The following is a 72089-nucleotide window of genomic DNA, read 5'->3' on the forward strand; positions in this document are numbered from 1 at the left end:
TAAAAAGGATGTTAAGTGTCCTTAAGAGTGAACAGTGGCATTTTGTACTTACTCTTAACTAGTGCAACCAGCTGTGGAAGAGGTGGACCACTGAGGAATTAGGTGAACCACATGTCCACACTTTATATTGCTACCAATAATTCATGCAATGTAGTATTCTTCAGATGTGTATTCTACAGAAATATTGGTGTAACATAAGTACACCATATATACTTACAAATAAACTGCATATATGAGTCTTGCTAATGCAGGGAAATCCATATAAAGTTCTACTTACTCATATATATGTGTCTAGGATTGGCCACCATTCTTGATGTCTCACTGGATCCAGTATGACTACAGTCTAGGATACAAGGTGGGATGGGGTGGGGTGGGAAAGCCTGTTACTGGCTCCAGGTTGAGGCAGTCTGACACATTAGAATTAGATGCTTATTTGCATTTCATTTTTAGCTCATAGGAAAGAGCTACTTGTGCGGACCACATACAGAGAATATTTGCTTGTTAATATAGTGAATCCACAAGCATACTTTCCAAGCTCAGACACTTCCCACAACCCCCCCCCCATGTACTGAGAATAAATGTAATTATGTAACAACAACAATATTGTGGACAAATCATTGTTCGACAGCCAAAATAACTTATTTTCTCTAACTTATTAAAAATATGGGCTACATATAAAGCTTAGTTAAGACCTCCAAAATCACCAGTTGCATCAGCGACAGATTATCCAGATTTCAATATAGATCTTGGAGAAGTTAAACTCTAGAGAATGCCAAGGGATACACACAGATACAGTGATGTAAGTGTAGACAACAACATCCTAGCCTACAGTGAGCTCAGGAATAAGATAAACAGGATTAATCTTCCTGGGTGTTTGTGTGTGTGTTTATGTGTTTGTGTGTGTAAGTGTAATATCTGCATTCCTTTTTGAGTGAGAATTCGCCCTAAAGAAAAATTGTACAAAATTCAAAACTTAACTATTGGACATAACAGCAATAACAACAGTCTAGATTTATAACTACTTTTCAGTTTAAGTTTGAGTTTCAAACAGAAAAGAGGATATATAATAAAGTTGGCTCAGGTTCTAGTGTACTGAACCCCTGGCTTACCCAGCAGCAAGTCAGTGTGTCAAGTCCAAAGTTCAAAGACCAGGGTTCAATCCACGCAAGCAAAATCCAAAATTCATAGTCCAAAATCCAAAGTCCAGGGTCAGAAAACACACCATGGGTCCTTCCCTGCCTCAGCCTCCTGGAGCACCATGCCCAATGCTTCCTATGTCTCAGAACCAGCCAATTCATGACCTAGTATGTTTTGAAGGTGTATGTGAAGAGGGAGATTTTTATTATTATTTTTATATGGATATTAGAGAAAATAGCTGGAATATAACCAGATGGTATCCAATGATTGTGTGAACAGAAGACAGCTCATGCAATCAATCTTTCTCTGTACCCTCTTCACCCCTGAAGCACAACCGTCCTTAAAAATTCATACTGACCCGAATATTGCGATGCAGTTCTCCAATCAATGTTTACAAAAATATCTGAAGAAGTGTGCATGCACACGAAAGCTCATACCAAGAACAAACTCAGCTGGTCTCTAAGGTGCTACTGGAAAGAATTTTCTATTTTGTTTCAACTATGGCAGACCAGCACGGCTACCCACCTGTAACTACAAAAATAAACATACTATTGTAAAAGTGTAGATAGTAATGCACATATGTGAAAATAGGATGCAAAAAATGCATTATATTAAGAGAAATTGCTTGTAAAAGATATGTATTTTAGTCAGTATCACATGCAAATATGTGCTTGTTAGGAAAAATTCATGCTGAAAAGCTGAAGAATTTTTGTGAGGATTTTTATTTAAAAAATTCTCAGATTGATGCAGAATTGTGGAGAATTGAAGGTTCAGTTTAAGTCAGAAACTGAAGGAAATGAAATTGACATTGCCAAAAATCTTGATGAATCTCTTTATGAATATTTGCAGCAGGGGAAAAAAGAAATATTGCAACTGTTTCTGTGTAGAATATATAGTACTGGGATAAGTAGCCCGGTGATCTGGCACAATTCATGGTAGCTTCGTACAAGCAACCTGAACTCTGTGAGCAAGTTGAGTTCTCACAATGGCATATCAAAACTTTGCCTTTTCACTAACATATGGTGTAATACAGTAATAGGTTCCCTTCCATTTGCTTTCCTTTAGAGTGGTAGAAATATGCCACTTGAAAGTTGTCTCAGGAGCTCTATTTTGATGGAAATTGCACCATCAAAATTACATGCCACTTGTCCTGCTGGGCTTGATGTTTGAGTTGGTCACTTACCCCTCACCAAAACAGAGGAAATGTAGCACCTAAAATGAGGTCAAAAAGAGGATACAGGTTTGCAAATGATAATAGAAACAAAAGTGACTAATTATTACTGTACCTGAAATAGAAATACAATACATTTCACCATAGGGGGGAACACTGTGACCACAGGCAACATTTGCACCTTTGCAGTCCGTTCTCCGGTGCTAACAGTTAATGGGCAGCTTAAAGGTCCCTGCTTTCGCTTCCTAGGGTTCTTCAAACTGGATTTGGATCAGACTGTCTTCAAACAGGTCTCCTTCAGACAGTAGTCTGTGAGTCCTTCAAACAGGGGGCGGTTCTTGTCAAGTTGGATACATGGAGACTCTTGTTTGCCCCTTTCTTTTTTCAGGACCAAGCAGAGGCTGCTTAGGTGCTCGCTCTTGATGAAGCAGCTCCAAGGACTCTTATTTCCGTTCTAAGAGTTCCTTATCTTTCAATCAGATGTACACCAGCAAGCCTTTCAACAGAGGACTGCAGCTCTCTGGAAAGTAGCTCACACGGCCACCTTATTTATAACCCTTTCAAACCAAGCCTGAACATCAAATGGGCAATATGATATTTTGTTAAAATTAATTTGCCATTATATAGGGAAGTTACTCCCTTAATTGATGGCTATTCTGGTTAGCGTTCAATTTTATTACACTGTGTGAATGTTTACCCATTATTGATGGCAGGCAGTGATTATGATCTAACACAAGTGGCATTTACATTCCTAGCTGTATTGTGTGCAAGCATGTTGAAGTCCTCAAAATAATCTCTCGTATCAGTGACTTGCTTGTTCCAGGGCTCCTCACACTCCTGTTTTGGCTTGCTTCTGCTAGAAGTTGCCATAAGAAGTTGCAGAAGCATACCTGCCTTAATCTTTCTTACCTAACTGACTTCCCCAAGCTGGCACCCTCCAGATGTTTTAGACTGCAATTTTCTTCAACCTTGAACATTGGCCCTGATCAGTTTTAGTTCAAAACATCTGGGAAGCAGGCTGAAGAAGGCTGACCCATTCTGTGCTTTCTCATTATGCGATTGTTTATTTTCCATTGATTAAAAAAAATGCTGGAAATGTTTTATTTGATTTCAGCAAGTTTCATAACAAAAACATTGTCTGATTCATAAGCCTCAACTTGTACAAAAACGAAGTATTGGGTGCTTTCAGATACGGGAATTACTGCATTAGTTTTCCTGGCTATAATGATAGCACTTCTGTCTCTGTTTCTAATGTTCCTTTTACACTGCATTACTTGTTTCATTATGGAACTATGGCTTTTTGCCATGTTGTATTAAATTTCATTCACACCATTGGCTGTGGTGTGACAGAACAGTGTCTGCTGACCCACTGCTCATCCCAGCCAGCAAATCCCTGCTCTGTCCTATACCAACCTGGAGTTGGCACAGGTTTTGGGTCCAATGCCACCCAGTGATGGCAGTGGGGCTGGGTTGGCAACCAGTGGACCCTGGGCTGGCTTACTCCCTCTCCACCCTATTTTGGGGGACTTCGTAGCAGAGGAGAGAATGCCAGCATCTCTTTGTAGGTGGAAGCTCACAGAGCTTTGTTTGGGTTGAGAACAGGGATATTTCTGTGCCATCCACACACACACACAAGCACAGTACATCAAGGATTTGGCTGGCAGCAACAGTCATTAAATGTAAAAGAACTTTTGCAAACATAGTTTCATAAACTTATTCAGCAATACCAGGCTTGGTTCATAAAAAGGGAATTACAATAAATACACAATCTTTCATTGATTTAAAAGCCTGAAGAATTTGTTCTTTGTGGTAAAAACATATTTGCAAAACATAATTGTCCTAGAACTGGTTATATCATCTGCTCAAAATATACTTCTGCAGCTGTTGTATGTGAAATGGCAGAGTTGGAATTTCATAGAGCCTTAATGTCCATGTCCATGCATTTACATGTATGTGTGCTAAAGAGAGAAAAAAAGACTTATAGAATGAGAGTTGGAGCAATCCACCCACCCACTGATCATCTAGGATGTAAAAAAAAAATGTTTCAGCAAGATCAATCACTTAGTGATGTTCCACACGTCTCTATTACAGACATTTAAAAGAAGTCCATTATTGCCTTTGTTTGGCACTAATACTAACTTCACAGTGTGGCCAAGTAAATAAGTAAGCCAGGGAGACAGATATCAAACATAATTTACACTTACATGGTTTGTTATCAGATATTATTTCCATTACTCACCTATGAATATTTCCAGAATTTTCAAATGCAGCACACTTTAGCAAAGTTCTGAGATATCAGATCAGAAAAGATCCCAATAAGTAGGCCAGATAAATTGGTAGAACTCTTAGCAGGTAAACCCCAAAGGTGTAGGGAAATAAACAACGCACCTGCAACCTATATGCATAGTGCAAAACCTAAGTACAGTATTATTTTCAGTAGAATACAATTGGATGATTCGAGGCTGAGAATGAAAGCATTTTAAGAACAAAGGAGTGGTTAAAATGTGAGCATTTAAGAGAAAGGTTGCAAAGCTTCACCTGCCCTTGCTCACATTAAAAGGGACTTCATGGGACACCAGGGAACTCAGTTAGCTAAGATGTGCAAGGCTATGGATGCCTGATGTTAAAGTATTTCCATGAGACAAAAGTTTGTCCTGTGTAAGAGAGTAAGTCTAAGCCCTCTCCAAAGTTTTGTTCAACACTGCATACAATGGGGAGCAGATCCTGCAAAGTGTCAATTATTTCCCAATTCCCCTTGACCCTATTGCTCTCACTAGTAAAAGGCTATTCTTTGTGAATTCTTGAAAAATCTCTTTTTTCCGCATCCCCATTTTCTTTAACTGTCCTTGCCTATGAAAGTGCTTGTCATTCAACATCAAATGAGCTCCTTCAAACCATCTGATACCTTCAGGGGTCTGAAGCAAAGCACTTTTTCCCCCTACACTGGGACGTTTCTAGGAGAAATATATTGAAACATCATATCAAATCCTGATTCTCAGTTGAACAAATGGGCATCTGCAGCGCAGCTCAGAAAATCTTATGGTGATGGGATGTAGGTGCTTAGGGAATAAGAACTGATCTGCAAATTCAGTATAATCAGGGCCAATCAATACATTATGTCAATAGACATTTATATTTAAGATGCAAGTTATTGTGCTTTTTTAATAAAAAAAATGCAAATTGAATCAGTTGTGTTGGGGGGGGCTGATAATTAATGGGATCAGAAAAGGTGTGAAGGAAAACATCAACAATTTCTACTGTTCATGCTGGTTTCAGAGTTGGAAGGGGTAATCTAGTCCAGCCCCTGGAATACAGGAAACTCAGCTAAAGAATCCCTGACAGATGGCCATCCAGCTTCTGTTTCAAAGCTTCCAATGAAGGTTGGAATGGAGGTTCCAATGAAGGCCCAGGGGTGACCAATATGGTGCCTTTCAGTTGTCACTGGACTCCAACTCTCAACATCTCTAATCATTGACCATTCTGACTGGGACTGGGATGAGCTGGAGTCCAGCAACATTTGGAGGATGTCAAATAATTAATTAAAAAAAATCAAAACTCAGAAAAGGAATTATTATTATTAATTATTATTATTACCTTCTGTAGTTTATGCCAGTAGAAGATATATTATCTTAAAGATTAAGCACTAAATGCAGACATATTCCAAAGCATTTGAAAGCATTCAGAACTAATGAGGGATTAATTACTTCATTCCATGTCTTCAGATAAAAATGTCTACAAAGCTTTTTGTCAATTGTGTCTTATGTCAAACTGTTGCATCAATTAATTACACGTTTTCCCAACAATTATCCACTACAGTGATTAAGGCAAATGAAAATAATCTCACAATTAATTTTTACTTTTTAAAGAAGTAGACTCTGAGAGCAAGAACTGAGGGTAAAACCTCGCCCACACTTCAAGAGGGTGGGCATCTGCAAAAGACACTCTGCTTCCCCCAGGTGCTGTGGGGGACACTATGCTGTTGCCATTATTAAAGGAAGATTGAACTGCCAGTCCAATTGGCTTCTGTATGTGTAAAGAAGAAGGCAACATATTGCCCGTTGCTTCTGGCCGCAAAGTGTCTTAGACCAATCTTTGGATTTAGAAAGGTTTTCTGAATTAAGAAAGCATCACTTCACAGCAGTGCTGTGAGTGCTTTCTGGTGAGGCAAAGCCAGATGTCAGTGGGTTGTATATGTTTGATGCAACCGAGGCAGAGGCAGGCTGAGTTTTCCCTCAAGTGGTTGGCACTTAGTTGGAAGGGACTATGCCAATTGCATGGCAAAATGGTATGCAATTGGCTGGATCATTCAAACATGCATGCCAACGACAATGGTATCACAGAAAGGCAGCTCCTACAGTGCTGCAGCTACGTGGGGAAACGGCCTAGTATATATGTGCTTGTATGGCTGATCTAAGAGGAGGCAATGTCACCGTTATTGAAAATTGACCTCCCTTAATCCACCCATGACTCTTCATTGTTAATTGTCTTGTTCTATGTGATTGGATTTTCTTCCATTTCTCCTGGCTCGCCACAAGACCAAGGGCAAAATAGAGCTTCTGTCTTCCAGCCGAAGGATACAGCCAGGGAGCTTCTACCTAACAGGAGGGCTAGGACTACTGTAAATGCTGTTGTCATGATGGTGAGGGTGGGGGAACCATTCCACACTACTTCTTATCCTATGCATATCAGTAAGGATATCTATGTATATCATTTCTGTAAAGGTCTCTCTAAATGTCAGCAGTGTTTCAGTAGTATGAAAATGAAAGGACTCTGGGAGGGAATATAGAACCAAGGCTAATGCTTTCAAAGAAAATGTATTTTGAAGATACATAACGGCGGCCGGGGGGGTGGGGTGGGGGGAGACACTCAGATTTGCTCTGCATAGAGGCACATGCTACAGCATTATTTTCAATGTACGGTAAATGACAGCTGCCATATTCCTAAAAGGTAAAGGGACCCCTGACCATTAGGTCCAGTCACGGACGACTCTGGGGTTGCGGCGCTCACCTCTCTTTATTGGCCGAGGGAGCCGGCGTACAGCTTATAATGCTATGCAGAGGGGCTACATTTATGTGAGATATAAGCTCTCTTTGGAAGGCTTACAGCATGGGGAGCAACCTCCAAAGAAAGCTATACAGTGTTTGATGTATAGGCTACACAACAGCCTTTGATATTGACTTTGCTGTGTGAAAACCCTGCCCTGCGCTGTGCATCTCTCAATGTCCCAGGTGCTAGAGATGACCGCTTTATTCAAATCCATGCTGTAGTTTAAAATCACATTTTCTTTTCTCAGTTACCCTCCACCCCCACTTTACTCAACCTTCTGCCATTGCTTGGGTACAGTGAGAAGAGAGATACACTGAAAGGAGAGGAAAAAAATGGGTTGTTTTAAACTTCTCCCAGATGCATTATACTAATTTACAAGCAATATTTATAAACATTCAAATACATACATGTCCAACATCCATCAACTGAACTGAACATTCTGTAATTAAACAAGTATGATTGTCTTGCTCTTAAGATTCTATTCACCTTAAAAATACAGTAACATAAATCAGTATGGTGTGTGTGTGTGTGTGTGTGTGTGTGTCCAGAGGAAGGAGGAAGAGGATCCCAGAAAGGGGTGTAGCCAGGACTGGGAAACACTGGGGCAAGCTGGGGATGGGAAAAGGAGAGATTGGTATAGGAAGTACTAATGGGGCAACAGAGAATGATGAGGGTCAGTGCACAGGAACCAGAGCCACAGGGTCCATCACCAGAGACGGAGGAGCCCCCAATCTCCACAAATACAGCACTTTGAGGCATAGGGAGCAGTGGGTGGGGCGCTCTGAGAGGCTGAGGCAGGCAAGGACCCACAACCCAGCTCCCTAGCTGGCCAGGTGGAGCTCACTAGCTCTGGGAGGGAGATGTGCATTTTCTAAGCTTGGAACAGGTGAGGGTCACATGCCTCATCAAGCCTGGATGCTGCAATCACCATGCAATGTATAAAAGGGCAGCAGAACTGAGGTGCTGTGTCTGCTCAAATACCAATGTTGATGGAGCTTGACTTGGAGGCTCCTGGACCTCCACAGGACTGTGCTTCAGGATTGACTCTAGACTGTATCCTTACTGCTGGACTTTGAACTTGGCTACTTGGATTGACCCTGAACCTTGTTTCTGGACCTTTGGACTTTGCTTGCGTGGATCAACCCACAGAATTTGAACTTTGGACTTGGCATACTGACTTGCTGCCAGGTAGGCCAGGGGTTCAGGACAGAGTGCAAAGGAGGAGGAGAGAGGAGCTGGCATGGCGATGGAAGTGGTATGTGTTCAGGCAGGAGCTGAAAAAAGGAGTAGGAAAAGCTAGGGGAAGGTAATGATGGTGTGTGAAATTGGGGTGATCTGTGTGCAAGGAGAGTTGAAATAAAAGTAATAGGGTGGAGGGAAAAGAGGAATGAAGGTAAAAATGGGGGTCCAAAGGGGTTGCATAAAAGGGGGAGTAGGAGGGATGGGGATGGGTTTGAAGATGAAAGCAAGGACATGTAAAGGTCTGAAGAATAAGAGGGGATGGTGGTTTCATAATAGGGTGGAAGATTAAAAGGGTGCTTAGTAGTTGCAAAGTTTGGAAGGAGGAAAATGCAGGAGGTTACCATGGTGTGGTCTGTGTGCAAGGGGGTAGCACAAGAGGAGGATGACAAAAAATAGACATGGGAGTGCAAAGCAAGGCTGCAGAAAGAGGAGAGAAGTTTCTTCAGGAATGGGGCTGGAAAGGGGGAAAGGGAGCTTAGGAGTTGCATGGGGTGGGAGGGAGAAGTTCTAAGGGTATAATGTGGGTGGACTGGCAAAGAGGATGGTGGGCAGAGTGAGTGGAGGTGCAGCCCTTGGTAACTCACCAAAACAAACAAACACAATCCAAGCACAAGTTCAACCTATTTTGGAGAATGCAGATTATAAAGTAATAATGATAAATAATAATAATAATAATCCACCTGCAGGCACTCATTTCATACCATCAGATAAGTTGTGGAAACAGAACCAATGGCAGCTCTTCATCTCCACATCCCTAAATAAAAGCAGAAGGTGTATTGAGAAACTCTAGAATTCCTGATTGCCTATTGGAATATAAATAATTATTGAAAGCATTAGACAGCGAGGAATATGAAGCGAGACAAACAGTTTGATCAGCTCATTATATAGCAATGAACCGTACATAATCATGATGAGGAATGGATCTAACTTGTGGCTGTGAATGTGACATTTTAACAGACTGGCAGTGGTGACTAGCACACAGAATGAGGCTCTTGCACAGCTTCTAGCATGTGGGTGACACTGTCTGTATGAGCCACTTGTCAAGCTGGCGATCCCGCAGCAACCTTAAAACCAATGGGTAAGTTATTAAAGCAGTTTGGGTGATGAATGCCTAGGTCCTGCTCATCCCCTTTTTTGCATGAAGAACATAAATATGAAGCAAAACTTATTTATTTAGTACCCCTGGCTTTCAATCAAATGATTCTCTTGGTGGCTTACAGGAATATTGTAATATCAAAACCACATCAAAACTACACAAGTCGGCAGTCTTTAATCCTCTGGCCAATGGGTGGGGCCAGAGTGCTTTCTTTCAGCTTTGCAGCCTGAGGACTCTGGGTAGTTTAAGCATAAGACACTGCCTTATACTGAGTTAGACACTAGGTCCATCTGGCTCAGCATTGTCCATGATAACTTGTAGTTACTGTTCAGGATTTCAAACAGGGCACATTCTTAGCGCTACCAGAAGATTCTGGGGATTGAACCTGGGACTTTCTGTATCCTCTATCACTGTGCCATGGCCACAGTGTGTTACTTCTGGCAGGGTGGCAAAAGCAAGCTCTCTGCAGCTGCTACTTCTCCCTGGTCAATGAATGAGGCCAGGGTAATCTCTCCCCACGAAAGCAAGTTAAAGTGGATAAAATGCTGCCAAAAAGTCAGCGTATATGGACCCAAGAAGTATTGGGGTGAAGTAGAGTGATAGATGAAGGACCTGAAAGTGGCAGATGGACAATAGTTGCCCCAAAATTGTTAATAAAAAAATGAATAACAGAATGCTTGATGCATAGCTTTCAAACCTGGAGATGCCAAGGATTGAACCCAGAATCTTCGGTGTGCAAAGTGAATCCTCTACCTCTGAGCTATGGTTCCCTATAGCTCCAGTAGGCTATAACTTAAGCCAGGGGTAGGGAACCTAAGGCCCGGGGGCCGGATGCAGCCCAAACAGCCTTCTAAATCCGGCCCACAGACGGTCCGGGAATCAATGTGTTTTTACATGAGTAGAATGTGTCCTTTTATTTAAAATGCATCTCTGGGTTATTTGTGGGGCATAGAAATTCGTTTAAACCCCCCCCCCCCAATAGTCTGGCCCACCACATGGTCTGAGGGATGGTGGACTGACCCCGGCTGAAAATGGTTGCTGACCCCAGACTTAAGCCCATTATATCTAGTTCTGCCATCACTGGTGGCAGCAGAAAGCTCTTTCCCCCCTTCTGCATGATTTCCAGTTTGTGAATTCCCAGCCATCGGAGGAGAGAGTGGGAAAAGCTTGTGGGCTGCATCTGGGAGTCCACCACCCACTGAGGTAGAGTTGGCAGGTAGGTGATAAGAATGGTCCCTTTTTAAGCTGACCCACTTTTAATTATAAGGTTGGAGCTTTTATGTGAGCTTTGGGATTTGGAATCAGTCAAAGGCTGCAATTTTCTATAATGGCTTTCTGAATCTTGAGCTCTGTGACCTCATGTTTATTTAGAATTGATGCTTTCATGTCTGACACTGCATAACTATAACTGTATATATCTATATCTCCTTTGCACAGCAGAATGCACAATGGCAAAAAGGGGACTGACAGTTTTCAGGAGGGAGCAAGTCCTTTGCTAGCAATATTTGCAAAGACAATAATATGAATAAAAAAGTTTTCATTTTATGTTGGGAGCGTATATGCAATAGATGGAAGAGAAGATTGCAAAGCCTGCAGCCTTTGCAGGATTTTCAATCACAATGGAAGTCGCTAGTAACAAAGCCTCAGCCTGTGAACTGGGTGATAAATAGCACGTGCTTCAGAAGGTAGAACCAAAACCAATGTGTTTCAAATTACAAGTTAGATGATTTAGACTGAACTCCTCTCTAACTCCTCTCTCTCTCTCTCTCTGTGTGTGTGTGTGTGTGAGAGAGAGAGAGAGAGGAGAGGGGGACTTTGGATGATAAAAGCTGTTTGGTTGTGGAGCAGACTGCCTCAGAAAGTGGTGGATTCTCCTTCGTTGCAAGTACTTAAGCAGGGGCTGGATGGCCACCTATCAGTGTTCTGTCACAGTGGATTGTCTTCATTGACAGGGGGTTGAACTAGATGATCAGTGGGGATCCCTTCCAATTCTGCAAGTCTATAATTTTAAAAGAAATGCCTTGTTGGATCAGATTGAGGGGGTCCATCTATTCTAGCATCTGTATTCTAACAGTCACCAGCCAGATGACTCTAGGACACTCATAACAAGGCAATATTAGTCTAGCTCTGGTGTGCTGGAAGTAAAACAGCAGAGATCATGCTGTGACCTCCTAAGAGTTAATATAGTTAAGATTTTTGAGACAACTTCCCAAGAGGGGGACAAATGGCAGTGCTGTTTAGCAACCAGGCAAAGTGGCATAATTTTCACTGAGGTACCATGTGCTCTGATTGGCTCTGTTAGTTCTGAGGGAGTTTTTTTCTCTGTATATGTGTTTGGACATCTCCCCTGCTATGCACAAAGCCTGAATAAAGAAAACAAAATCTCTCTCCTTTCTCCTTAAATTATACTGTTTTGGTTCCATTTTGATCAGTAAAGTGTTATCAGGACTTTTCTCTCTGGACTCTGCATTACTTAAAGGATTTAGCTAACAAAAAGAAAATAAGAATCGGATCCAAGGACTATTTAGCCTGGTATCTGGTTTCTGTCAGTGGTCACAGATGCCTATGAGAAACTCTCATACAGGACACAGAATTGGTAGTGTTTTCCACCATACATATACGCTTCCTCCCTTTTTTCTTCTGCTATAAAGTAGAATAGATAAATTTAGATAGAATGCATTGTACATTTCTCTCACACACACACTATGAATAAGTTGTTTCCTTTCTTCTTTTTTTGCTATTTCTAACCCTCTTCTTACATTCATCACTTAGGAGCATTATGTAGCTGCAGTTAGATCGGAGCCGGCGTCATAACAATCTGGCACGGGAGTCTGACAAAATGTCATCCCTCCTGAAGTTCTAAAGTGGCAAACATTTATCTTCAGCTGAACAAAATGCGATCATTTCCCCTGCTTGATTCCCAGCTGTTTATAGATATTTTAAATATAAATGACACATCCTGAATTCACTACAGTACAGCGTCTTCCAGTATGTGCTCCCAGCAAGATAGGAAAATAACCAGCAGCAGTAACACTAAGTAGTAATAGTAATAGATTACAAAGTGCTTGTTAAAGGGACACACCCACACCCACACACCCATTCATTATAGTTGAAATGCATGCCTTCCCATCCCATTCCAAGAGGTAAATGCCATAATTTGTATAATAAGGTCGCTCCCACTGTAAGGAAATGTCTTTGCATCTTTGCACATTTAAAAACTGTCCATTTCCTAAGACTAAGCTAATGTGGCAGGGTGCACATCCTGGCTGTGCCTGCTCTCTAGGTCTCCCTTCATCCCCATTCACAAAAATGACTCTGAAGACCTCTGCAAGGCTGATTGGGGAAACCACATTCCTTCTTATTCTTGACTTGCTTACCATTATGAATTGTTTGCATCCTGCATGGTGTTTTGTTGGTTGTTTCAAATTGTACTGCACCCAGCGTTCAAACAAATAAGTAAGCAAAGTATGTAAGCTTGAAAAATTAAGCATTTGTAGTTTTAGAAATTAAACTATTTTGCATAGGTTTTTTCCATGTGCACCCGGAATGTTCCACTTGTCCCCTCTTGCCTTCCCTTCATCATCTGCTCCCTGACCCAAGCCCCACCATTGGCCATAATTAATCTGGCATGGCTCTGATCCTCTGACATGACCTTTCTAATTATTTGTCTTACCTGGAAGACAAATGAAGTGATTACATAGGAGGATATTGTCCTATTAAAATACGTATGTCTCAAAACTAGCCATAATTTTCCCTTATGGTCAATTATGTTCTGCTAATAGACCATTAAACCCCTCCTCATGCTAATGCTCTGTCTCATTTACATATAAGATATGGTGAAAAATGCAGGAAACAGATGATGAATCAATTGAAGGTGCTGATATACAATGACATTTCTGGGACACCTGGAATGTCTGGCTCTTGAAGTGGTTGAAAACAGAGACACAATAGTGTGGCTTTAATGTGGGCTATGTGGCCACACACTGTAACTTCAAAATGTAGGTGTAATACCATATTTTCTCTTTGACCAGTCACTGAGTGGTTTGTGATGGGTTATCATGGTCCAGATATAGATTATCATGGCCATATATAGTAGGTTTTCCCCCCTGTTGCCCCATAGTCAGGGTAGTGACTGTATGAACCCTGCCCCCCCCCAAAGACAAACAGTGTGGTAAAAAGTAATATCTTCATTAACTACATTATGTGTTGGGAAACCTTGGACCTTCAAATGCTGGCCACTGACCATAATCCCTAGGGCTGATGGGAGTTTAGTGTCATCTGGAAGGCCAAATGTTCTCTTCACCTGAAGTGCACCTACAGTATTGGCAATTAGATGCCTGCTTAAACCTCTTCTGTTCGGTCAGGCTTCCTTGAGGGGTGATCAATGTAAGAGTGATCTAGCTACGTTGGCTAATTGAGCTGATCTATTGATCAGCGCTTTATTTTGTACTTGTATTATGAATGCAGTTTTATTGCTGGTTTTATGCTGTTCACTGCCATGATATTCCCCCCCCCCCCTTCACATTAGCAGTATGGACACCTGTGCAAATAACTACATTGCAAATTGATTGTAAAATGATCATATGCAACAATATTGCAGCATTGCTTTCCTTCCGTGCACAAAGAAATGTGTGTGCAATTGGGGTGGGGGGTGATTCAGAGTCCCTGCTCCCTAACACGGGCAACATTACTCTGGCTTCAAGTTGATGAGATGCTTCCTCTGCTGCTCAGCATTTGGTAGGGTGAGACCCCGTAAATCAACTAATCCTCCAAGCCGATGAACAATGGGAGATGATTGGCAAGACGCCCCCCCCTCACCCAAGAGCGCCTTGTGGCGGGGGAGTACTCCTTCTGATAATGGGAGTGATTTGGCATAGTGACTAGTAGCCACTGATAGCACAATGGCCCATGATGCAAATAATATGTACAATAATATCAAGTCTGATTTTTCCCCCCCCAGGGGCTGCCTTGTGTGTGGCACTACCATGTGCACGCAATAGCACATGTCTGCTGCATGCACTAGCAGTGGGTAGGCTAGTCCACCCATCCCATGCAACAACCCCCCATACATGCTTTCAATGTTGATGGGGGGTCATCTGCCCCCACTTACCCCAGAGGAGTAATGTTAATTGGAATGCTACTGCTGTTGAATTTCAGATCTCTGTCTGCTGTAAATGCTTGTTTGATTTTATTCCTCAATAAGTTCACACATCAGAAGTCTTTAGAATATTACACAGCTGCGCTTTATATTTAATTGATGTCTGTTCTTTTCACTTTAGATATAGCAACATCTGGCATTTTTTTTTATCCACTAGTAAAATCTCCCAAGGGTACGAAAACCTGCTTGACAAAATACCTTAGTGATGAATTCTGCTTTAATAAATGTGCATTCCGGAGATGATTCATGGATTATATGATTCCATTCAATTATTTTTCAAACAGCTCGTGCTTCATTTCATCAAGGATTTCAATCAACACTGACTGATTAATCACCATACCACTAGTAGCCTTTTTGTTTAATAAACACTCATAATGAGCATGTTCAGTCTTGGCATATATAAATGTCACTGCTATAAAACTGAAAATCTATTAAAAATGAGAGAGTGGTCACAAGGGGTGTTTTATAGCTGCCCTTGAGCTGTGAGTTTTGCCAATTTAAGCTCTAGTGGTAGATTGTAGTAGGGGGGATTCAGAGGACAAAATTTCAAGAAAAACTTCCATTTGGGGGATTAAAAAAATGAATTTATAGCCATCCTTTCAAATTTCATGATTCATAAATATTTGCATAACATTCCCAATTTATGGATGAGTTAGGATTTAAGGATCTTGGGAGGGGGAATGTAGTGACAAAAACAAAATACTGGGGAGTTAGCAATGAAAGAGATAGTTGCTGTAGATTTTTGTTCCATTAAAAGTTGAACATGGGTTGGAGAGGATGTAATAGTGACTGCAGAGCTGAGTTGAAATTTCTCATAATTCTGAGAAAATTTCTGAGAATTTCCTTTGTCAAGCCTCCCCAAAAGATGGACATCTGCTGAATATTCTCCAAATATATTCTCCAAATATTTGCCACCGCTTTGTGCATGCATTTCCCCAGAATGATCTGTGCATTGTAGGTAATGAACAGAAAGAAAGAAGCTGTGCCACCATCAAGAATGATTGGAAGATATTGGTCAACTGGTCTCTCCCACAACATCACATTTTAATGATTGCCTTTTCTATGTTTTTTAGCTGCTCTGTTTTAGCTGTGTAAGCCTCTTGAGTCCCAGACTGAAGAAAAGGCAGGATATAAATAATAATAATAAATAATATAGAGGAGGACCCAAATTGCCCTTCCTAGGTAATATACATGCACACATCACTCTGAAATCTCTTTAACTTTAACCCAAGGAGGAGGAGGAGGAGGCCAGGATGAGATTAAGTAGGTTGACAGGTGTGGGAAATGCAGGGTACTTGTCACATGTGTGGTATTGTGATGGCAAAAGCTTGCATTGTTTGAGACAAGCAAAGTTCAGTAGCACCTTCTGTCGGTGTTAGAGTGAGACCAGCTAGTGAGAATGAACTTCAGATGCTGAAAGCTGTAGTATGAATGGATAATAATCAATAATGTGATTGTGCTTTATCAGCCCACAGAAGGAAGCTTAAAAATCTCCACCATCCTTTTTTTTTTTTTTACCCAAGCAACTAATTTTCACTTTCAACTTAAATGTCATTTATCACTTGGAGGCATTGCTAAATTATGTAAGCAAGGGCAATAAAGAGAATGTTGTAAAGTAGCTTGGAGATAGTTGTATAGCATCATTTCACGTTAGCTGCCATTACCTTTCCACTAAAAAGGCTATACGTTTTCTCCTTTAGTAACTCTTTTGTGACCAAATCAATAGAAAAACTGACTCCCTGTAATTCCTCAGACCAAGTTTAATGCACGCCTGAGTGCTTGTAGAGCCTGTAGACCCTTTTATAAATAATTACACACTTACCTTCTGGCATGCTGGAGATCTATCTATCATGATTGGTATTTGACAGTTCAAGGCTGTATTGAAAGGCTGGAGCATTTTACATGACTGCAGAATGCTGCTGCATAGAAATGGTGACATAATCAGACAGGGAAGTGCAACTCTGAAATGTATTTGTGTGTAGGAGCTAACCTTGGGCCATAGAGTGGCCGGTTAAGTTATGCTGAAACTCTGACAGCTGCTTTGCTCTATGCATGCTAGGTTTTGTTTGTTGAATTACATGTTCTAGCAGTTAGCTAACGGTTCAAGTTTCCAGTTTTGGTCTATAAAGCCCTTTACATCTTGGGACCAGGATACCCTAAAAGGTTGCCGCACCCATTATATACCCAATCAACCATTGTGCTCTGCAGGTGAGGGCTTCCTGCAGATACCAATCTTATGAGGAGGTCTATTCCACACAGTGTAGGAATCAGGCCTTTAGTACTGTGACACCTCCCCTTTGGAATCCTATCTCCTTGAATATGTCCAGTGGGATTTGCTACCAAGGAGTGTGGTGGAGTCTCCTTCTTTGGAGGTCTTTAAGCAGAGGCTTGACAGCCATCTGTCAGAAATGCTTTGATGGTGTTTCCTGCTTGGCAGGGGGTTGGACTGGATGGCCCTTGTGGTCTCTTCCAACTCTATGATTCTATGATAATATCAGACAGGAAGCACCTCTGTTGCCTTTTTGGTACCAGCTCCGACTAACCACAGTCAGCATGGTCAATGGGAGTACAATGGGAGTTGTAGTCCAACAATGTCTGGAGGACCATGGGTTGCTTATTCCTACTCTAAACTTCAGCTTGTTTCTAATTCTCCCAGTGAACCAACTAAAACCTAAGAATAAAATATCTAAATAGGTAAAGTATATAATTTCCTCCCACAGAAGGTGAAAACTCTCATAGGAAGTGACTCTGCATTGTAACATGCAGTCCGTTTCCTGAATAATTGTACGGGGAGGGGGAGATGGCAACCCCCATGTACCATGTTTTTTTTTTGTTCTGTACAATGTTCTGTACAAGGCTTCCAAGGGTAGAGTGAAGTGGAATCCTATGTGTTCCACACACACTCCCATAATCCAAAGTGATCCACTCAACACAACTCCGTAGCCTCGTTCAGCTTCATGAGTAGACTAGATCTCAGATACTTTGAGCAAAGTGGCCAACTCTTCTGTAAATATTTTGGAGCATATAAATTAACAATAACTGGGAACCTACCCACTTTTCTGGACATACCAACAAGAATATGTTGGTATTTCACCTCTTTACATTACCTACTTTGGCTTACTTTTATATCCAGCTGCACTTTTTAAGGCCAGGAGCATTTAATGAACAGTTCTTTTGCACTTCCCACTGTGCCAAATTCAATGGATATGCGTAAAGATCGGGGGGGGGGGGGGCCAACAACAATCATCGGTTTACCCAAAAAAACATTATAGGGACTAAGGGAACGATTCCATAAACAGCAATTGTCATACCAAACCCAGTGCACACTTTGATGTTCCCATTATGACAGCAATTAAGCATATGGAGAGTTTAGTTTTCATCATCGGCTCAGAATGAGAGAGCAGATTCAATCTAAACGTGTAATAAGAGTAAAATTGGTCAGAGACGTAACCCTATAATATGCTCAGAAATTAGATGTTGTCGGCTGTTAGGTTTTGGCAGGCTTTGCCATTGAACGGATGCCATTCAGAGATGCTGGCAGGGATTCTTACTGACCAGTACACTGGCTCAGTGGAAAACATTGTCCCTCAGATTTATATAACTGAGAGAAATAAATATGCCTGCATTTTGCTTTCCTATTCAAATTCCTTCTCAGAAGGGGAAAACATGAAAACAGGGCAAATGGCAGGTTTATAATCTCCAGATGACTGGAGAAATTCCACACAAAATGTTGACACTGCACACAGAGTTGTGGCATAATAATTCACTACAATTCACCTGCATTGATGAAATATATAAACATAGGAATAGCCCTGCTGGTTTAAGCCACTTTCCCATCTAGTTCAGCATCCTGTTCTCATAGTGGCTGACCTGGTCACTCTCCCCTCCTGCAGTTTCCAGCAATGGGTTTTCAGAAGCATTGCTGCCTCCAGCTGTGGAAGTAGAGCATAGCCGTCATGGACATAACCCACTGGCAGCTTTGTATTTCATGAATTTTTCTAATCCTCTTTTAATGCCATCCAGGTTGGTGGCAATCACTGCCTCATGTCGCAGAGTTCCATAGTTTTAACTATGTACTATGTAGCTAAGAACTTTCTTTTCTCTGTCCTAAATCTGCCAACATCCAGCTTCCTTGGATGTCCCCAAGTTCTAGTGTGATGAGATTCTCCACACCTGTTGTATTTGAAAAGGAGTCTTCTGTTTGCAGGGTTGGTCAGTTCAAGCCCAGTCTAGAAATACAACAAAAAAACAGTGGGAATTGCAAGTAGGAGGGGATCAAGGCCAGTGGGGTTTGGGGTAGGACATGGGCTAGGCATTAAAATGAAGAGCAGCAGGATGAATCTCTGGAAACTTGCATTTTGCATTCTACCCTATAATGTGTTGCAGTGTTGCTATGCATGAACTATTCACTGCATGACCAATTTCATATCTAGAAAATCTAATGATGGAAAGGTGATTAGATTTTCTAGATATAAAATTGGTCATGCACATCTAAGGTCCGCTGCCTTTTGGATGCTGCATTTTTCACTGATGAAACATTGCATAAATCTAAGGCCTATTGCCAACTGGAGGCAGCATTTTTCAAACAATAAAGCATCACAGTGTGAAATTCAAAATACAGTTTTCTTGGTCACACTTTTGCGTAGAACATAAAAACGATTTGCCTGCATTAACTCCCCTTCTTCAAATAGTGTTTGAAAAAGGCAATCCCTAAATGAATGGAACTTCCCTCCACCAAAGCCACTTCCGCCCATGAGCAGGAGGTGGAGTTGTGGGCAGTCAGTCACGACCCGATCACGCACACAGGGGCTGAGAGCTCAGCCCCTGTGCAATTGGAAGGATTCCCGCCCGCATTGCTCCCAGGCCGACCAATCCGGTTGGCCGAGGGGCGTGTCTTGCTTCCTTTAAGCAAGAGATTGGCTGGAACCCTCCCTCTTTCACCCTGCTCCCCAGCTGCATCAGTTCACTGACCTTAGGATTGTCGCCTTGTGGATCGCCTTTTCTTCAGACTTTCCTTTGTTTTCTTTGAGCTGCATTCCTAAAAGCTGTAATCTCTAGTTTTATTTTTCAAGTCGGCTGAGAGCGTTTCAGATTGCGTGCTGCTTAGCTGCTCAGCTTTGGGCCATTTAGGCCATTGCGCCGGCTCCCGGGCCTCTCAGCTCCCTGCCTCGAGCGCGGAGAGTTCTAACAGCCCCTGCTGCTATTCTGGGGGCTCGGAAGCCATTTCCATGCTCCTGGATAATCAGCGCTTCTACTGACGCCGACTAGCCAAGGAGGTTTTTTCGCCTACCTCGCAGCAATTCGTCACAACTCTTGGTTTGGGCGGTTAGGCATTGGAAATTCTATAGAGGTCAGGAGGGGAGGTAGCCCCTCAATTTGAAAGGTATTCCATTAAAGGATTCTGGGGGTGTGGCCCTGTCCGAAGCCTAGGGAGGTTAGGGCCTAAGGCACGCCCCTATCGGTGATCATAGGGGGAGTTCCAATCGATGTGCATCACTGGGCACCTTACTGGTGGTTAACCCTTCCCGGACTTCCAACACACGGATTGGGGTCGGATATAGTCGATTAGGGTCCAATGCCTAGGCCAATACTGCTCAACATCCGTAACCAATAAAGTTGTGGCCTTTTTGCCCATTAAACTTATATGATGTGTCATGCGTCATTATTTCCATGGGGACAAAGGGACATTGCCACGCAATTGTTTTTTTAAGACAAACAAGGGTAGCTCCCCTAAAAACTAGTATGAGGAAGCAAAGGAATGACAGAGACCATGATTTGGGAATCAAAGGTTAATCAACATTTTAGAGGACCTTAATATACTGTTGCCAAAAGCTCGAGGGAATGGGGAGCAGGGGCTACAGCGTTCAGGCAACCTGTTTATTGAGTATTCATCCTGATCTGTTTGCAGAAAGTTTGCATGGATGCCATACAATGTCTGCTCAGTATTGAGCATGCATTTTGATTTGTTTGCACAAAGTTTGCATGGTGGTAATACAGTGTCGTCTCTTTATTGATCATACATCCTCATTTGTTGGCATAAGGCTTGTGTGGAGGTAATACAATGTACACTCTTTATTGAGCATTCATCCTGATTTCTTTGTGTATATATGACTGTTCATCAATCAGTTTTTATCCCACACTTTCTAGCGCATCGTACCATTAATTTTCTTCCTGTAAAAGTCCTTTTTTAAAAAAAAAAAAGTAGGGTTTTTCTTTTCTTTTGCAAGTGTGCTGTTTTAATTGCAGAAACCTAAATTGGTTTGTATGCAGTTGAATTGCTCCTGCAAAACAGTGGCAGTCTGGAAATGACTATGCAATTTTAATTTGTTTATATAAAACATTTATTTATCATTCTTCTTCCTACAGTGTGCAATCCATTGATATTCATTAATACAATTAAATAAAAGAAGTAAAACCCTTTAAAATAATTTCATTAAAAATAATAAGATGAAGCCATAATGATTTAAAATGCCTGTGTGGGTTGAAATGTTTTATCCTGGTGGCTAAAAAATTGCAGTGTAGGCACCAGGCCAACCTTTTCTTTGAAAATGTTTCATACTCCAAAAGGTGAATAATTCTTTTCCCTTGACCAAGACAGTATCCAAAGAAGGGCCTCAGCAGAAGATCTTAAAGCACAGACTAGCTGGTATAGAAAGAGGGACTCTTGCTGTGCCTCAAGCCACTAGGGCTTCGGAGGTCTGCACCATCACCTTGAATTGGACATGGAAGTAAAAAGGCTTCCAATGAAGTTATTTAGAAATTAGCATTATCCACATATGTCTAGCAGTTGCAGTAAAAAAAATCTCTCAGCCCTGGCCCGCACCAACTAAAGCTTCTGCATTGTCTTCATGGGCAGCCCCTTGAAGCTTGTAAAAGTCACTAAAGGCCACCAAAATCTCTAGCTGGATCTAAGATTCTAAGAGTACCTCCAATCTGTGTACCTACTCACTCATGGACCATGCAACTATGCCCAAGCCACTTTCGTGGTCCAGAGAACAATCTACCAACAGTGCCTCCATCTTATCAGGACTCACTTTCAATTTATTGGTCCCCCTCCTGCCCATTACTACATTCAGGCACCAGTTCAGCACCTTCATACCCTCATCTAACTTTGATGGCCTTACCCAGCAGTTGAAGAACATCCAGTGAATCCTATAGGACCCCCTCCCCCATGACACAAGTGTCATGGAGGTGAAGCCAAAACTAATAGTGCTGCTTTCAGGTGCTGCCTCTACAGGTAGGGGGGGGAATTGCAATATAATTATGCCCCCCTCACTCACATTCCGACAGAAGAATATCATGGCTGAGGATAACAAAAATCCTGGCAAGATTGAAGAGAAATAATAGGCCACCCATTAGGGCGAATATGGCAGTTTCCATGTCAAAAAGTCAGTGCAAGGAGCTGGATTGAAATGGTCGAGATAATCCATTACACCCAAGAAAGCCTGAAGATGAAATATTTTTCGGGAGCACCTGCAACCCATTGAAGTCATCCCCAAACAGAAGATACCTTGCTCTGGGTTTCTCTGTTTGATACAGATAGTGGTATTGAAAAAATCAGATCATGTAGGGAAAGCAGATTTTATCATCATAATTCCATTTCCTTAATTCCACTGCTATAAACATGCTCAGCAACTTCAATAACCAAGAGCAGATTGTGTCAGAGAACATCTACGGAGGAGGATCACATAAAAATGTGCTTCGGGCTAAAACAGAAAATGAGTGTAATCAACTCTAAGGCTGACAAACACTGGCATAGCCTTAGAATCACAGGTTCAATGGGTACCTTTTATGATGGCCATTCCAAATATATAAATCCAAGGCCTATTGCCTTTCAGAGGTGGCATTTTTCAATCATTGCCATGGAAGTATTGCATGTAAAGCTGGGGGGGGGGGACTTGCTACAGCAGCACAGCATTCTTGATATTTCTTAACATTCTTCAGCCTCGCTTTTGGGTACAGTAGTGATACATGGATTCTCTGGCTTGACACCAAATTTCTTCAATTATCTCAATTTCTCATTAGCTGATTCTATGCCTTGCCATTTGTCGCCTTCCCACATGAACAGAAAACCAGTCTGCTCAAATCACAGCTCTCTGCTAGTTATGCTAGATAGCAGCAGTGGCTGTGCTTTATTATATCAATAGCTATTGAAGCCACAGTGAGGGCAACCGGGTGGGAAAGGAAGGAAATGCCCCAGAGTTTCATTAGATGTCCAGGTAATATAGTTGGTTGATGTGACCAGAATAGGAAGCAGGCCTTTTAATAAAAAGCCAGCATGTTCCATTGCTTGCCTTCATTTTCATCAAATGAACAGAGCAAACACAAATACACCAATTAATATCAATATTTTTTTGAAGTTACCCATTCTTCACCAGCAGGTGCCAGGGCAGGTTATAACAAAATAAAATTCAGAATTAAAAACAGTAAAGACAAATTACAGCCTCAGGAGTAGGGTAGACCCTGAAAATATACACCTCAGGTGTTAAAGACCAGGGTAAAGAAGTGTGTTTTAAGCATTCAGTGAAAGCTGTAGAGTGAAGATGCCAGGTGTGCCTTTGAAGGAAGGGAATTCCACAACTTAGGGGCTGCCACAGAGAATGCCCTCTTCTGGACTGCCACCCTCCCTTAGCTTCTGAGGATGGTAGAGCTATTGCATAGGGGAAGGGGGGCTTTGTTGACCTTAACACCTGAGGGAGCACCTGTATATTCTGCTTCAGCTAGTTTACCTGTTTTTCTGTTTGGCCCTTAGGACTGCCCACAGCCCATGCCTCTTCCATGGACCAGACCATACAATGGCCCTGGTCCACATCCCTATTGAGTGCTTTTGCCAGGCTGGAACATGTCCTTGAACACATTTACAGGTATGTGAGTAAATAAGCTCTCCTTAATTTACATCTTTAAAAGTCTGTTGGAGATTTATGCTGGTGGGATTTAGTGATAAAAATTCTTTCAGAATTTTGGACATTTTCAGTGTGCAGCTTAAGTTTCCTAAAATAACCACCATCATTTCACATTGAGATACATACATCATAGTATTTCATTATTGAAATGAATGCATGTTTTTAAAATGTATGTCTTGGCATGACACAAAAGTGCTACCTTTTTTTGAGATCTCCCCAGGGCCGGGGGCATTGATCCATAAATATCTCCTCCTTCTGGATCAATCAGATCCTCGTAGCCTCCTGCTCACTCCATGCTGCAAAGCTTCATAGCCTCTGCACATGCTGAGATTCACTTTCTTCTTCTTTTTATTACTTCCTAGGGCCCAAGAAGTTGAGCATTACTTCCGATATGTGAGAAACCTATGAGAGACATCACCTACTATGAAATTATTTTAAAATCCGTTCAAGCACAAGCATGACCTCATCTGCCTGTGCTGAGCAATAATTCAGTGGTGAGGACTTAGTTATGCAAACAGAAAATGTGGCTGTGTATCCTACTTAACAGAGGACAGTCCTTGTTTGAATCTGAAAGTGTCTTCTGTTTGAGGGCTATTCCAATCCAGGTCTGGTGTAAAGCTTAGGAATCATAAGAAGGGCAAGCATCTAACTCCCATCAGCAGTTAGAAATACCTGATCAGCAGAGCGAGCTCCCTGCTGCTTTCCCTACTACGGTGAGAAGGACTGCATTTCTATTACTTCTGAATTTTGTGTCTATACATAGGAATTATTTCCTATGTCCTCTTTGATTTTCTTTTATTTATTTATTTTTTGCAAAGGGGTGTTATCAAGGTTCTACACAGAGTAGATACATTGAAATTAATAAACATGACCGACTTAGGTTAATTCATTTCCGTGGGTTGACTCTGAGTAGGACTGAGATAAAATCTCTCTCTCAATGCACAACTGACAGAGAAGGGGAAATTTGCCAGGTGCACATTTTTTTTGCTGTAATCATTTCTATTAAGGCTTTCAGTATTGAAATACAAAAAAGATAAACAGATACAAAATAAGACAAAAGCAACAAATAATGGGCAGGGGATTACATACATGTGCCTGATGCAATTCAAAATTATGGTGCTGGAGGAGACTCTTGAGAGTCCCATGGACTGTAAAAAGATCAGACTTATCCATCCTTAAAGAAATCAGCCCTGACTGCTCACTGGAAGGGCAGATCCTGAAGTTGAGGCTCCAGTACTTTGGCCACCTCATGAGAAGAGAAGAGTTCCTGGAAAAGACCCTGATGTTGGGAAAGATGGAGGGCACAAGGAGAAGGGGACGACAGAGGATGAGGTGGTTGGACAGTGTTCTCGAAGCTACTAACATGAGTTTGGCCAAACTGCGAGAGGCAGTGAAGGATAGGCGTGCCTGGCGTGCTCTGGTCCATGGGGTCATGAAGAGTCGGAACCGACTGAACGACTGAACAACAACAACCTGATGCAATTGACTCATCTGGAAAATACATATTTAATCAAATAGGAATGAGAGAATTGAAAATATGAAGAAGTAAGTCAGAAATAAATAAATAAATAAATAAATGTTGCTTATCTAGTTAAGGCAAAACAATTCTCTACAGTTTTAAAGTAAACCCTTTCTTCTTTTTTCAAACGGTGACCTTTCCTCCCTCACTATACAGCACTACTTAAAATTTCATTTACTTTTCCCTGTGACTGAAAAATAAAATAAAAAAGGTTGTGAACACTTTCCTTCAGACTTCTTACAACCCTTCAGTTCTCAATCCTTGTAAATAACTGTTGATTAATTCATTTATAAGTGGGTGAGTAAGCAGCAGACAATAGTTTCCCTTAAACTAAAAAACCAAATTGGTTTGTTGGAGCACTTAAAAAAATATTTAAGTGCTCCTCAAACTTTTCATCATTTAGGCCTATTTCTAAACACATGTAAAGGTCTTTAAGTTATAAGAAGGCAGCATTGTTGTGCTTACTGGTTTATCCTTAGCTTAATGGCCACAAACTTTTTTTCCATATGGGATTAGTGAATAACAGCACTCTAGTAATAGAAAGCATCCTTAACTCTTCAGCTGGCAGCTAATTTTTCAGAGACATGTTTGGAATTGAGGATGGCTAAAGGCCTAGCAATACTAGCTTCACACGTTGACTTTCTCACACAAAGACAAATGGATATTTAATCCTTTAATATATACAGTATATTTAGCTACAGAGTCTCCCATAGAGGTCTCTCAGTTGTGCTACTCTTAACAGCTTTTAGCTCAGGGATGAAGGAACTTTTCTTGTCTGAGGGCTTCATTTACAGTGGGTAGGGTTGCCATATTTCAAAAAGTGAAAATCCAGACACAAAAGCTTTTTTGGGGTGTGTGTGTGTGCAAAAACTCTTTAAAAATTGAAGATTTTTAAGGGAAATCACCAAAAATGACACTGCCAACAAGGGTTGCCATACATATGGGTTTTCCCGGATGTTTAAGCAATTTCTGCCTGGACACAGTTTCCAATGACCGATTGCTGGCTATTTCCTGGCAATTCCAAGTGTATGGCAATGCTAGCAGTGGACAACCTTCTGCGATTCAGATGGCAGTGATGGTGGGTGGGGCTGGAGCCTGCTATTCAAGCCAGGCAAAAAAGTATTTGAGGGTGTGGAGAGGGCTGTAGCTTAAGGAGAGGGGGAAGGAATGGAAAGATAGCAGGAGCTGGAGGGGTGCTGCTTGTCTGCAGGTTGGAGGTTCTCCTCCAGTGACCTAGCCTAGTCCGTTGTTATATGAAGACATGGAGGAGAGGTATCACTCTTGGGTGCCAAGAATCATAAGCTATTTGTTATGTGTGTGGAGAGTTCTTAAGGCACCCCTCTCTCCACCCCCAATAGTTATAATTCACAGAGTTCCCTGGGAAGAGGGATGAATTGTTAAACCACTCTGAGAATTGTAGCTCTTTGAGGGGAAGAGGGGTCTCCTAACCATGCTCAGCATTCTTAACTAACTGCAACTACCAGAATTCGGGGAAAGCCAGGATTATTTAAAGTGGTATGATGATATTTTACATTTATAGTGCAGATGGGGCCTGCGGAGTCCAATAAATAAATATCCTATCTGACCTATTTCACAATGTAAGTTATTACCTACTCATTTCACCAGGTACACTGCAAACACAGGGTGGTATCCAACTATATTTACTCATTTTAAGTAGACCCACGGAAATTAATGAACATAACTAAGTTAGGGCTGTTAATTTCCATAGGTCTATTCTGAGTAAAACTTAGTTGAATATCACCCATATATCTAACAATAAGATGGGGGGGAGCTTGGATGCACGCCACCTCAACCTCCCAAGTTTATTCTCTCACATGTTTGTTCAAACTCCTGAAAAAGGTTTTTCTTTTGAGCAGATTTACATGCATGGCTCTTCAATTATAAAGACAGAAACCAGTTTCCCCCTCCCTCATCTCACTTTGGGTAAGTTGAGAAGCCCTCTCAGCTGACCGTTAAACTGATGCAAGTTGAAAGGTTGCCATTTCATGTGTGACTGCCTCTACTGTGGGGATTTCCCAAAATGCATTTTTGCACTTGCAGTGTTGTCAGGAGCTATACTTTCAGCAGTTCCGAGAGGATGAAAAAAGTAATAAGAGCCACACACATTTTCTAACTCAGTCGCCACCAGGGCTATCTGAACATTCCCTAACCAGCACCCAAATGGAATACACAAATAAGGAGTGCAATTTTTGAAAGTACTATCTGCAAATCTTGCAGTAAATAAAACTTCAGTTGGCAGCCAGAAGGCAAAAGGATCCTTCTCTACATGCATCTTTGTGCTGCTGCTGCTGCTGCAATAATCCATTTACCAATTCAGCTCTTCAGGTAGTTAAATGAATGTTAGAGACCTCAAAGTGGAATGGGGGGGGGATGTGCTGACCTCACCTTCCACCCCTTACCTGTGCATGTTTGGCACTAATGTCTGCAGGGAAAATCTAACCACATTAAACTGAACATGGTTAGAATCCCTAGGTTGCAGCCAACCAACTTGTATTCAGAGTAGAAACGTTGAATTTAATGGACGTAAGTTGGTAATGGGCATGAATTTCAATGGGTGCACTCTAGTTAAAGTTAGTTGAATACAACCCTACCCTTTGATTGGGAACCCTGGTTCTGGGTCCAGAATATAAGTAACGTTTCCCTTCCTAGTGATGAGGGGCAAATCTGAATCAGTCCACATTTAACGGTTAATCTACCTAATTTGCACTTTCTGATACCGAGTTAACTGAAGCATAGCCATCCTTTGAAATTCACACTTCTCTGAATTTTGCAGTGCAGTTCATTGCAATGATGTGCACACAATTACATATACTAAAGTGTGCATTTAGATTGATATATTGGTGAAAGTAACCTACAAAATGCATAGTATATGGGGGAAATGGTCTGTGGACTTGTGTGTACAGTATTAGGCAACACTGCATATAAAAATGCATACATTAGGAGAAATTTGCACTAAAAGGCTGGTTAAATTTCACAATGACTTTTTTAACACACACATACACACACACACACACACACCAAACTGATGTGCAAATGTAGAGCAATGACCTGGATACTGGAAAAATGGAACACCGAGAGAAATCAAATTATCAGATTTGCCCATCTCCATCCTTAACCCATCTCGTAAAACTCTACCACTCCTTCAAATGTCCTCCACCTGTCCAGAGCCCCAACCTTTATTTTATTTTTTATTTTAGTGTAAAAGAAAGAACTGGAGAAAACAAAAACAAAACAAAACAAAACACTGTGGGGTTATTTTTTGAAATTCTCTGGACAGCTGCCTTTCCATTTTAAAATGTGTGGTTCTGAATTTTCTGTTATTGGGTGACTCTTGCATTGTAAAAATAGCCTATCATTTGCAACATAGTCTTCAGGGAAGGGAGAATGAAGAAAGGAGACTGTTTTTCCCCTCTGCAGGGGGCCAACACTCTGTTTTAGCAAACCACTTCAATGCAAACTGCTTCAAAACAGAGCCCCCTCAGATGCACTAGAGAACTTCCTAGTATAGCAGATCTCTGTGGTTCCACCTGTCACTGCTGATCAGCTGTGATCACTTCTCAAAGGAGAAGTGGAGAGCTCACTTTAAGCTCCTGATTGTTCTTTTGTAGCTATATCCTTCCTTGGCCAACAGATGATGTCAGTGTGGTTTGGGGGAAATGACCTCATGGGCCAAATTGGGACCTAAGTAGGCCCAAGGGCTGTAAGTTCCCCACTGTTTATACAGGGTAAATCAGGCTGAGATGTAGGTTAGAATCTAAGATCTCATGTGAAATGAGACATAATGTGAGACAAGGCCATTTCCTTCCTCTCCTCAACTCGCTCTCAAACCCACAAGAATGTGAGTATCCAGCTATGTCTGGTCTCTAAGCCATGACCTCAGACCAAACTTTATAACCCTCGTCTCCATCTCACAGACATCTGGAAACCTTTGTTTGGTTGAAATTTATTGCTTTCTGCAGCTTACTGAATTTCTTAGTGCATCCTTATGAATCAAATGCAAACTGAAATTCTTTGCCTTTCTTATTGTAAATCTCTGAAAATCCTTGGTAATGTTTATGGGAAATTTGTGACTGAATAGTGTGAATAGGTCTGAATAGACTAGCAAAGCAAATGGATTGATTACTAGGGTCATCAGCTTGCTGTCGGACTATTGCCAGTGCAGCCTTTGCTTATATATATATATATATATCAGAGGAATCTTTACATTGTAAACTAAGTATCTATGTGTCTGATCATGTGTGTGAAACCTCCAAAAATTAGATGAGCCATAAACTTTCGTCACAGCTGCAGTGACATACACTGGATAGTCATTACTGGAATGGAATTGATGAAATGCCAAAACTAATCATAATGAAAGGGTGTGGCGATCTGTAACCCATCATCATCAAAACCATTATTTTAGGACATTGGCATTTTGAATATGCAGCCACAGCCCCATTAATCCTAATGGGTGATTCACATGCCCGGGGCATGCTTTTATACTGGAGTAATGACAGCTAACAGCTATATCGTAATTCAAAGGACAACAAAATGAAATATAAATACTTGGAAAATTCAGAAAATGTGACTCATTTGCTATGACAATGGATTCCAGATAGATGGGATGGAGTAGACACATACAGGCAGAAGCTCTAGTGGTCATATCCATACAACAAATGTAAGCCAGGCCATATCTGCAGCATACATTTAAAGCAGTATTATACCATTTTAAATAGTCACAGCTTCTCCACAAGGGTTCTAGGAAGCATAGTTTGTTAAGAGCAATGGCAGAGGAAGAGGAGTGTGGGGGGGAGTGCACCGCCCCCGGCAGCGCAATTCTGGTGGGATGCCATCGCGGCTGCCCCCCGCCCGCGCTGGGTTCCACACCCCCCTCAGGCAGCGTGTCACGCCCCCGGGATGTGCGCCAGCACCACCCCGCCTGCTTTCCGCCCCCTGGTGCCGGAGCATGAAGCTCCGCCACTGGTTAAGAGATTCCTAATTCCATCACAGAGCTACAATTCTCAGAGGTTTAACAATCAATCTCTCTTCCCATGAAACTATAGGAATTGTAGCCCTGTGGGTAGAATAAGGGTCTCCGAGAAACTCTCAGAAACCTTAACAACAGCTGCTAGGATTCTTTAGGGGAAGACATGACTGTCCAGGTGGTGTAGTAGTGCTTTAAATATATGGTATGGATGTGGCCCCAATTTAGAACCTGTTCCATTCTCATGACTCTTAGGCTCCTTGGAAAAGAGACCTGTCCTCTGATAAACTGTAACATGCCATGGGTGGTGCTAAGTAGGGGCAGTGTGTCCCGTTTTGCTGCTTGAGGTGGAACAGGAAGTGCTACTTTGCCTTTGCAATGCCGCCAGCCACCTGTTCCTGCTGCTGCCATGCACCTTGTTGCATTTGCCACTGGCAGAGAAGCAGCAATGCCAATGGTACTGATTTTGGGCAAGTTCGTGCTAATTTGGGGTGAGACCTCACCCAAAATGTATGCGATCTTGCCCAAAATTGGCGCTGCTGGCAGTGGTGCTTCTCTGCCGCTGGCAGAAGTGGTGCAGCACCTCTGGGTGTGCCGCCAGGGGGCTTTTGCCACCTGACACTGCAGCCTCACCCTGACTAATGATTGGGCCGGCTCTGGTGCCACACACACACAATGCATTAATGGTAAAAAGCTTTCTTTTGCTATATCATCACTCCTGACAGAGAGGTCCAGAGAAAAAGCATGCACTAGAGGAAGCTGCTCCATAAACCAGCACAACCAGCAAACCATCTTTTCTAGTAAGTAAAAAATGCCATCCTGGAAGTGGTACAGCCCACTTTGCTTGCTCAGACTGCTATCACCTTGTTTTCCAGAAAGCCTGAATTTCTAAGAGGAAAGGAATTATGGCGTTCTGATTTGGAAAGCTGATTTTTAAGCAGAGTTCATATGAGCAGCAAATTCTTTTGGAGGAATGACAAGGGGAGTCTAATAGATTTTGGCATAAACAAAGTGAGTAAAAAGAGGGAAGGAGAGAATCTGAAACTTAAACAGCAATTAACTGTGGCTGACCCAGGGGGGACGATAACGACACAGCAAAATGCCTACTTCGCTCCCCAAATGGAATCCCTAATGGTGCAATTTTATCTTCCAGCTCAGCAGATGGTCAATAACCTTCCCGGGAGATTGTATTTCTTACCTTCCTTCATTTGCTTCTCCAGCAGAGAAATTACAGTTCAGATTTCACACACACACACATATATGTGTGTGTGTGTATTCTTTTTCGTAAGGAAAAAGGTGTTCTTCCCCTGCCCTTCAATCTATGTGCATTAGCATGGTCTGCTCAAACATGTGAGGGGATCGTGGCCTCCATGCTATCCCCTGTTAATCCAAACAAAAAGATTGAGAGGAGCATCTGTATAGACATGGAGCGAGGGGAGTAGAGCAAATAATGTGAAATTAAAATGTAAATCAAAAAGTAATTGGCTTTTTGTGCATAGTTTAGATAAGATTTACTTTTGAAAAATGGCTTTGTGTTGGAAACTCAGCGGGCCCATCTCCATGTGGCACGTTCACACTTAATAATGGCAACCAATCTAGGCCATAAATATTGCAAACAACGCCATTTGAATGAGAAGCCCTATGAACCATAATAAACCCCCCGTGATTAATTCCAAAATGGCTCTGTTCGTATTAGACCTGCGGTGGCCTCCCTGATGAGATCAATACAGTGTAGCCGAGTGGTTCTGATAGAAGCGTTATTATCTTTTAATCTTCAGGAGAATGGCAACTTTCTCCTGTTTCTCTCTCTCTCTCTCTCTCCCTCTCTCTCTCTCTCTCTCTCTCTCTCTCTCTCTCTCTCTCTCGTCTCGTACTTTGCCTCACTTGCTCTTTTTCTTTTCTTTCCTCAGAGCAACCTTGAAGGTGCTCATTTTGAGGTTGGTTCTCTTTTTCTCTCCAGCCCCACCCGCAACATCTCCTGAAATGAAGATACATTAGAGCCTTTTCAAGGATTTATCAATAATATGACACGGTCACTGTTTGCAGAGCCAACAGCTAAAAGGCACATTTGTATGCTGAGACTTACAATTGGTCACAATGACCTTCCCTGTCAGCCTCGATTTCTGCAGCAGACAAATGCCTTCAGTGAATGAGCGGTAAAGGGACAGACATTTGCAAAGGGGTTGGGGGGAGGGGGGAGGGGATTGGAGGGGAGAAGGGGAGGGGAGACGGCAACATATTGTTCTCCAAGCAGCCAGAAACAACTTGTTAGAAGCTCGGCTGCATACATTATGCTTAGCACAGCCATCTCATCCCTTGACATGTAGCCTCTGTTAATGGCAATACACGGCCAGTTTACAGTTTCCTTTGGTTAAACAACGAGATTAAAGCTGGCATTAAAGCTGCAGCTGCAGAGGTACCAATTAGGAAGCAGAGGCTTGCTCTGCTTCTGGGCTTCGGGAATCCAAATAGCATGATGCGGCTAAATGATCAGTCCCCTTTCTCCTCGATCCCAAATATTGTGTGTGTGTGTGTGTGTGTGCGCGCGCGCGCGCACAAACAATTTTATTTGGGAAAATAGTAGGGATGCAGCCAGGGGGAGTTGACCGCACAACCACAATTCCCCCACCGCAATATAGGGAGGGGAGAAAAGAAAAGAAAAGGATATAAAGAAAATGCTATTTTTAAAGGGCAGGGTGAAAGTGTTAAGAGTCGATTTCCAGAGAGGAACAGCAGACCATAGAGAGAGAAATGGCTAGAGCACATTAATGGTGCACATAGTCCAGAATAGCTATGTGATATCTCATCAACACCTAGGGAAAATAGTGCAGCTGTTTCATTATGCAGAATAAGTCAGGTTTTTTTGAGCTCCCAAACAAATGGGGAATGAACAGGGAAGTTGTGGGAGGAAAAAGTCTTGCTCACCACATCCTGCAGATGTTCCATAAAAAGTGAGTGAGCAAATCATGGCTATTCCACATCAAATGTCCAGTGTGGCAGTGGCGGAGGAAGGGGGCACGGGGGGCGGTCTGCCCCGGATGCCATCTCTGATTTGGGTGACAAGAGGGCACCCTGCGGGGGCTCGCCCTGCTGCCCCTGGGTGTGGTGGCATGAGCTGCTGCCATCATAGCAGTGCCGTGCTTCAACCTATGTAGCAGTGCTACACATGCGCCGTATGTACGGCACATGCGCATGCGCCACCAGGCAGTTTGCCCCACCTCCGACATCCCACACCTGGTGCCATTTCTCCTTCCTTCACCCCTGCAGTGTGGAAGAAATCTTTCCCTTTGTTTCAGATAAAATGTGATTATTCCTCCGACACACTTATCTTTGTGGCTAACACACAGCTTCTACCCAGTGAATTTCTGTTTAGATGGCCATGAAGAATACATATGTGTGGGGCTCATATCCCCTGGGCCATACCTAATCTCTACTAGGGACTGGATGGTGGATGGCTTGGTTCAAATTTCAATGTGAACGTATCTAATTCACGCATCCCTAAATTATACTCAAACTGATACCCAGCTATCTTACACAACTTGCACTTCCTCAAATTTTTGATGCAGTTCTCTAAAGAAACAATGTGCAAAAAAGCAAAAAAGGTAAAGGGACCCCTGACCATTAGGTCCATTCATGTCCAACTCTGGGGTTGTGGCGCTCATCTCGTGTTACTGGCCAAGGGAGCCGGCGTACAGCTTCCAGGTCATGTGGCCGGCATGACTAAGCCACTTCTGGTGAACCAGAGCAGCGCACGGAAACTCAGTTTACCTTCTCACCGGAGTGGTCCCTATTTATCTACTTGCACTTTGACGTGCTTTCGAACTGTTGGTTGGCAGGAGCAGGGACCGAGCAACGGGAGCTCACCGCATCGCAGGGATTCGAACCGCCAACCTTCTGATCAGCAAGCCCTAGGCTCTGTGGTTTAACCCACAGCGCCACCTGTGTACACTAGGATAAAGTGTGCAAAGAAATACATATATTAATGAAAATAAATATATAAATGCATTATAGTAGGGGAAATCACATTAAAATGTGTAAATTAGGATAAATTCTCAACATGTTGCTGATTAATTTTCATGAGAGCTTTGTGTTAAAAAAAGATTCTGAAACTGACGTAGAAATGTGGAGAAATGAACTTATGACTGAAAAAAATGGAACACGGGAGAAATGGAAATTGACAAATTCATTGATACCTAGTCATGCACACTTTTGTTCTTTTGATATATCAGTTCAATAAATATTTATAGCTTGTTGCCATAGGCCACTGCAGATTTGATATACTGGTGGAATTGCCATTGCCAATGGTCACCTTGAAGAAAGGTGATCATGTTGCCAGATTCCTCAAGTCATAGGATTGAAAAATAGTTGGTGGCTTGGAATGTTGCCTTTGTGGATTTTGCTATTATTTCAGATATGAAGAGGACTGATAAGGGACCAGTGGAAGTTTCTGTGTAAGCAAATGGTCTCCAGCAGGTTCCCACTAGCAATGCTAAGTGGTTTTGCAAGTGTAATCCCTCTTTTTAGTTTTGTTCCCATTTAATTGAATTAGGAACGCATAACAACTAAAAGAGGTTACTTTCATGTCCTTTACTCTGCGGTATGTATTTGCCGCATAATGATTAAAAAAAAAAAAAGTGATGCTGTGCTTGGCAAAGAATGCTTTTTTTGGTCCCCCATAACAATTATAATTCATATTCATGTCCCTGCTTCATGCTTTAAATTTTAATCAGTGTTAATTAAAAGTATTTTTTCCAGGCTCCTTTTTTCATTTTAATTTGTGAAAACACATGCGGACTTTGTGACAATGGTTAAGCCTTCAGAGATGTTGCTACCAATTGTGATAGATGTCTACAATAAATAAATAAATTTAGACCAAGATGTGGCCCTTCCAAAATCACTGGAGGTTCTTGCTGTCTACTCATTTTTTTCTGACTTTATTTACTGACATAAAAAAAAATAAATCTCTCTCCTCCCATTTCATTCTTATAACAACTCAGTGTGTTAGGCTAGGCTGAGAGTTTGATTAGTCCAAGGTCACACAGTGAGTTTCATAATGGAACTGGGATATGAACCCACAAACCATTCTGTGTATTCATCTTCTCTATATGTTCCTTTCTAGTGTGGTAGGATTGGGGAACAGGTGGCCCTCCAGATGTCATTGAACTACAACTTCCATCATGCCTGCCCCCTGACCATGATGACTGGACATGATAGAAGTTATAGTCTGAAACATCTGAAAGGCCACAGGTACCCCAGCCCTGTGACCTGGATATGAGTTGTGGGAATGGATGTCATGCTAGAGCAGTAAGTAGTATAGCGTTCCCTTTTTGCTGAGACTGATGGTAGTCCGAACATATGGGGGCCATCTGGTTGGGGAAGGCTTCAAAGGTGTAGAGGGACAATTATGCTCTGGTAACCACTAGGTTAGATTACTGCAACACATTATATGTGGGGCTGCCTCTGAAGACTGTTCGGAAACTTCAGCTGGTAAAGAAATCCCAGAACTATGCCTAAAAATGCAGCACAAAAGAAAGTGTGGATAAGCCCTTATCAGTATTATTTTCACCCCACTTAATAACCCTTTTGGATTCTCAAAACATTTCACAATTAAAAAGACCAAAAATTCCAATCAATATTGCAGGCAGTGTCATGAGTGGGCCATTGTCCTCCCCATTATATTTCTCTTTCCATTCTCTACATTGTCTCTCAGAGCAAGCAGCTGTGGTACCATGTCTTGTGTACTTTTCCTACTTAATTAACTTAGCACATATAGAGATTTCATTCATAAGTTACTCTCATGTGGTGTATCTGAAGTTGCTATGGTTTCATGGCTCTATTAGCCCTGCATGTTTTCAAATCCCAGAAGAAATGAATGAGAAATTCTAAGACTTTTTTTTTAAAGCTGACATTCTTGAGAGATTGCAGGAAGAGATTTTTGTGCTATGTATGTGTTTGTGTGTGTGTGTGACTTCTAAAGAGTGTTCTTGGCTAGGAGTAACCCTTACAGACTTAGATAAAACTGATCACTTCTGTTTGTTATGGAAGAAAGTTATCTTGATGATCTACTGAGGAAGTCTCCTAACACTTTCCCCTTTTACTCTGAGAGGTGAAGATTAGGTAGTGGTAATTGGAACTTTTTAAATTGGTAAGGATCTGCTGCTCTATTCATGTTCCAGCTGAATTTTTTTTTATCAGATCCTATTGAAAGATTAGATTTCCTTTCTATAATCTATACTTGTTTAGAGAAAAGTATTACTCAGCCCAAAGATACAAACAGATATAAGGAAGCAGAGGGAAAGTAGATGTTCCAGACTGTAGAAATATGTAGTCTGATCAAGTTGGTTGGCCGAACTTTTTTAAAAATCCACCAATTCATTCATAGCAACTACTTTAAAATATTAGCTTCTGGAAATGACTTACTTCAAACATCTTTTGATCATTTCTCATGGTGATTCTTGTGGCACCTGAAATCGTATGAGCTTTGGGTTTTCTGACAACATTATTTGACCCCAGAGGCATATTTGTGCATGTACTGGAAGACTGCCACATATAAAAATTAGTTAATATGGATGAGCTGATCAGACTGATGATGGAACAGTCTACTCTGCTATACCTGAAGGTAGCAGTCTAGTTTACAGGCTGTGGTAGTAAACCTCAGATCTGGGTGTCAAACATGGCCACCAGGCCCCTTGGGTCTCTCCTCAGGCCACACACTCTCTACCTGGGCCATGCTCCCCACTTCCCCTGCTTCATACCCTTATTTAGTGTATTTGCCTGCCTGGAATGTGTCCTTGAACTCTGATAATGACACTTACTTCCCTGGATAGAGGGGAGTGTGTGTGTGTGTGTGTGTGTGTGTGTGTGTGTGTGTTGAAACTAGCCTAGTGCAAAAAGCAACATTCATTTTAAAATCAGATGTGCCACCTATTTTGGCCACCACTTGCATGTGGCCCCCAGAGGGCAATGTAGCCTTCAGGCAGAAAGAAGTTACAGGTAGGTAACTTTTTCCTGTAAGACCAATTGCAGTCGTTAACAGTCATCAACAGGATTACCTCACCTATCAGCCAATCCCCCATTTTCACCACCCTTCTGAGTAATACCCCTTCCCATTCTCTCACTATATATAAGGGTCTGGTGGCTTCTGTTTCAGTGTATCTGAAGAAGTGTGCATGCACACGAAAGCTCATACCAAGAACAAACTTAGTTGGTCTCTAAGGTGCTACTGGAAGGATTTTTTTTTATTTTTTATTTTGTTTAGGGAGAAAGAAGTCTTCCAGTCTGGCCTGAATTTTCACCAGAGCAAAGTCAAAAACAACAGCATTTGTAAATACCCTCATTTACTTTCTGGATAGGGAGCTCTCTAGCTCTGTTCCTGTAGGGTTGTTTTTTTTGGGGGGGGGGTACTGCTCTCCTGTGCAAGAAGCCCAAGCAATCATCCCTGCGATGAATAACAGAACTGAAGTTGCAAGGGAAAACCAAAGGTCTGGGTGGAGTGTCAAATTGCACTGCTGCTGTGGTGGTGAACATAGCAATACAGGCTCCAATAAACAAGAGGAATGCTGTGCTGGTAAATGAGAGAGGGAAGTAGGTTATAATTACTTTAAGCACAAAAGGAAGCAAAAGTATTGGTTTTGAAAGCAATTTGTGTGTGTGTGTGTGTGTGTGTGGGAGAGAGAGAGAGAGAGAGAGAGAGAGAGAGAGAGAGAGAGAGAGAGAATGTAGTTGTGTCATGATCACAGCAAGGAAAAGAGGATGAAAGAGTCAGGCAGACAGAAGTAGCATGCAGGGGATGGAACTAGGCGAGGGAGGCCATCATGTCATGTAAGCCACACTCAGGACCTGCAAAGTGGCTTGAATGGAAACTGGCATTAGAGACAGTGGGGGTTTCATTTATCGAAATAGGAAAGGCAGAAGGTGCCAGCAAAAGACTTTTTGTTGTTTGTTTGTAGAAGGGGGGGGGAGAGCAGTCAGCAGGGAAAAGAAAGCATATATTGGAATAGTAACTCAAGTATAACCAGTAATAGTCATAGTAAAGGTAAAGGTAAAGGGACCCCTGAACGTTAGGTCCAGTCGCGGACGACTCTGGGGTTGCGGTGCTCATCTCGCTTTACTGGCCGAGGGAGCCCCTGTACAGCTTCCGGGTCATGTGGCCAGCATGACAAAGCCGCTTCTGGCAAAACAGAGCAGCGCACAGAAACGCCGTTTACCTTCCCGCCGGAGTGGTACCTATTTATCTACTTGCACTTTGACATGCTTTCGAACTGCTGGGTTGGCAGGTGCTGGGACCGAACAACGGGAGCTCACCCCATCGCGGGGATTCGAATCACCGACCTTCTGATCGACAACCCCTAGACTCTGCGGTTTAACCCACAGCGCCACCGGCATCCCAATAATCGTAGTACTACTGGACAAAAAGCTCACTCAATGCATAGAAGCCTACCATCACTGCAGAAAGTAGATGAGTATGTTTAAGCTTATTTCACACATTTGCAAGGTTGTGTAGAGGGAATAAAACACACACAGAAGTCAAATTCACATGGCTTTCAGTGCTTAATGGCTATGCTCTACCTCCACTGTCCAAGGCATTATGCCTCTTAATATCAGTTGCTGGGAATCACAGGTGGGGAGAGTGTTGTGGTGCTCAGGACCTGCTTGCAGGTTTCCCATAGGCATATGGCTGACCAGTGTGAGGACAGGATGCTAGGCTAGGTGACCCTTTGGCCTGATCCAACAGGGCTCTCCTTAGATTCTTTCCCCCTCCCTTTTTTGGGTGGCAGCTTAGTTTTAAAGCAGGTTTAGGGAACCTTTAGCCCTCCAGATGCACCAGCACTACAACTCCCACCATTCCTGGCCATTGAATATGCTTCCTGTTTTTCTTGGACTGGAATGCAGAGGTGACTTTTGAAAGAGGTAGAAACTGCAACAGTGGCACCTGTATGAATTCTGAAATCTGAAACTTAGAAATTCCTCCATTGTTGTTTATAACCTTATTTAGAGCTGTCATTAATATCAATTTGACAAGGTGTTTCAGTATTGGCTTCTCCTTCATGGAGAGCACGTGTTGCGGTGGGGGCTAACAAGTCACCCCTCTGTTTCTGGGTGGGTTAGTCTGGATGGCCACTGCTATGATTGGGCTATGGGTGTCGTTGGGAAGATTTATATGTTGCAACTTGTTGATGGACAGCCCAGAGCCTATATATTACCCTGCACGCAGTGTGGGAGCTCTCCTGGCTGCGTGTATCGGATCACCTGCCCTCCCTCCATTATTTTAGGCCTCTGCATTGACCTTGCCATGCCTGTCATGGGGTCGTCTGCTTTTGGGGCAGGAGCCTGGTAGGAATTTTTCTATTTGGCTGATTGGCTGGTGCTATCTGGTTTTCGCCTACTGCGTAGCAATTAGTCACAACTTGTAAGGTTGGTGGTTAGGCATTGGTTATAAATTGGTTGGAGGAGGGGCAGAGTTGGCTGTGGTTGCCCCTCCTATGCTGCGAGAGGCAGGTTGGCTGTGGTTGCCCCTTCAAGGCTGCTGCTGCAAGGGGAATTCTGTTAAAGGAATCCAGGGGCTCGCCATGCTTGTCCGTATCCCCCGGTCGGGGGACAGGGCTCACGCAAGAGCCCCTGGGAGCATTAGGGGAGAACGGGTGCACATTCTCTCCCCAAAGTGTTTTCCGCTTTACTGACTCCACAGGCGGGTGGATGTCAGTTCTGTCCCCAGAGGGACAGATAGTCTTAACCAATGCCTAAGCAACCACTCACTTATTTTGTATTTAATAAAGTTGTGGCCCAAATAATGCCAAAAACTTTAAACTTATATTCTGGTGTGAAATGTGTTTATTCGAGGGGTGGTTTAGGGACCTCGACACGCAAATACAAGTTGCATTTATTTATAAAAGTCGCAGCATTATGTATAACTATCAGAAAGTTCTTTAATGAGAACTTGGAGCTTAGAAAAGGGGGGAGATTTCAGGGGAGAGGTTTTGAGGTGTTCCTGGGGACAAAAGTGTGCTTGTGTGCTATGAGGTAAGGATGAGGGGAAGTCCTGTTTTTTTTGGGGGGGATGAGGCCTTGGTAGTGGTGGCCAGTGCTGCATACCGGTATAGTGCTTAAATATGTTTGTCTTGCCAAAACTCTTTAAGGCTACCCCCCAACACCCCAGTTGTAATTAGAATACAGTGTTTTTAAGGGGTGGGTTGGCAGCCCACCTGTAGCAGCCACTACATCCCCGATTGTCCTGGGATGCTGTGGCATGCTGGGTAAAAAGAAAGGGTGGTGTCAACTAGCAGCCATTAAAAAAAGAAACCACAGAGTAAAACGGTGTTAAAAAGAAATGTGGCTTTTATTTTCTTTTTTAAAAAGACCACTACTGGCAACACAGTGGCATGCCCAGTGTCTTAAAAAACCCCACAAAACCTTTAAATAACTCCCTCCCCAAAAATCTCCCATCAAAATGTCCTCCAGTTCAGCACCTACAAATGAGTATTCTTTGTTCAGTACTAAATGGGTATTTTCACCCAGTGCTATTGAATGCATAATACCAATTTTAGTTAACAATAAAAGTTATGTAAATAACCTGAAACTAACAGTCCTATGAAAATTGCAAAACAAATTATGTCAATATTTCAAGTCAATAAAATATTCAACAGTTTGGGGACAAAATCAGTATTTGGGGAATGCAAGATAATGTTCCTCTAAACTTTTTTTTTTCAATTGAAGAACTTTTTTCACACTCATTCACAGCTTTTGTTCCTTTGATAGGTTACTGCTTTGATACATTTCCTCCACTTAGATGTAACATCTTTCTCCTTTGCTGCATGACCCTCATCCAGTCTGGAAGCATGAAGCCACTTGTAGTGCAAATAATAATCAGTGTTATGTAGGAAAGGATGTTTTTTGTGTGTGACTATATCACTGAAGGCAAACAAAAGTGACTGTGGATGAGTATCACATCTCCCGGACTCCTCTCAAGGCCAGTCATTGGGGGTGGGGGTGGGATTCCTGATTGCTTTAACTCTGAATGGGAGAACACTTTTGTCACAGTCCCTGAAAAGTTTCTGAAAGGGAACTTCTTGCACCTACAGAAAATGCTCATAAAAAACAACACACTACCTTTTAGCTCATCCCTGACTTGATGGTGTGTGAAACCTCGTAGAGATGAATGCTCTCCATAGGACCGCTCTTGGAAAGAAGGCAAATTGTAATGTGAGCTGAATGGATTCAGTTTTATGATCCTCTTTGCCATTTTGTGTGACATTTTTTAAACTTAAATTGATAATGGAATCTTGCAGCAGGCATAAAATATGAATTAGCAGAGGTCTGGAGAGAATGCAAACAGAAAGGCAGGCACGGAAAGCCCCTCCGAGAAATTCAAATGAGGTGTGTACTGACACAGTTTGTTGCTGAGGTACCATGCCATCATCGTCAAGGTAATAAAGCACAACAGAATATTTTCGGGGTACTTTAAACTCAATGGAACTAATATTGTTGACAGTGGTAGTTCACAGGGCAATAGAAAAGAAGAAGTCACAGTTCTGTCAGCAGGGAATATTTGCTGAGGTGTTTCTTTCAGCTCTTTCTTCCTGTGGGGTTTCTCTTCTAGTCTGTTTTGTTGTTGTTTAGTAATGAGCAGAGCATCTAGTTCTCAAGTTTTTCCAAGGTATATTTGAAAGCATGTGGTAAAATCTCAGAGGCTGAGTTTCTAGTCATTGTCGCAAAGCTTCACTGGCTACATTATGGGATTCCACTCTCGGCATCCACAGTTAAAGAATATCAGGGGATGGGACAGGAAAAGAATTCTACCTGAGGAGAATTCTGTGGCCTAATTCTGTCCCGTTTCTGTTTTGCCTGCACATTTTCAGTGGTTTACAATACATTTCTCCTTAAAATATAGATTTCCTACACTTTGCACATACTTTTGAGCATATGTTTTGTGCACCAAAACGGAATTGTAAAATCTGGAGAAGTGCAGGATTTGACAGAGAGCTCCATTCTAATCCACAAGAAAGTTTGGGAGGGTTGGCTTGGGTCAGTCCATTGTGAAGTCTTTCCCCATCCCTAAGAGAGTAAAAGTGTTAAGTTAAATTAGTGGTGGGGAACTGGATCCAGCCAGCAAGCCCCCACTCCTTGCAGGCCAATTTTGATAGGTAAGTGGGACCATCTACCTGTCAGGCACCTAATGTCATGACATCAGGTGAGTGACACCCATCAAAGGAGGTCACAGCTGATCCGTGGTTACAGAAAAACCCTTTGAATGTGTGCTTTCAGCATCAGTTGATTGGTACTGAGAGGCAATCTTTGATCAAAGGAGCCCCTTCAGAGTTTGTTTCAAGGGAATGTTTTGAATCAGATACACTCCTTCCAAACACACCATTTCCCACTCTGCAGATAAATTAGACCTATGTTTATATATTTTATAAAATTTATATACTGTTTGGTTGTAAAAACAAAAACATCCAAGTGGTTTAGGAAGGTTTCTTACACTACTTCCTTCAAATGGAACATTCCCCCATCCCTACAGACATCTGCAGAGGGAAGAAATGCTCCAGTTGGAGGAAGAGGTTTCAATCCAATACTGATACACACAGATATTTTAACACTGTACAGTGGTACCTCTGGTTATGTACTTAATTCGTTCTGGAGATCCGTTCTTAACCTGAAACTGTTCTTAACCTGAAGCACCACTGTTCTTATCCTGACGCAAACTTCTTAACCTGAAGCGTTATTTCTGGGTTAGCGGAGTATGTAACCTGAAGCGTATGTAACCCAAGGTACCACTGTATTCCTGTAGACGTGAAGAAATATTTTGAACACCAACACACAAATTAGAGGTCCCAGTTCAAGGTGAACATCTCCCTTGAGTTTGATTTGATTTGGGTCTCACACTCCACCTCCACAAACATTTGCCGACAGAAATTGAGGATTTCCCAATGAAATGATCCTCAGCTGCAGATGGCATCTTTGTCCAGGAGAGGCTTCATGGAGTTCCAAATAATTCAGACTATGTGACAGCCCAAACACCAACAGCTGCAGCTGACTGCCCCACACTTTGGTGTGTAGCTTGTGTCAGTTCAGCACAGCCTAGAAGCAGTTGCAATGACCCATGATCTCTGCTTGCAATCCACAAAGATTGCAGTGGAGATTATGGTGCTATTGTGATCTCTGCCTGTGAGAGATGCCACACAGTGCTCTCAAGTATTTATAGCTATGAATTGTGAAGCTTGCCAGCCCCTTGATCCTTGGCTGCAAAATGACAGCTCCATGCAGCCCAGGAGAGGTGTTCTGGGATTCTCAAAGATTGTAGCTGGAGATTGAATAGCTGGCACACCCCATGATTCCCATCTGCAATCAGTGACCCCAGGATCTCAGCAGCACTTTTGTCAATTGTGGTCAGGGGATGTATGGCAGATGGTCTCTCCTGGAGTAGATGGAGCTACTTGTTCCATTTGTGTGGTCTCCAGTTGCTCTCTTTTCTTGAGGTAAGGAATTGAACTGGGAGGGTGGTAGACACAGGGAGGAATCAGCTGCTTGTGTTCAAGCTGAATGCTAAAAAAAAACACCTTTCATTTTTTTATTTTTAAGTGTTTGACTTGAACATTCAGCTAATTGACTTCTAGAGTGTGTGTGTACGTGTGTGTGTGTGTGTGTGTGTGTGTGAAACAGACCTGAAGGGGTTTTTCTTAGGATGCTTTGAATGAATCAAATAAAGTGACTTTCAAACAAAAATACATATTAGTAGTGGCCTTACACTGAGTCAAACCCTTAGTCCATCTACCTCACTATTGTCTACAATGACTGGAAGTGGCTTTCCGGGATCTTGGCAAAGGTATCTTTCCCATTTCTACCTGGAAATGATAGGGAATGAACTTGGGAACTTCTGTATGCCAAGCAGATGCTCTACCATTGACTTACACAAGTAAACAACTTAGATGAGATGTTTTGACCATATAAATTGGAAAGAAAAGCAAACTACCCTGCCGACTGCAATGTCAAAGTCTCAAGAAAAGCTGAGCTAATGTTCACATATTTTTCTTCTTTGCACTTTTGTCAATATACTGCCAGTTCAAATAAGGACAGGGAGTGCAAATTGCTAATCCCTTGTTTTACAAAAGGCCAATGACTTCTTCATCCATTGCTGGAACATCATGTATTATGTTGTCCATAATGCACACATGAGTCATTTGTTCATGGTCTGGTCATAAACCCCAAACATGAGGATCAGAAGTGGGCCAAAATATGTGTATCTTTGAAATGTGCTGAGGTTTCCAGGACTTTCTTCTTCTTCTTCTTCTTCTTCTTCTTCTTCTTCTTCTTCTTCTTCTTCTTCTTCTTCTTCTTCTCCTTCTTCTTCTTCTTCATTTCACCTGAACAAAAGCTTACAACTGAGCAGCTCCACTTCATATGACTAAGAGACCAGTTTCTGGATCAACCCTGCCTAAATGTTAGTACATCAGGGTTGGGGAGCCTCAGAAATGAAGGCCAAATGTAATCTTCTAGGCCTTTCATCTGGCCTTCAGACTTTGGCATGGCATTGGGGGGGGGCTGGTGCAGCCGCAGCAGGCTGCTTCTGTGCCTAGCCCCCTGCATGCCCTGTGTGCCACGTGCCCACCCTGGATGTCAATAGCATACTCTCCAATGCTGCCTTTGGAACCCTCCCCTGTCTGCAGTCCCCACTGCCCCTGCTTCACACTGCCAGGTCTTCCATCTCCCTAAAATGAAGTCAGGGGCCACAGATCCTTTGGGGCTATGGGGCTGCAGATTGCTTACCCCTCCTTCAGATACCAGGCGAAACCAGCCACATTATCCAATACCTTTGGCATGGATTTAATTATGTGACTCTTTATGATATTGTGCTTATAACACATGATTCTGCTTTTATGGTTGGTTCTAGCTTGATTTATTTTGTATTTTGTCCTTGTATTCTTGAAATTGTGTATGTAAGCTACCCTGGAGACTGCTGATGGAAAGATGGGGGTCTATTTTTAACAATTTATTACAACTCACCCTTGTGACAGCAGCATCATAGCTGATGGAAATGTGAGAAAAATGAATCCCTGAGCAAGCAGAGATTCATTGCAACCCTTTGTCCAGATAAAAATGTCCTATGTGCAGAAAATTCATAGGGGACAGGATGGTTTCATACAATGGAAGACAAGTGCAACCAAGGGACGGAGAGACACCAGGTTGATCTTGACCTTTCTGAACATTAATGGGCTACTCAAAATGTCAAATTAAATCACAGGAGTCTTTTCAGTTGACTTCAGCTGTCATTAATAGAGGACCTACCATCAGTGGCCATTATCCATGATGCCAAGTGACAGGATGGCTGCAACTCGACTCATTTCATAAGTGAGCATCATAATATATTCAGTTTGCCCCACATGTTCCCAATATTTAGTTGTTATTTCAGTAGTTATTTGCATGCATGACTATGATCTCCAACAGAGGCGAATGGCCCTGATACTTAGGGAGAATAGCTAGGAGTCTGTTTTCACTCTCCCCCAGCATCTGCTATCTGAGGTGGTTGCTTCACTTTGCCTAATGGTAGAGTGACCCTGACCTGATGTGGTTGGAGCAACAGGAGAGCAGTCAACCAGTGGCTTCAACTTAGTCCCTTTGGCAAATGCGTCGAAAAAGAGCTGAGTGACATGTAGGGTCAACATACCTCAGTTGTGCTGAAAGTAAACAAAGCAAAGATATGGCTCAGAAAGGGCAATGCAGCCAAGAGAATAATCAAGTCTACGTTCCTAAGGCTGTCATATAAAAGGAGACATGGAGAGGTAACTTGAAGAAGAAGGAGGAGGAGGAGGAAGAGGAGGAGGAGGAGGAGGAGGAGGAGGAGAGTTTGGATTTGATATCCTGCTTTATCACTACCTGAAGGAGTCTCAAAGCGGCTAACATTCTCCTTTCCCTTCCTCCCCCACAATAAACACTCTGTGAGGTGAGTGGGGCTGAGAGACTTTAAAGAAGTGTGACTAGCCCAAAGTCACCCAGCAGCTGCATGTGGAGGAGTGGAGACGCGAACCCGGCTCCCCAGATTACGAGTCTACCGCTCTTAACCACTACACCACACAGCTTGAAGGGAACACCAGGGAATTGAAAGGTAGTATGCAGTCTTGGAACTTGGGAGCCAAAGTGCCATTTGAGATTTGGGGAAGAGCCCAAGAGAGGAAGGGCTTGTTGGGCTGGAAGAGATAGAACAGAGGAATTCATCCTCTGAGGTAAGTTCTCTTGGAATGTTCTTCTGAAGGGTGAAATAGGGAAATGCTTCATGCAGCCATCCCTCTGGGACATATTTTGTTTTTTTTGGAATCTGTACCTGAGTATGAAACCAACCAACTAGACAAAGTGATAATTTCCCGATAGCTTGATTGCTGAGGTAAAGACTGGATTTTATGAGCACATCTCTTCATGTACACAGAATCACAGAATTGTTGAGTTGTAAGGGACCGCAAGGATAAGGTATACTGGTATGTATAATGAAAATCCCTAACAATATGTAAGCTGAGAAAAACTGTAATGAGTTTAGGTACTCTGGGCTATCAAGCAGCAGCTTGGTAATTTTGCTGCATTGCAATACTGTACTTGTGTTCACCTTTAAAATAATAAATGTAGCCAACTGGGAAAAGGTAAGTCATCTCTATTGCTCTACCTACTTTTTGGCCATACGGCTCTCATAAAGTTTCCAGTGAAGCAATGCAGCCCTTGGAATGCAAAGGCTTCCCACCCCTGTTGTAAAAGCAGTTTAGTACAAAATGCAAAAAAGTGACTATTTTAAAATATATGTCGTGCAGAAAAACAGTGTGAAACCAAAAGGATGCATGGATTTCACGCCTCTCAGTTGTTTAACTCAGAGGTCTTGGTAACCATAACTTGAGAGATTTTTGGAAGCTTATTCCCTTATAACTTCAGGACATACTGTATATTTCAAGACTTGGATAGGAAATCACTTGCATCAAGTTCAAGTAATACGATAGTTGCAATGCTGGCACTTTCAACCCTGACCTGTTATGTTCTCCTTAGGAGGGAAAAGGCCCATTAAAACATTTCTCCAATTATTAACATTTTCTGCACTGTCTAGACATTTAGGATGCAGGATCACACTGTTTATATGTCTGCCTTGTCTTGCTAAATGTACACATTTTAAGTAAAAACAGCTCCAAGATTTTTCCCTTCTACTACAATATAACCTTTATTCACATTTTCCTCCCAATTAAGAACCAGACAAATCCCAACAGGCTTAAGGCTTAGGTTTGGCTCAAGTTCGATCAGATAGCCCAACTTCTCTGTCTCTTTTCCTGAATTTCATATGTCCAAAGTTGAATTGTGTCAAGTCCAAGGTTAAACATGATATACAGATTCATCCCAAATAAGGGCCAAAATAGATCTGACATGAAGATGTGTTGTTGTTGGTGGTGGTTGCTGTGGTGGTGTTTTATGCTGCCAGTTGTGGCTGGTTGTTGTGGCTGGTTGCTCTTGTTGCTGCTGCTGTGCCTAATTAACAGCATTTTGGGGGGTGTTGCTTGGCTCCCATTTTTAAAGAAAAATTATCATTTCCCTCCCATAAAGTCATTTTCTTTGTTTGTTTAAAACCATTTCTAGTTCTGAATTAGGTAAAGTTAAAGGACCCCTGGACGGTTAAGTCCAGTAATGGGGTTGCGGCGCTCATCTCGTTCCAGGCCACAGACAGCTTTCCAAGTCATGTGGCCAGCATGACTAAACCGCTTCTGGCACGACAGAACACCATGACAGAAACCAAAGTGCACAGAAATGCCATTTACCTTCCCGCCACAGCAGTATCTATTTATCTACTTGCACTGGTGTGCTTCTAAACTGCCAGGTTGGCAGAAGCTGGGACAGAGCAACGGGAGCTCACCCCATTGCGGGGATTCGAACCACTGACCTTCTGATCGGCAAGCCCAAGAGGCTCAGTGGTTTAGACCACAGTGCCACCTGCGTCCCTCTAGTTCTGAATTACCACCCAGGGAAAGTAAATTATTGTGACCCCTGCTCCCCCAGTGCTGTAGCCTCAGCTAGATTCTCCTTAGCTACAATTACAAGTCTCTTTCCCAGTGCTGAGTTGCCTGGCAGCATTGTATCTGCCCATTTTTGCAGGATGTTTCTTCGAGGTGTGGTGGTAAAAGTAGCCCCTTTACCATGGCAGGACAGTGCAGAGGTTAGTTCAGCAAGATGAGCATTGGTGAGTGCCCAGAGACATCTTTCTGGTGAAAAGAGATTCCACAGACTTGTCCTATGATCCTTGAAGTTCTTCCTTTTTTAAAGGGGTGGGTGATGGGCATAGTGAATCAAGAGGTGGTCCTAACCCCTTACACTGTTTCTGCCAGGAGCAGGGCTAAGCTTGTCCACAAACATACCAATGAGGAGAGAACAGCATCATTACCTTGCTTTGATCAATTCCAATCAGTTTGTTAATTAAAGGAAGTTTAATTTGCTTCATCAGTTCCATATGTTTCTCTTATTTGGTTTCTGGGTGCAGTGGGGGATCCTTTGCCATATAATTTTTATGTTGTGAACTGCCCTGTGATCTTCAGGTGAAGGGGGGTATGCATATTTAATAAATGAATATAACTACATAGCCATAAGAAAGATTGAGGGCACAAGGAGAAGGGGACGACAGAGGATGAGATGGTTGGACAGTGTTCTCGAAGCTACCAACATGAGTCTGACCAAACTGTGGGAGGCAGTGGAAGACAGGAGCGCCTGGCATGCTCTGGTCCATGGGGTCACGAAGAGTCGGACATGACTAAATGACTAAACAACAACAATATAGCCATAAATGAATTGGACCCCAAATATCTGAAGGAGCACATCCTCCCACATCAAAACCTGCCTGAGTATTAAGGTGCAAAGGCATTTAAAAAACACACAGTCTAGAAAGAAAGCAAATCTTGATAATCCTTTACTGAGGAGACTGGACAAAAGCAGCGTATAACTTGAGAAAAGAAGAGAGAGGAAGAGAACCAACAGGTCCCCCATTGCAGTGCTGTTGTTAACCTTGATCACTTTTAAAGTTTTAAGTGTTAGCTTATTGGTGATAAGGAATATGTGGCTTTATCTTTTGTATTAAGCTCTGGGACTGTTTGGTGAAAGGCAGGCTCTAAATGTGTGTACAAAACATAATTAATAAATAGTGCATTCATTCCAATTTGAAAACAAGACTAGGTAAGTTGGAGCCTCAAAATCTGGGGGAAAATTTTGGAGAAGAAATTTGAAAACATCCCTCTAGCAACCCGAAAGTATTCCCAACTCATTTTGCAACACTGAAGAGAGTGGGGAAGCCTCTGCTTGCATGGATCGCTGCGCTTGCATCGACAGCCAGCATACTGCATAACTTTGTGTTCCAAATCACTTTGATCAAACCTTCAAAATGAGACTCCTAAAGAGCTAATTCATCTGTCAGTTCAACCTGCAAGGTGCTTTTCTTCTCTCATTACGTTTTGAAATCAAACCTCTCTTACGATCCTTACACAACTTTCATTTCCTTAAGCATCAGCAAGACTCCACATTTCAAAAGCTCTTCACTCAACTACAAAAGGCAGCTCATCGTATTTATTTCTTAATCAAATGTGGGGGGGGGGGAATAAAAGCTGCAGGACTCTCACTGAAACCTGTGGGTAGAGCAAAGGAAGTTAAAAAAGAAAGAAAGAAAATTATTCATATACTAAATCCCTAGCTTTCCTTTATCTTTGACACAAAGGAATAACATAACATGGTCAAAAAGATAAAACAATGTTTTTTCATGAAACAATCAAGGTGAGAGCTTTATTGTTGGTATCTGTCTGGCTTAAGAGACAATGGAGTGCATCTCCGGAGGTGAAGTCATACCGTTGCATTTGCAGTGACCTCCCTGGGGCACAAGGCTGGGCAGTGTGTATGGAGGCTTCAGGCTGCCCAGATGACAAGACCCTTCCCTCGGCCTGGCTGATTTGTCCTGCAAATGAAAGCAGAGCAATACGTTTGGCACCAGCTTGGCTGCAGGAGTTGCCAGAAGGAGGCACGCAGGGTGGCACTGTGGTCTAAGCCACTGAGCCCCTTGAGCTTGCTGATCGGAAGGTCGGAGGTTCAAATCCCCACAATGGGGTGAGCTCCTGTTGCTCTGTCCCAGCTTCTGACAACCTAGCAGTTCGAAAGCACACCAGTGCAAGTAGATAAATAGATACCGCTGTGGCGGGAAGGTAAATCACGTTTCTGCCCCTCTCCTAGCTCCCCATACACCCCAATGAGAGCCCTTGAGCTTATAAAATTCATTGTTCTACTCTTGGAATCCAAAAAGGTGTTTGAGAAAGAAGTGCCCCCCTCCTAAAAATAAAATAAAATTGGAGGTAGGTGAAATCCTTAACAGTTTTCTGGGAGATCTAAATCATATTCTCAGTTTTGCATACATAACATGTAAAGGATATTTTAATCTGCTTAGAAGTGAAATACTAACAGATGGGGAAAGTGACATGCTAAGAGAGCAAATAATTAGGAAAGATGGATGGTGGTATTTCAAAAACCCCAGCTTCAGCATTGTTGGAGATTTTCTAATGGCTCTTAAAGAAAATTCTAGGTGCTCCCCCACATTCTTAATAACACGTTAGTGACAATACGTCTTGTTTTGATGTTTCTGCCCACCAACCATGATATATCTAAACAATTATTATCTAAACAATTATTAATTTACAATTATTATCTCATGCATTTTCCCAACATTTATGACTCACTCTCTTCCAATACTTCAGGTCTAAAATAGATCTTGACTTTGATTTCTGATGTTATTTGGCTTGAATCAACTAGTTCCAAAAAGTATATTTAAGGCAATGGACCTGTGGCTAATTTCAGAAGAGCCATACCCTCCTGTGACATAAATGGCTGTACCTGGAAGAAGGCAGGGGAAAACCTGAAATTGGTATGATAATGATCTGACACTGTGAGGAGGAGAGATGGGGTGCTATATCAGTTTTTGTTTTTCTCGTTTTTTCAGTCTTCAGTTCCCCACATTTCCACATCAGTTTGCAAGTTCTCTTTTTCCTTCCTTCCTTCCTTCCTTCCTTCCTTCCTTCCTTCCTTCCTTTACAAAAAAAAAAAACTTCATAAAAATGCATTGAATTTTTCTAACATTTTTGCAAAGCAAGTTGCCTAATACAATGCATTTTTACAAGTTATTTTCGCTAATTCATGCATTTGTATTCACACTTCGCCTTTGCATGTGCATCTTTGTGCACATTCCTTGGCAGGCAAACTGCATTTCAAAATTCAGACAAGTAAAAATGTTGAAAGGTGGCTGTGTGTTGATTCATACATTACTTTGGAAAGTGGGAATTAAGTGGTGCAGTGATAAAACTGCTAGCGCAGTTGCAAAACTAAGCAGGGTCCACTATGGTTTCAAATTGGATGGGGAACGGCGTTTTGAGATCCTTGCATTACAGGGGGTTGGACTAGATGATCCTCAGTGTCCCTTCCAACCCTACAATTCTATGAAATATGAACTGAATTGAAATTGTCCTCCAAATGGGGCTTGAACTGGAAACCCATGGGATTGGGGCAATAAGATTTTAGAGCTGCTCTGCCTACCCAGAGATTGGCCATTGTATAGCTTTGATCAAGAAGGACTATAAAGGAGGGTAGGGAAATCTGTGGCTGTCCAGCTGTTGTTGGAATATAACTCCCATTATTTTTGACCATTGACCAGACCTTGTGAAACTGTCTCTAGATGTGAGGGCTTGTCCACATTTCCGCTTGTCCTATCCTTTCTAGTCACAGGTCTGATCTGAGCAGTTTTGCCTTCCCTCAGAAAACCCACTCTTTAGTGGTAAATCCTGCAGGCACCCCATCACGACCTTGTCAAGTATCTTGCCCCAAAGTGGAATAAATTCAACTGGGCAGTACTTGTAAAATTATGTTGGGTCCAGGGTGCCAGCCCTCAAGAGTGGCTGCAATATCAAGGGGGCAGGCACCCCCCTTCACCACACTTTGAACACACACAGTCCTATCCCCAGCTAGCTTTCATTGGGCATGAAGGGCAAGGGTCAACAGGGCATGCTGTTGGGCACATACCACACTTGCAAGCACTTTGTCCATGCCACAGGCTGCAAAAATGGAATCTGATCCCACAAAGCACAAAGCTCACTCGGAGCTGCTTGAACTAGTTCACAATGGAGACGAACAGTTTTGTCTCAAAAGTGCCCAGTAAGCAATTGAGAGAGGTTCTCCGAGTTGTCCCAGACCCTATCCAAACAATATAGGTGATCACTTTGAAGAGCTCTGCTGGGTAGTTACTCAAGGATGCCCCCCTCACTGCTTTCATGACAATTCAGTAGGCATGGTTATGTGCTCTAACATGCGTCAAAACATCTTGGGCAGGGGGTTCTCTGAATTTACCTTTACGCAGTGGGCTAGTTTCCACACATACACAGAAATACACCCCCGTCCTCCTTCCAAGTGAGAAAGAGGCACTACCAGAGTTCAATGGCACATTCCAGCTGTGCAAAAAGCCACAAGGAAAGCAGGATGGGTGAGGGGTGTTACTTGGGCAGGTGCATGGCCTTGGGAGAATCCTGAAGGCCATGTAAGAGAAGCCAGGGGTGCTACATTTGGCCTTCAGTCCTGAAGTTCCCCACTCCTGTTTTAGACTAAGATGAAACAGCTACAGATTTGAAATCTGCCAAAAGAAGATGACAAAAATAAGTGTGGTGGGGAGAGAAGATGGGAGTCGTGTCAGCTGTGCACTGTGCCAGGTGTTGACTTCATTAGCATTGCAAATCCCACAGTCGGATACACAGGAGATATTCTTTTCAGGAGAAGTTTAGATGGAAATGTAATTAGAACATGTAAAGTAAGTGCTAGGAAGCACCATCTTGTAAGGTTGCGTATTAATATGAGGCTGAAAATGCAGCACTTGGTAGGTACTGCGTCTTTTTGTGTGTGTGAAGAACAGCAAGAAGAGCAAACTTTTTTAAAGTCCTGAAATCTTTCTGGAAAATAGTATAAGATGACATGGCACAGCATTCTGGGAATTATACATTTGTGGTGAGCACCATTCAGAATGAAGCTTGGAGCCAAGGTCGCACCACAAATCTTTCCCCTAACGTATTCATTTTTGTAAACAGTGTTTGGTTTGCGAAATTCTTTGTAAAATTTGGATAAGTGCCAATTTTGTTTTGCGTATTATTTTGGAAAGTGTGCATTTGAGAGATTTGGGTTTAAATGGGACCTGTATCAAATTTCTCCTCCATCCCTAGTCTGGACAAACTGGTTGAAGTGCTCCACTTCGGAATTGTGGCTCTTGAGATTCTTCCTCCACCCCTTGGTTGTAGCTCACATGCAAAACACATAATTCACAAGCAGATGGTCCCAGGTTCGATCTCTAGATCACAGGATCAGACAGCACATCTGGGAAAGACCAGTGTCATAAATCCAGGAGATTTTCTGCCAGTCGGGATAGACAATATTGGACAGGATGTATCAGTGTTCTCATTCATACTTTGGGGTAAAATTTAACCACCTACTTAAATTTCTAAATGAAATCAGTAGAACTTAAACATGCTTAACACCGGCTGGATTCTATCCATCATCTACCCATCTATTCATCTATCCTCTAGGCCAAAAAACAAGCACAGTGAAGAATGGCTGAGTCATAATAATAAGCTGCATCTCCGTTAGAGACCTTTTGTGATCAAATTAGAGGGAAAGTGTTAAGTGCAGGGGAAGCAGGGAGGTGTTCACTTGGGAATAGCGTGGTTAATACACGGGGCTGCTTTAAACCCACTGCAAGTGTAATTTACGCTTTGACCTTTCTTCCTGCCTTTGCCAGCCAGGTTTCCTAAGCGTTCCAGTAAGACTTGACAGATTAATCATCTGCTTCGGACCACAGCCCACTAGAGACATAATATGCTGAGCCTGCTGTGTTTGACAGACCACAGCTCCAGCGCTATATGCTTGAGGGCAGCTTGGCAGCTACTTCCTGCTAGGAATGGAGATGGTGTGCAAAGGGATTTTGCTTAAACACCACATTCTTGCCATCCCTGTTTAACCAGCTTCCTTTCAAGGGAATAGGATCCAGCTGCAAACACAAGACCCTTGGGTCTGACCTGTTCACAAAAAATTCTACAGGGGAGGGCCTTTGTGCATCTTCAAGCAGATATGATATTCAAATTAAGAAACATGGGGTGTTGTTGTTTTTTTAAAGCCATGCTGCTGCAATATAATTAAAATGATGTATCACACCCCAACAGTGCCCACCACCAATTCCCCTTTTTTATTTTTAGTAACACTTGACACAGAGTGACTAGGCAGCAGCCATCTTGATTTCCTACTATGACCCCAAGGGCTGCCTTTTTAACTTTCCACACTTCTCTAGAGATATGCCATACCAGGGACATTTGAAGCCCTGGGCTCTCCTCTGTTGAGAAGAACTCTTGAGCAATAGGCAGCTTTATATAGGAGTATCAGGTCTGTCTCAATTGTAAGCTCCACTTTTATTAAAAGGTGCCTTTTCAGATAAAGGGCCCTGATCCACTCCAGCAATCTTTTGCTCCAATGGAATGGGGGAGATTCTGGTTGCCCTGGGAATTCTGCCATAGGGTCTGTTGAACTGTTCAACAGTGGAATGGACTACCTTGGAAGGGAGGTTTTTAAGCAGAGGTTGGATGGCTATCTGACAGGGATCCTTTAGCTGTGATTCCTGCATTGCAGGGGATTAGACTACGTACCTTTGGGGTACCTTCCAATTCAGTGTGGTGTAGTGGTTAAGAGCAGTAGATTCATTATCTGGGGAACAGGGTTCGTGTCTCCACTCCTCCACATGCAGCTGCTGGGTGACCTTGGGCTAGTCACACTTGTTGGAAGACTCTCAGCCCTAGTACTCACCTCACAGAGTGTTTGTTGTGGGGGAGGAAGGGAAAGGAGAATGTTAGCCGCTTTGAGACTCCTTCGGGTAGTGAAAAGTGGGATATCAAATCCAAACTCCTCTTCTTCTTCTATGAGTCAGAATGTGGCAGTGCAATAGTATTGAGTGAGAGTAGGCTGGCCCTATGTACGATTCCCCTTTTGCATGGGTTGGGAGTATCACACTCAGGGGCCAAATGCAGTGCTCCAGACATCCCTATCTGACCCCTAGGACTTGGCCACTTTCCAAAGTGAGAGATACAGATAGGATTGTTGTGACCAGTGTACACGCCTATCAGATACGCATTTAGAAAACTGAGAAATTCATTCGAGTCCACAGAGGAGATGTCTGGAAACGGTTTAGCCATTTTTGCTCCTACTGTCGGAAACTCATCTCTTACTCTGGTGTCCCTTGAGACTTCTCCGTCAGGACAGTTCTACAAATAAATCCACTTCCCTGCTTATGGCTCTTTCTATTCTCCTTCACAACTGTCCAGAATATCAGGTGCTGAATAAACAGAGGTTGACTAAAAGATCAATGAAGCTTCATCTGGCAAAACTCCAGACTGTACAACCGTGTCACTCTGAAGAACTTTATTTAAAAACACAACGTGAAGGGCATACATAGGAGTCCAAGTTCCTGGAACACCCGACTTTCATGCAAAATAATAAAAGCTTCTACAAAGGGAGAACATTTTTGTATAAAGATTTCTGGCATTTTGTCAATAGATTACAGCTAACAGTAGGCTGATGCCCACTATCTGATTTGGAATGGGGGTACTTAATCCAGTTACCTTGGAGAGCATCTTACATTGGATGCCCTAAATTAATTCAGGTTAAAACTGAACCCATTCTGAGTCAGTTCTATTGAATTCACAGTGATGTATTTGGGAATGTGATGGGGCCTGGAAGCATGGCTGAAGCTTGTGCCTCCAACACTTTGCATCAGGGTCCTATCTGGCCAGGATGAGTGCAAGGTGAAGTTTAATGAAGGCCTAAGATGTGGCTGCTGTGTGTGAACAATGTAGCTGATGAGGAACGATATACTGTGTCTGAACCTGGGAAGGCAGATTCCTTGTGGGTGGGTGGCTCTTGTACTGAGAAGATAAGGGTGGGGTTGCACTCATTCTGAAGGAGCAGGTACATTGTTTGGAGGTTCTCTTTGTGCCAACCTTGTCACTTGAGGCTCAGGTGACCTCTGTAGCTATGGATGCCTATTTTCAGCTTGGCCTCATCCAGCAGGGCTGTTCTAATGTTCTTATGTAAGTTATTAGGTTTCTCAATTGTTTTGGATATTGCTAAGCATGTGTGGTATATCAGAAGCATCCAAGGGTCAAGCGGATTACAGCCCCCATGATCCCCAAGGTATAGCAACATATAAGACCATTGAGAATGAACCCTGATGTGTTCCTGGCCTTAAGCAAGCCCTCTCTGCAATTGCCTCCTAATGACATTTCAGGTTCTATAGTTTTGTCGTAGAAGCAGAAATAGGTTGGGAAAAGCTACCCTCCCCCCAAAAAAATGTCAGTGGGTGAATCTATAGGGCCTCTGATTTGAGCCTAGGGTTCCTATCTGTCAAGATAAGCCAATCACTCAGAGCTGAGCCTTGGCCATAGGTGCCTGAAAGGGCAGAGTCCAATTTTGAAGCAGAGGTTGCCCAAACATCTCTCATTGACTTCTGAATTGGGAAGGTGGATTAAGGAGTACAAGATGTTAACCAGGAGATTCACATCTTGATTGCCAGAAGTAGCCAAAGTCACCATGTCTCTCATTCTATGGCTACAACAATGCAGTGTTTCACTCAGGAATTGAAACCGGCTGGGGCTGGGGTCAGATTACCTTGGCAAAGGAGGCTTCACAGAAGGTATGAAAGAAGGTTGGGGAAGGAACTGGTGAGACAGCAGAGTAACAGCCATAACAAATATGTCAGATTCTTCCAAAGTTCAGGCAGGATCTCCAGGGCCAGCTGGCAAGTCTAAAGCAGCAGAGGCAGATGCACAGGAATGCAACCGGTTTGCGGCACCGGGCATAGAGCCTTAGGAGCGCTACAGGGGGAACCACAATTATTATTTAGAATGTGGCATGAGATGTGGGGGCACTGAATTTCGGCATCACACGGGACACTGCTGAAATGTGATACCCCAAGATCCGCCACTGAAAAGAGGCAGAAGTTCAGCACACTGTATTGCAAGCACTCTTTCAGGGAGTAGATGTTTTCCTAACAAAGATCTATCATTACCACTCTGATATTATACCACTGTACCTTAGAGATTAAAATGCTGAGGCTATTTCTCTTGCCCTGTATTACACTTTTCTCATTTTACTAGGTTTTCTTCACCACACACACACACACATACACACCCAACCATATTCTTTTGGGACATTTGATTGGCATGGTTCCTTTAAGTAGAACAAATCAATATGACCTCAGCCCTGGGACGTACAGAATGCTGATAAGGAATTAGTAGGAAAGGCCAGGTAAGGTTTGGTTTAAAGTGTAAAAAAAAGTTGCCTAGAATCCAGCTAATTAGCAGTGGTGGAGTAATGGTCCTTTATGGTGACTTTAAGGATTTAGAATAAAATGCTTAATCTGGAAAGGCACATTAAATTAAATGAAATAAAACGAAATGATGAAACTCAAAAAGCTGAACTGCAATTATGTTTTCCATTTCAAATTGCAAGTTAAAACCAACAACACAGTTTTGGTGTTATGAAACAAAGACCTTCTTTATTTTGATTCTGTTTGACTTGTCCTGGCTGCTATTACACAACATGTTTTCCTTTTTGGTTGTCCCCCCCCCCTTTCTTGATTAGCTCATAGTTGACTGCAGTCAAGCAGGGATCATAGATGGTAAGACAATTAAGTAGCCAATTAAATGTGTGTGTATATATGGTGATGTCATTGAAGGCACATGAAAGCAGTTGTAAGTGAGGACAATGCTTCCTGAATCAGTCGCATGAGAGATACAGCCAATGGGATGGGAGTGACATATGGCCAATTACATTACCAAGAATGGATTGTGTCAATTGAGAACATGAGTCTGTAAATTGATAAGTGGACATTCCTCAAGAAAGGCTGGTGTTTGTTTGGTTTTCCCCCCTCTATAAAAGGGGGCACTACACTGTCAAAATCACTCACTTGACAATTTAAGAGTGCTTTCTTTGGTACTGTTTGTGGCTTAGATAATGATAACATTATTGATTTACTTTAAAACAACAACAACAACAACAACAACAACAACAAGAACAACAACAACAACAACAACACATGAACATGGCATGGTTTGGGCCATGGGTAGGCAAACTAAGCTTCCTGTGCCCTTTATCTGTGAGCTTCCTTGCACACTAGCAAGCTTTGTTCATTGTACAGTCAAACTGCAAATAATGTTGAGCTGAGATACATAAACAAAAGCTCCATAGAACTACAATCATGGTTCTCCCTTTTATAAAATCAAGACTTTGCTAGCAGTCCACATGATTTATAAAGCTCTGTAAGTCTTCCTTGCTGTTGACATACATGCATGCATTGCATTGCCCATTCTGTTTTAATACCTAAGCCCCTGGGACAAAGGCTGAATGAAAGAATCTTGTCAAATACCAAAGGAAAAGGCAGTATTTCAACAGAATTGAATATGGCAATCTTGAAGTGCAGTATGGATCAACAGACTGGTATATTTGTGCTCTAGAAAAGATGTTTAGCTAAAGGGGTATAACATATTTCAAAAAGTAAAAACCGGGACACCCCCCAAAATTGTTGAGTCCCCCCCAAATCACACACACCAAAAAAAAACCACATTTTTTCAATTGACTTGCCTAAGATCCAGTCTTTTGGAAATCCCCCCTGGACGTCAATTCTGTCTTTGAAATCCCGCTAATGTCTGGGAAAACCCGGGTGTATGGCAGCCCCAGGCATGACCAGTCAATGCATATGGAGAGCAGCTTTAGAAGAAAATTTCCACATGATGTGTCTCTGGGACACTTTTCAGGAATTCCATCTTTTAAATATGCACATGGATTTATTGATTATTACTGTATTAGTGGTACTCAGGTACTTAAAGCTGACTGCTGCAGTCCACAAGTCTGGTCCAAGACATTTTGCTTCCTGAGATGGAATTGCCCCGTCAGTTCAACCCCCACAACTCAAGGTACATAAACAGCTGTGTCTTTTTGGGGGCAGCTATCTCACTCAGCCTGATGGAAAAAGCTGGCCCTGCCATGTCATCACATTCATGCATGGATCTTCAAATTCTCTCCTGTGAGAATGGTCAATTCAGTCTACAGATTCAGAAAACAAAAACAAAACACTGATCTGCCAGGCCTGGAACTTCATCATTTCAGAGTGAAGGTGGATGCCCGCACAATTCCGTCTTCTCCTTCACCATGTCAAAGTTCATGGCACATTAAAAGCTAATAACCCAGGGAGAAGCTTTTGGTTAGAAAATTTATCAGTGCAAAACTGTGTGCAAATGGCCTTTCTGGTATGGGGTGTGGTTGTGAGATTGCTTGTCGTTGTTACTGCACAGCCAACCGACGGGGTCTGCTTGCTTATGAACCACAAATCATAGGGGAGCTTGGATGTACTGTGGCCTGCAGGAGGCTCAAAAAGCTGCTTAGTTTGCTGTGGCTTCAAAAACGGTGGTTTTGTCAAGTATTATTATCTGATAGGCCACAACAGATGATTGATGGATAGGCCCATGGTCTGGTTTGGTGCACTGCAAGTTTGTAGACCTGGCCCACGGCTGGAGATATGTTACAGAAAGGAAGATATCAGCTAACATTCAGACTTATTGTACATCTGAATAACACAGATTCCCATATTTCTTTTGGGGAAATAACTTAATCCTTCAGTGGCTCTGCACCTCTGATGCTCAAATGTACAGTAAAATCCCAAACAGGTTTTCTCAGCAGCAAGTACTACTGAGCTGCTCTACGAGGTTTACTCCTTAGAAACTGCACTTCCTCTGCTCAATGGGTTGACAGTGGTCTTATTCTTTAGAAGGAGTTATATATTTTTCTACTTGGGTCAGATGACTTGGCCTCCGAAGACAGCTGCTTATGGTTGCTGAATCCCAGATGGATTTTTAATCATCGTTATGGTGCAGTGTTATATGGGTAGCGAGAGACCATTATGAAATAGCTTTAGGAGTCAATAGGCTGTTTCCATTCTGGAGAATTTCATTAAACACAGTTTGTAGCTATTTGGATTATATTATACTAAACATTTAAAGTAGCCTCACTCTCACTGGCTTCAGAGTAGTCTAGAGAGCCACTTATCCGTATCATAATTGAATGTTTTCAAATCAATATAAATTTTCAGAGTCTTTCCTGATCAGCCTACATCTTCATAATAATTTTATTTATAATAATATATTTATGGTAAAATTATAGTGAGCTAATAATAACTTTTTAAAAAAATGCTAGGAAGAAGCTAAATTTATTTCTGGTGGAAGCTAATTTCAATTCCCGAAAAATAAGTGAGGTCAATTTGGAAATGATTGAAACTTGTGCTTTAAGAAGCCTTTTCTTAGTCAGATAAATGGCTTGCCAAGGCTAAAATAATCTGTCTCAGGCAGTTTCATAAAAATATAGGAGGAGAGTGATCTTTCCTGAAGTGGCATAGGACAGGAGTAACCCAAATTATAGGAGAAACAGTGTTCTCCATATGTTCTTGAATACAACTTCCATAATCCCTGATCATTTCCCATGCTGGCAGGGGCTGCTGAGAGCTGTTGTCCAACCACATTGAGAGCACCATGATGACTACTCCTGACTCAGGAAAAATCCAGTACCAGGTGCAGAGTCAAGCCCAGTTCTACGGTTGTCACTCCTGTTGCGTGTTTAGACCTTTTAAACATTCCCTAGAAATAAATTCACCCATGACTCAGATATTTGGTTTGGTTTTTGGCAGAATTTAGGCCACAACTTTATTGATTACAATCAAGTGAGTGGTTGCATAGGCTCAGGTTCAACTAGCTCCCTGCACCCTTGCAGGCAGTGCTGACCCAGAGCTCTATCGTAGGTTAGCCAAGGGTGAACACATGGGACAGCTGAAAGCAGGAGTGCCAGTCAGCCACCCTGATGCCCCCTGGACTCAGGCACGGGCACAACCCCTCTCAGGGGTGACCAAACCATTGAGTCCCATGGATTCCTTTAGCGGAATACCCTTCGCATAGGGAAGGCCAGACCGTTCTGCCACCCCTATCGCTTGAACCAGAGCCTATCCGCAACCTTACAAGTAGTGATGATTTGCTACGTGGCAGGCGAAACCCAAATGGCAACAGCCAATCAGCCAAGTGGGAAAATTCCTGCTGTGCCCCTGTCCCAGGACAGGCGACACATGACGGCATAGCAAGGTCAAGCGCAAGCCCTAAATATAGGGAGAGGTGGGCAGGTGTTCCAATGCACTAGCCCCAATAGGAAGCTCAAGCACACATGCATGGGCTTAAATAGGTTCCTTGATGCCCTTCCTTGCGTCCCATTGGCCAGATTAGACCCAGCATTGAGGGACCTAACCAATAGGGTGTTGTGGCTATCCAAACGTTCCCCACCCACAACACAGGGTCTCGTTGCAAGGTCACACTGCAACACGTGCCCTCTGTTAGGGAGGACCCAATATTTGGACATAGTGAACATCCAGCAGAACACAGGGGGACCAGCTCTCCATTTCCTATCTTTGCAAGGTACTTGTCGTCATCATAACAGCCAATGTAGCATAGAACTAAGAGTTGCAGACCAAGACCAGAGTTCAAATCTCTCCTCAGCCATGAAGTTCACTTCATCACTTTACCTGCTCCAGAAAAAAAGGGCTTAGAAAAAGCTTGCTCCATTTCATCTAGTAATAGAGGGTTGTATCCAACTAAGTTTTATTCTACTTAGACCTGCTGGAATTAATGTATCTAAATTAACCATAGCCATTAATTTGAATGGGTCCACTCTGAGTAGAACTTAGTTAGCTACCATCCACAGTTTTCATTGGCTGTGCTACCAGCCCCAATGCATTTTTTGGTGCAGCAAATGAGAAATGCAACAACAAAGTAGCCCCCTTTCAGTGTTCAACAGCATCCTAGATCTCATATTGTGTAGTGGCATGGGTGCATCATGTGCTGCCCGCAAGCCCATCTCTCCTCTCCTGTCCTTGATGCATTCAAAGCAAAGACCTGACTGCATTGCAGCTGAATCCATCCCACAATCAGCAGCACAGTGCAATCAGTGTTCCCAATCAGTGCTCTGCGTTGAGCAGAATATGGTTAGAATGTTCCTGCTGGCTTTGTCATGGAATGCATGAAGGTTGAGAGAGGAGGAAATGAGTATGCAAGGATGTTGAGAGTGGGGGCTTATGAATATATACCCCTTTCCTAGTATGACCCCCTCTCCCCATCTTCTGAAGGACTGAAAGGGGTTAGTGGTATCCTTACATATCCTTATGTTACTAAATGTCACCAGAGGAGGGACGGTGAGGGGATGGAGACTTGGTAGCAGCTCCACTTCCTAGAGAACCCCAGTTCTGTTGATCCCTAAATTGGAAAGTTTCTGGAAACTCTGCCATATGTTCTTGTTTAGAAAGACCCTTTGAAATATTCTGGACATTTTAGAATTTGCATGCATGCAGCCATTTATATGTTCTGTCCCATGAGGCATTAGAATAATCAGGATTCTTTTGCATACTCAGAGGATAGTTAGTTACTTTAAGATTCTGTTTAAGGCGTATTCTACATTTGCTTTCTGGTTTTGACATCCTGGTGCAATTCCATTAAGCCTTGGAGTTTGTTTGTTAAGAATGCAACAGTAAAGCTGGGGGGAAACACACAAAACTTTCCAAGTCTCTCAGTGCAAAGAGCCTCGAGAGAACCAAACACATAGTCCCAGAATCCTACATGGAGACAAAGCAAATTTCACATAAAAACATGCTATTCAAAAATGTTGATTGCAAGCTCAGTGTAATTAGTGTGGCTTGAGTATCCATTGCTAATTGTTCTCAGCCATCGTGAAGTCTGGGCATTCATGAACAGCCACCGCATTCAGTTTTAATTACTGAGTGAGTTGTTATCATAAACATCCCTCGGTGATTACTAAACCCCAGCAACGGAAGCCTGTTTTAAGAAGATTTAGGCACACACATACACACACATTGTTGAACATTCTGGGTTAAATGCCATTTAAAAACCCAGAGTAGGCCTCTTGCTGAAAGCTGCTCATTAGGAAATATATCATCCTGTCTATAGGAGAAATAACTTTGCAATTTTCCTCCCACACGTGTTAAGAGTCTATCCTGAGCAGCGCAAAACATTGTCATGCAAGGGAAAACCATAACATTACTTTTAACAAAAAACAAAAACAAAAAACCCTACCTAGGCTTTGATTTTTAATCTGGCTGTTTGTGAATGTGTAGGCTGGCCTAGCACGGGGGTCACAAAGTCATTTAAATTTCATGAGGAAGAAACTGAAAGCCATTTGGCTGGAGGGGCATTATCCTGCCTGAATTGAGTATACATGAATATCTCATTTCAGGCAAAGCAAGGCCTGGGATTTTATTTGTTAGTAAGACAGGGCTAGGGTCTCTGACAACACAGGGGGTGGCAGCTTGCCATCTTAAAAAATACATGAAATGGTATGGTGCCTTTGTTCTGCGGTATGCAGTACTAAAATAGAGACAACAGTCAAATCCCTAACCCACCACCCACCTCAGTTGCCGTATAAATATAGCATGAATTCCGGTTAGTTGGGTGTTGTTATCTGAGACTGCAATCTGTTTGAACTCCGAACAGGGTTGTAAATCCAATGGACCTGATCGAAGAGTGACAGGCATGTCCCTTAAAAAACAGCCATGTGAAGTGTGGATAATGGAACTAAGAAATGAATCGTGGTGATCCTGGGAAGGGTATCATGTTTCCATGCCAGATCACATCCTTCGCAAGTCAGATCAGGGACTCCCCAAGTTTCTGAGTCGCTAGGGATATCAGAGAACGCTGACAGAAACAGGAGTGTAAATTACCAATCTTCATTTATTAATCCCATATCTGGAATGGTAAATTGATCTATTGAATACAATTAATATTTGTGGTGCTTCTTGTTTTTTTTTAAGTCTGCAAATGATTCATAATCATGACTCCCCCTCCATTTGGATCGTGCTTTCTTTGTACTGGAATGAATGGCGTGAAGCAATTGTGTAATTAATTGTGTAAAATTATGCAGACAGTGAAGCAAATAATGCAGGGTTTTTTTTTTTTGCCAGAAGCTGAACTGCAATGTTGCAAAAACAGGAGTGCATGGGACGAACACAGGACTGAATGAAGATCAATGCCTTCTTACATCCCTGCAGGTTGCACTGTGGTCTTGGCTGTCCAACGAAGTGAAGGGTAAATGGGAAGAGGCTAGATTGAGGAATACAAAATTTTACACGGCATGAAGAAAGTGTATAAAGAGAAGTCCCCCTGATTAATGAAGGGTCCTGCAATGAAGCTGAAAGGTGGGAGATAAAGGACAGGAAACAATGAACCACATAGAGAAAGTATGGAATTTGCTACCAGAAGATGTAGTGATGCCCATCAGTCAGATGACTTTTCAAAGGGTCTAGACAGTTTCATGGAGAACAAGGCTATCAGTGGCTCCTAGTTATAAGGGCTGTTATAAATACAAGTTGCTGCGGAACATATATGGGAGAATGCTCATGGGCAGCTAGTGGGCCTCCCATCTGGTTAGCTTCTGTGGAAACTAGTAATGCTCAATTATTTAGGCCTTTCATTTGAACCAACAAGACTCTTCTTAAGTTCTTCCTCAGGCTTGGGTAGTGGCTTGCACTGGTAAAGAAAAATATGCATAAGAAAATGAAAACTTTCAGCATGCTGAAGTTTCTTTCAATAGCAATGAGATGTGTTCTTTTTTTTCTTGAGCAGAGCAACCAGCTTGGTTTCTGTGGAACAGCTCTGTTAGTCTCTCTCCACCGAGTAGAATTGTGATTGACAGAATTAAAAGAGAAAAGGCTGTTTCATATTTTCCCTACAGGCGTATATAAAACATGCTAAAACCTCCCTCAGCTGGCACCACACCAAACATTAATCTCAATTTACTGTGAGTTTAGCTCCCGTCTCATCCGTGGCATCTGTGCCAGGCATGGCTGGGAATTGGAGTAACACCTGATTTACCATGTTCAGAACTGTCCTGGACTTGGAAGGGATTAAATTGTGCCACTGAAGCGCATCATAGCATGACAAACAAAATGTGTATGGATAAATATAGTGAATTAAACTGGAATCTCAGTCACCATGCCTGCCCATTGCTGGTAGAATCTTCGTGTCCCCTTTTCACCATCCTCTTCATCCTTAATTCAATGTCCTCCTGCTGTTTATATTGGCCAAAGCAGACTGTCTCTATGAAAGAGACCAATACTTTAACAGCTTTGAAATGGAGACAGCTCACCAAGCCCATGTCAGTTGCCATCTTGCCTTGCCAAAAGCCCACCCTTCATAGTATATGTTTTAAAAACTGCTGGTTTTATTTATAATTTGGGGGAAAATAGGCTTGTTTGTTTATTTTACTAGTAAATTTAACTTATGTTTTGCATAAACCGCTTAGAAGTGGTATAAAAAGCCTGTTAAATAAAGAGAAATCCCAGTATCTGAACCTTTTCAGTGTGGAGAGCCAGTGTGGTGTAGTGGTTAAGAGCGGTAGACTTGTGTTTGTTGTGGGGGAGGAAGGGAAAGGAGAATGTTAGCCGCTTTGAGACTCCTTCGGGTAGTGAAAAGCAGGATATCAAATCCAAACTCCTCCTCCTCCTCCTCCTCCTCCTCCTCCTCCTCCTCCTCCTCCTCCTCTTCTTCTTCTTCTTCTTCTTCTTCTTCTTCTTCTTCTTCTTCTTCTCTTTGGGTGAAATGGGTGAGATGTTTCAAAAGTACAGCAGTGATCTCCACTGTTGAGATGTTAGTTATTATGTGGATCCAGTTTAGAAATGCTCAAGATCATCTTGCCAAAGCCAAGCCGGAAAGACCCGAAATGCAGCCTCTTTTTCTAACGCAGATGCCTCTTTTGTCTGAGCAAGCCTTCCTCTGATGCATGAATGAGCCACCTGAACTTTCACCTCCTCCAGGTAATGTATTGCTTTTCAAACTCAATCACATTTGATTACCCTTCAAGGGTTTGGCTTCTGCCTCTGCCTGCTCTTCCGCAAGACCTGGAGCCACACAGCGAAACGGGATGCTTTTTTTTTTTTGAATGGCATCTGCTTTTATAGCTGAGTTGTAATCATAAATGAATACCAGCCAAGCAGTCTTTTCTTATCTATATTTATTGCTGAATTGGTTGGTAAATAATAGGCTTTTGCCTTAGTTCATTGCTTTTTGAAATGAGGCCTCTTTAGTAAAGATTGTTAAGTAATTGCTGCTGCAGCTATTCAAAGTGTGTTGGGGGGAATAAAAGGAAAATGAAATTTCCAATAGCTAGAATTCATATATTAGTGCAAGTGTAAATATGCTGTAAATTGAGGTTTGTTTGAACTTTTTCACACAATATTGGGGGGAGGAGAAGATGGATGTATTTACACAAGTAATACTGATATTGTGATTATTAATGGGTTATTTAAACAGGGCAACTGTACTCCAAGAATAGCATACACCAGCTTTAAGCTCAAAAAAATTTCCCTCCCAAACTTCACATTGGTGTTAGCTTTTGCAAATTTTGATGTCAAGTATTGTCTAGTTAGAAAACATTCAAGCAAGCAGAGACTGACTATTCTTTGTGTAATTTATATCTAACTTTGATGTTTTATATGGGACACAGGTGGCGCTGTGGTCTAAACCACAGAGCCTAGGGCTTGCCAATCAGAAGGTCAGCGGTTTGAATCCCCACGGTAGGGTGAGCTCCCATTGCTCGGTCCCAGCTCCTGCCAACCTAGCAGTTCGAAAGCATGTCAAAGTGCAAGTAGATAAATAGGTACCGCTCCGGTGGGAAGGTAAACGGCTTTTCCGTGCGCTGCTCTGGTTCGTCATGCTGGCCACATGACCCGGAAGCTGTCTGCGGACTAACACCGGCTCCCTCGGCCTATAGAGCAATATGAGTGCGCAACCCCAGAGTCGTCCATGGCTGCCAACCTAACGGTCAGAGACCCCTTTACCCTTTACCTTTACCCTAGATGTCTTATATTCCATAAGCAGCCTACAGAACTACTTGTTTGTAGCCAGGATATAAATATTTCAAGTAAATAGATTGACATCTATCAGGTAATGGAAGTACTTATAACTTTATGCCAGTGAGCACCATGCTCACAAGTACACAACTGATAATATGCATTTCAACTAAAGGGCAAATATCAACAGCTCCCAAATTATTCTCTGGTTCAGATTTCTATCCAAACTGGAGAAAAAAAATCTCCTCCAGTCTATGCTCTTTGACACCTCTTTAAGCCATATTTTCTTCAGGGACTATTTGCTGCCTTATGGTGCTAGAGAGGAAAGAGGAGAACTTCTGCACTTCCCTTCAACCACACCTAGGACAACTAGGGGCAGCACTCAGGCAGTTGTAACAAGCCATAGTGATGGGAAGGACTGATGAATGGAGATAAATTAGAATCAAACCTGAAGCCAACTAGAAAAAGCTGGGTTTGAACTTAGCTACTGAGCTGCTTTTAGAATATACCTGAAATATTTTTGTTGTGGTGGGGGAAGAGTCTCTTGCCTAAGCGTTGGCTATTTTCACATACAAGACACCGGTGGGACAATTCAAGATTCAGGTTGAAATGTCATTGTTTAATGCTATGGGAATTATGCAAATATTTACTTTAACAGCTATGAAACTCTGATGCCATTGCTAATGAAGGACAGTTTTCCAGCCACTCCTAGTCAAATAGAGCCAAGTGGAGAATTTATTGAAAACATTTCCAACTTTGCTTATTTTAAGCAATGAGAACAGAAAGGGACTCCACATTCTTGTGCACAAAGAGAAATCACAGATGCTTGGTAAAGAATGTCATATAAACAAAGCACTTTTCCCCGTGATGTCCTCTGTATAGTTTTCTTCCACCCCACAGTTTCTACTCAGTGCCGTCTATTCTGTTGCACTAATTTCCTGATGTGTACCAACACATTCCCCACTATCTTGCAGCCAGTTTCAAATGGCATGAAAATCCCCAGTTTTTCAATTCAAATCTTAAATTGTGAAAATTTCAAGTTGGGTTTAGATGTGGAATGTTTGAAGTAAGGAGCAAGCTTGTTTCTTCCTGCTCTGGAGGGTAGGGCTTGAACCAATGACTTCCTTGTTACAAGAAAGGAGATTCTAACAAAACATCAGGAAGAACTTTCTGACTGTAAAAGCTGTTTGACAGTGGAATGGACTCCCTTGGGAGGTTGTAGACTCCTTCATTGGAGGTTTTAAAGCAGAGGTTGGATGGCCACCTGTCATGGATGGTTTAGCTGAGATTCCTATGTTGCAGGGGTTTGGCTAGGTGATTCTTGGGGTCCCTTCCAACTCTATGATTCATTGATTCTAACAGGTGCCCACAATCAACGCAAGAAGGATTTACCCCTTGTGTGACAGCCGACAAGTGGAGATTAACCTGCCCTAGAATTTTAGGGTGAAGGGTGGGTAATAATAACAATTGTAACAACAATTACAATCATTGTAATAATAATGATAACAATAACCACCACCATCTATTTGGTAATAACATTCACAAAGAAAAATCTAGAGGTGAAATTTAGGAAGCAAATTAATTTTGCAAATCTAGCTTGAACATTATTTCTAGAACTCAGTTTAGCCTATTCCCCCCTTTCTACTCTTTTCCATAAGTTCTTTCCACCAGTTTCTCCCCTGTTCTTTTTCTTCACAGTCACTGCATATCGATATTCTTATCCAAGCTTCTCACAGTAGGATCCAATTGACATGGTTATTTACAGCAGATTTTCACTTGTAAACACACAGAATTTAATTGTCTTTCGTGTTTTGGAGGTTGCTTTCATAGCAGTCCTGTTAAATCTCACAGCACAATTTCTCTGATGACACAAATGTGAGTACAATTTGCTCTAAATTTTGGAGATGATGGGGAGCTTCTTCTATAATTTGAACTCCCAGGAGATATTGATGTTAGCCAAGTTTCTCTGTGTGGGGTCAAGGGGAGGGAGATCCTTTGTATCACCCCTATATTGATTCATTAAGAATAAATTTTAAAAAGCTACAGTTGCTGTGGGTTGTTTTTTTTTAAAGAGTATCGGCTGAAGTGGTGATTTGGCTTTCTGTTCAGCCATAAAAGGGGAAATCTGTCAGGATAGTTTGGATGTAAAAGATCTGTTTTCTGTGTTCATGAGACAGATGGGAAATGTGATCCCCAGCACTAACCTTGCAGGTGGTACTAAGTAGCCAGCTGCCACCTCCTCTGCCTCTGCTCTTTTGGCATGGACATTATTTTCCCAGTTCAAGGAAGGACAAACTTGGCTTGCGATTTCTAATGTGACCATAGGCCAATTGTATTTCACAAGGCCCAGTCTAGACAAATAGCTCACCATGTTGGGAAAATGTTTCTGGACAATACCAATTTGGACTGAAAGCAGGAAATCATGATCAGATTCCCCCCCCCCCTCTATCTTTTTAAAACCCTACAGACAGGAATATTTAGGAATATTATTTAGGAATATTCAAACATGCAATCTCCCCTGCAGTCTGAAGCAACACAAGGTTAACAACAGAGGTGTGTAGCAGCTTTCTATAATTCCAAAACACAGAATTGAATCAGTGGTTGTTTGATTTGCCTGAGGTGAGGTGGGATCTCTGCAACCCCCAAGTCTAAGTGAGACTCCCCATTCTGAAAACACCATTTGGAATACATTTCTAATGCTGGGAAACAGTCAGGTCTTCTGAAGTTCATGAATGCATTTTGAAATTTTGGCTTGTTGCACAGGCCAAGCACAGTTGGAAGGGCAACATTATGCAGACCTCATATACTATATGCACTTGATCTGAGCATTGTATTGAATGGAACTTTCTTCTATGCATAGTATTGTATTGTATTGTATTGTAAGATGGGTTTCAAAAATGCACTCTCTCATGCTTAATTCACTGAGTGGATTAATTTATTTATGGCATTTATATCCCACCCTTCTCCTCTCCCCAAAAAGGGTAAAGGTGGCATACAGGGCTCTCCCACTCTCCATATTATCCCCAGAACAACACTGTGAGGTTGGATAGGTTGATAATTAGTGATTGGTCCAAGATTGCTCAGTGAACTTCATGACTGAATAGGGATTTGAACCTTGGTTTTGCAGGCCTTAGTCTGACACACTAACCACTTTCCAACACTGGCATGATAAGCCTCACATCCCAATCTTCTCTTTTCAGATACATGTGTAACAGGTGGAATATACTATTTCAGAACATGGTGAGCTTTTGGGTGGTCGCGGTGATGTGTTACTTTTCAGAGTAGCAGAAATGGGTGTTTCAAGTATATGTTTGCATAGGTGATGGGAGCACCATAATCCACACAAAAGCATAAACTTTCACATGGTAAATGAGCGTCCAATGCAGTCATGGATATGTGTTCCTGTTTTTAAGTAAAATCAATGCTGTAAAATGCTACTTCTGCCTAGCATTTGTGTGTTTCCTTTAGATAGTGCTGTGAAGTCTATTGACCACATCTGAGCAGGAATATGTGTTTTCCTCATAATTCTCTGTTCTGTAACCATTGATCCAAAATGCATGCCATAATAATGGGTTTATAGAATCTGTTTCCATGGAAATCTTTGTAATGCTAGCAACACTGGTAAATGAGCTCACTGTGGTCACTAGATTCTGCACAGTGTACAATGGGGTGGGGGACCAGTGGCCCTCCATTAACTGCTGGACCCCAGTACCCAGCAGCCCCAGCCACTTTACCCTGTGGCCAGAGATTATGAGAGTTATAGTCCCACAACATCTGGAGAGCCACAGGCCCCCTATTACAGATGCATAAAGACAGAAAAATATTGTTGAATGTTTTGCATGTGGGAGCGGCTTCATGGGAGAATTCAAATAAATTGAGGAGGAGAAAGAAATACAATTAGCAGCATTGGCAGGGTAATTTTGTTTCAGAAAATGTATTAAAATGTACAAATATTCACTTTTTTAATGCAATTGTTTCCTCAGCTAATGTCTCTTTCCTGAAGTAGTCAAGAATTATGGTACCTGCTTGAAGTAAAAAGCAACATTTCCAGTTATGCCCACACCACTGCCACCCCAATGGAGAAAGCTGGAAATGCTGGTTGTGTGTATGGCTGTGCTTGCTGTATGTTTGTGTGTGCGAGAGAGAGATATTGTGTAACTTCATATAAATTGGCCATGGCTGGCATCAGACCCTTGGAAGGGTGGTTGATCATCAGTGCAGACCTTGGGCTGGAAAGAATCAGTATATAATTTCTATATGTGACAGTGCAATATTGGAAGTAATTATCTACACACATGCAGACCTCAGCACAACCACTGTTACTGATGCACTCTGCATCCATCTGCAATTAACAGTGATTTTTTTTTAAATAAAATAAAAACTTCCTCAGTAAACAACTGGAATGAGCCTTAAAGTACCCAATCTACTCTGCACTGCAATGTAGCTCTTCATCACACTCCCATTATTTCCCTCCTACTTGTGCTTTACTGCTCTCTTTCCACCTCCGTTTTATAACCCCACTTTAATGAGTCATTATTAAACTTTTCCCAGCCTAAACCCAACTTTTAAAAAAACGAGTCCTTGCAGGCAGACAGTCTATAGCATCCCCTGGTGAGTGACTTGCAGGCTCTGGAGTTCATAATTATGGGAATGACAAAGAAAACATATAAACACTTTTTTATAGGAATCCTCTAGTGGCTGTGGCCTGGCATGTAAAACGTCAGCAGACTTTATACCTTTAGGGATTATTTGCAGGGGTGGGAAGTTGTTGTTCCTCAAACTTTTTATTCTGCTTACAAAATGAAAAACGAAAACAAAACCTCACTGTGTTAAGCT

The sequence above is a fragment of the Lacerta agilis genome, chromosome 8 (genome assembly GCF_009819535.1).
Source record: "Lacerta agilis isolate rLacAgi1 chromosome 8, rLacAgi1.pri, whole genome shotgun sequence".
Lineage (NCBI taxonomy): Eukaryota > Metazoa > Chordata > Lepidosauria > Squamata > Lacertidae > Lacerta > Lacerta agilis.